Below are 72089 nucleotides of genomic sequence, written 5' to 3' on the forward strand. Positions count from 1 at the left end.
TGGTTTAGAAAAGCAGTTAAACTCTTCAGATACTGCAGCCTGGCTCCTGTGAGACCAACATGCTGTAGAGAGACTGTGGCGGGACTGAGATCAGACTTGGTCTAAGGATAAATGAATGAATATGTTCCTGTTGTTCAGTGATTGAAATGTGAAATACAGAAGGTGAAGATATGCTACCCTGTCTTTAAGTCTAAATTGTGTATAATCAACAATTGAAAGGCCTGTGCTTCAGTTTTATCTTGTTGTGTATTTTTCCTCTCTGATGCTGCTGCATTTAAAGAAAGAGTCATAAGCACCATATACTGTTTCTAGGCAATCACCCAGTTTAATACAAGCTTTAAATTCACACATGTATGACACTTATGCAGTCTTTTTTTTCCTAGGGAACCTTTCATGTGTATGTTTGTTTCCAGTATAGAAAAAAATCCACTGCTGTGTTTCAGATGAAACTGGCGGTACAAAAACATCATCTTCCCTTTCAGCTTAGGAACAAAATATATTTTAATCATTTCAGTAAAGTGTCATTCATATTTGATCCCTGTATAACATTTATTGATGATCTATGCCTTGTTTTACTCCTGCTTTAACTCATCTGTGACAACTTGATAGTTGCATCATCTGCATCATTTGCAGTCCATCTGTATTATTTTAACTCTTGTCTAAACCCTGTGACCTATGCCTTGTTTTAGATTCAGATACTGCAGCCTGGCTCCTGTGAGACCAACATGCTGTAGAGAGGCTGTGGAGGAACTGAGATCAGACTCGGTCTGAGGAAAAAAGGAATGAAAATGTTTCTACTGTTCAGTGATCAGTTGTTGTATACAGAACGTGAAAATATGCTTTCCTGTCTAAAAGTCTAAATTGTGTATGAACAACAGATGAAAGGCCTGTGCTTCAGCTTGATCTTGTTGTGTATTTTGTCTCTCTGATGCTGCTGCATTTAAAGAAACAGTCACAAGCACCATGTACACAGTTTAATGCAAGCTTTAAATTCACACATGTATGACACTTGGCCCCTTTACAAAGTTGTTTTACTCATTTCAGTTTAGTATTGTAGAAATATATTGGGTTTAGAATAAGAATGTGCTGTAGCCTGGGATGGCCTTGCTGTCTCCTCCTGTCTGGCATGTGTAAGATAAGATGGGTTCAAATTTAGTGGAGCAAAAGTGCTCCTGTTTTGTTTAATAAACAATTGGAACAGAATGCACCTAATGAAATCTCTTAAAGGAACAGACAATCTCTAGCGCGCAACTTCTCTATCTTCTCGGAGACAAAGTCTGAGGGATATCCAACCAATTGGCGGCCCACACGCAATGGCGAGAGGAGGAACCTGAAGATGAATAAAAGAATAGGGAAAAGGAAGGTCCGGTGTCAGACCCGGAAAGACTTTGTTGGTGGTTAGGGAGAGAAAGTCTCGAAGGAGCGGCTGATCCATATGCATATGAAAGATCTGTTTGCAATATCATTTTACTAAAGATTGTTATAGTTTAACTGAACACATCCTGAGTATTCATTTCTTGGTCTGCCTTTCAACGAACACAATAAGTAAAGGGGAAACTTTGAGAAGTGACCGGTGGTTCTTAAAAGACTCTGGCTTTTTGAGCAAGAGTAGAATCGGTCGCTTTTTTTCCTACATGGTGACCCCCGACGTGAGGCAGAGACCAGGAAACAAACAGAAGCCAACCAGAACTTTTTGGCTGGACTTCACACACTCAGACTCTTCTCTCCGGATCCAAATTGTGCACCAAAATTAAAGGTAAGAGATTTCCTGTTTTGTCTTTAAGAAAGACCAAAATTCTCACATTCGGACCTCAAAAGTAAATTTCTTTTGGATCTGTGAGGGTAAGACATCTTGGGTTTTAATTAAAAATTGGGCTAACCAGTACTGTAAGTGATATTGCATGCAGAGACAGACTCCTCGAGTCAAGGAGTGTCGCCTGGGAAAAACTGAGAACGCCTCGAGTGAGGAGTGTCGTCCAGTTTAACTGAGAACGCCTCGAGTGAGGAGTGTCGTCCAGTAAAAAGACACCTCGAGTGAGGAGTGTTGTCTAATAATAAATGTCCTGTGATTACAAAGTAAAGACATCTCGCGTAGAAAGAGCTGTCTAAAGCTGACTGGAAAACTGGGTTTCGAGATATGGTCTAAGAGGGACACCTGGTGGAGAATTGGTGTCACTATATAAAATAAAAATAAAAAATCAGAAGTGCATAAAGTAAATTGGGGACACGCAGTAAAGAGTAAAAAACAAAAATGCAAAAGTGATCTCACAGGGCGATTTGCCCATAGCGATCCAGTCTCGAAAACCCAGGTGAAAAGCAGTGTACTAATGTGTTTGGCGTGATGATGTGAGCAGTCAGTGTATTCATTTGTGTGGCAAATGTTTATCTAGTTTGGGTTAGTAGACTGTTAGCGTGTTGGTTTAAAAATGGCTAGAGAGAGTACTTTGAATAAATTATATAGAAATAATATAATATAATAATCAACATACTTGGTGGGACAAAAACGCTAAGTAGTGGATCTAGAAAAGATAATAATATAAAATCCTCGGTATATTAAAGGGGGTAAATAATTATTGAAGAAAATAGTCAGGAAAGCTGACAGTGAAATCCAAACGCAGGGAGAGTGTGAAGTGGGTAGCACAACTGCGGACTGGATCAAATTACGCTTTGGGCGAAAAAAGGGGAGTGAACTGTCTGTGACTATGCGGCTGCAACACACACACACACTCGTTTTTTCACTAAGGAGAAGTAGGGAAAACTTTATTGACAGAACCCTACATACACACACACACACACACCCCTGTTAAGATAGAGCACTAGAGGTGCAGACAGGACGACAGCCAGCGAGCAACTAGCTCAAATTTCACGCATACACACACACCCTCTCACCGAGAGAGGAGGAGTCCAAGAAGTTTTGAGCATACACATAGCGGTTTCACATAACACACACACACTCGCTTCATGCAATGAAGATATGCTTTGCACTGATACACTGTTTGGTTGTTTTTTGCTATTAGGGACAATTGATAATGTGATATGTTTCCCATATCAGGTAACAAATTGGATAAATAGACGTCAAATTAGAAATACTTAGGTTTGCTCTATAGGCCTAAGAAACTTTTATTCATAATGATTTTTAATTCAATTCAATTCAATTCAATTTTATTTATAGTATCAAATCATAACATAAGTTATCTCGAGACACTTTACAGATAGAGTAGGTCTAGACCACACTCTATAATTTACAAAGCCCCAACAATTCCAACAATTCCAGTAATTCCCTCAAGAGCAAGCAGTGCGACAGTGGCGAGGAAAAACTCCCCTCTTGGGAAGAAACCCCTCGGACAGACCCAGGCTCTTGGTAGGCGGTGTCTGACGAGCCGGGTTGGGGGTGTGATGAACAGTGGCGATAGTAGTCACATTAATAATGGAACAGTGACTGGATGTAGCGGGAAGCTGCAGGGTTCAGCAGGATGCAGCATGACATTGCAGGGCATCGCTGAGCTCAGCAGGGAGTGCAGCAGGACCACGGCGACAGCTGCAACCAGGGTCTTGGTGCCAACGTTCTCCAAGGAAATACGCTGGGGAAAAAAGCATAAGGACCTCGGAGTAAACTCCCCAGAAGCTAGGATTAGTAACAAGCATTTCTGGGATGGGCTGCACACAAATAGTAATAGTAATAGTAACAGTAATAGAAACAGTAATAGAAAGGGAGAGGAGAGAGCAGCTCAGTGTGTCAAAGGAAGGAAGTCCCCCGGCAGTCTAGGACTATAACAGCGTAACTATAACAGGTAACTAAGAGAGACAGGTCATAAGGAGAGGTAGCTTTTTCGGGCTTAGAACTCTCCCCCTGCCGGATCTGGCTTGGCTGGCCTGCCTCCCTCTACTTTGTTATGTATTATTAATCTAACAATTATGAAGAGAAGCAGTTGGGCCAGTTAGGTGAACACTGCAACTCCTCACTCCCTAACTATAAGCTTTATCAAATAGGAGAGTTTTAAGTTCATTCTTGAATGAGGTGACAGTTTCTGCCCCCCGAACCCAGATCGGGAGCTGGTTCCATAGGAGAGGAGCCTGATAACTGAAGGCTCTGGCTCCCATTCTACTTTTAGAGACTCTAGGTACCACCAGTAACTCTGCATTCTGGGAGCGCAGTGCTCTAGTGGGACAATAGGGTATTAGGAGCTCTTCTAGATATGATGGTGCTAGACCATTTAGAGCTGCCAAACAGTGATTAGGATAGCTTTGGGGTGCAAACTAGAGATAAAAAGAAAATAAACAACATGTTTTTGTTTAATTTGTCTTAGGTTATTGGTTATATTGAAACCAATACAGGTTGATATGAGATTTCAGCCTGAAAGCAGTTTTAATATCATTCTCTAGTGAGTTCTTGGGTTGCTATATCACAAAGTGCTTAAAATTAAATTATTAATTAAGTTGAGGTTGAAAACATTTTATGTTGGTAATTCCCTTTTCTTTTAAAGAAATGATTATCATTTATATGTGCTGCGTTTTTGAGTCATGAGCTTATCATGCCTCAAATAGAAGGGATATAGTAGCAATAATAAATAAGGTGTTCACATCATTTTTTTATTTAAAAAATAAGAAGAAAATTTAGTTTTGTTTTGATTGACTTTCACTATTTGCAGGAACATAACCTTTAAAAGTAATCTAAAAGAGAACAGTTACAAAACCAAATTTTTTAGCACAATTTGTATGGATTTTATAGAGCTAAACCAGCATAAGGGAAATAAATGCTGCTTTATAATATTTGATATTCACTAAAATAACTAGAAGTTTTTCCAAGTGATAATATTGATAAAAGAACAAATAATGCCTTTTTGGGAGTTCTGTTTTGTGCCACACAGCGCCTCATGTGTGTCGATCGGGTCCATCTCACTCCCCCTCCAGCTGCAGGACTGGTGAAAAAACTGTACCAGGAGATTGACCATCACAGCACCTCAGACCACAACACAGCTAGACATGATAAAGGTTTGTGGTCTGGCTACAGTTCTCGGCCCAGAAGAAAAGGGATGGGGGACCAGTGCTAGGCGTCTGGTTGTGACTTCAGTATCTGGAGATGTACTGTGTCAAACCTAAGAGCCAGCAGCAAACCACACACCCTACCCAAAGCCTGATGAGCATTGTGTGATGAACTGATGACGCTGAAATAAGAAGGCTCCAGAGGGGTCAATCATATGACCCCGAGGTCTGCTTCACCAAAGGAAAAGACGCTGATATCTGGAGGTACGGAGCAGTAGACGGACTGAGAGAAGGAGGGGGGGAGCGAGAGACCGTTCTGCTCTGACACATCTGACGCACTGTGAAGTTAAGTAGCACACAGACTCACATTCTGAAAATACACACACTATTAGGAGAAGATAATTAGAAGTACTTATTTTTACTTTTAAGATAAATGTTCAGTTGGTGTGTCAGCAAATATTTAAAGTACATTTCACTGTTCAAATTGGATTGATGAAAAGTTGATAAAAATGATCCATTCAAAGACTTCCTAAAAACCTTAAATTGTATTTTTCTAGTTTTTTGCAGTTGCTGCATCTTTCCTGAGACCTGTTGAAGTTGTGAGTTTTAGTGCTGAGAAGGTTTGAAACCATGATGATTAAAACCAGGTATCAACAACTTTAACACAGAGATTATGATTATATTATATATTTGACCTACTGCTTGCCTTTATCTGAGGAATATTTAAACGATAGTTTTCCTATTAATTAAGAGATGTTTTTTTCCAAATGCCAAAAGCTGATGAAAATTGTGAGAATACAAAAGTAAAGTGCTAAAAATCAATCAAAAATACAGTTGAGTAGAAAAAATTTTTTAAAAAATAATGCTGAGAATTTTTTATATAATTTGTCCCCTGTCTCAGAACTCTAATCAATAGACTGATAGTAACGGCATTATCAAAAGAGGGTGCTCCCCCGGCTTATCAGATGTTAGCCATGACTGAATTTACTCACCCTGCCAACTATGAGAACCATTTTGACGAGGCTGGCACTTCCTCCAACGAGGAGGAAGGAGTATAGTCACGCTGGGTCTAAATTACTCACAATCACCACCCAGAGCCCCCTTCTCCCCAGAGTCCCCGTTTCCTATCTCCAACTGTTTTTCTATCTTCTTATCTGCTGTCAGAGATTCCCTTCTTTGTTTCACAGATATTGCGCGGGGCTGAAATCAGCCCATAGTCAATATAGCCTTAAGCAAGACATAGGTTTGAAGTATGATTTTACAATTTTTAATTAATTACAAGAGATGTTTGTTTGAAGTTTGCATGATACACGATGTTTAGGGATTTCCACAAAAATAATTGTAACCATTGGTATAGTCATAGAAAGAGCAATGGATTATGCAGCTTACATTAGGAGCTAAAATCTACATATAAGACCCATGCACCACACCGCTCTTTCATGATATCTACTATCACAGTTAACTTTTGATTGCTTATTATTGATTACTAAATTGCCAGTAAGTCATACGTAGGTCTCGAAAGAGGGATCCCATTATTTTGTTTTGCCAATATTAGGATTATGTTCCACAGCGTGTTGCTGTGGAAAAAGAGGGTGTAGAAATATATTGGGTTTAGAATAAGAATGTGCTGTAGCCTGGGATGGCCTTGCTGTCTCCTCCTGTCTGGCATGTGTAAAGATAAGACGGGTTCAAATTTAGTGGAGCAAAAGTGCTCCTGTTTTGTTTAATAAACAATTGGAACAGAATGCACCTAATGAAATCTCTTAAAGGAACAGACAATCTCTAGCGCGCAACTTCTCTATCTTCTCGGAGACAGAAAGTCTGAGGGATATACCAAATGGCGGCCCACACGCAATGGCGCAGAGGAGGAACCTGAAGATGAATAAAAGAATAGGGAAAGGAAGGTCCGTGTCAGACCCGAAGACTTTGTTGGTGGTTAGGGAGAGAAAGTCTCGAAGGAGCGGCTGATCCATATGCATATGAAAGATCTGTTTGCAATATCATTTTACTAAAGATTGTTATAGTTTAACTGAACGAATCCTGAGTATTCATTTCTTGGTCTGCCTTTCAACGAACACAATAAGTAAAGGGGAAACTTTGAGAAGTGACCGGTGGTTCTTAAAAGACTCTGGCTTTTTGAGCAAGAGTAGAATCGGTCGCTTTTTTTCCTACAGTATCATTCATATTTGATCCCAGTATAACATATCTTGTCTTTTTGACAGAATTATTTAAATCACTATGAAGTCCTGTTGCGAGAAGTAAAAAAAATTGATTATTTGAAAAGACAGGATTATCTACAGTTCATCAGATAATTTCAGTCACATTTCCAGAAAAACATGTAATCATAGGACAGAGAAAGTGAAAGTTTCACTAATTATGTAAAGGGTAATGGGTTGCAATTTTAAATCAGTTTCATTAAAAAAATTATCAAAATTATTACATGTTACATAGCATAGTGATGTGTTGTAAAGTGACATATGATAATACACAGACATATTCACAATGTAATATTGTGTATTTTTATTGATTTTTCACACTGATGTGAAATGACAAGAGACAATAATGACATGTTGAAAACTCCAGAAAAAAAAAACAAAACTAGGTGTTTTATTAGCCTTCATACTCCTGGGCATCTGAGTGGGATTGTTGCATTCAAACCTGCCCAAAAGAACCACACCAAGGGGGAAAACCAACCCTAGTGTGATTCAACCAAACTAAATGAGGCAGGTGATAAAGCCTGAGTCCGTTTTTGGTGGTCCACTTTTCGGTCCACTTGGATGACCGATGCCTGCAAAAACACCCTTAGTATAGCAGCCTGTGTCATGCAACAGTTATTGTTCAGTGTAGAGTTACATTATCTGAACACTTAAACTGCCACAGTTATTCATGAAATGCTCTGCTGACTTGCCAAAAGATGGAGCTGTTGACTTGTATTTTGCAGGATAGTAATGGAGTAAAGCAGTTGAGATGACGAGGTGAATAGTGGTGTAGTCAAGTCAACCTTTGTCAAGTCCAAGACCAGGACTAGTCAAGACCGAGTCCAAATGAGCGACAGAAAAATAGAATCCTCTTCAAGACCACTTAGATATTTGTTCATAATGTGATGCGAGAGACACTATTTTTTATTTTAAGATAATAATTTTGGGTAAGTTATAGAGGTGCACCGATCCGATATTTGGATCGGATATCGGCCCCGATATTGCAAAAATAGCTGGATCGGTGGATCGGAAAAATTAACAGATCCACGGGCTGATCCAGTTTTTTTTTTTACACTCCGTCGCAGCACCGGGGCCCATGTTAACTGCGTACCCTTCTCACTCATGGTAGTAACTTTATAACACAACAATTAATAACCCACAACTAACTCTCTTAAAAGGATAAAACACCAAAGCATATAACAATTTGAGACTTAAACAGTTTCTAACACTAATAATTTTACATTCACAAATGTAGCTACACCGCCGAATGGCATGCTGGGTAACATTACAGCTGCTAGCCTAGCTAACCAGGTAGCAGAACAGTCTGTTAAGCTGGGAGAGGCTACGGTCGCTACTGCACAAGAACCTAGAAGAAAGTTAGCTAGAGGATGAAGAAAGACCGGAGATACACCAGAACAACGTGTGCTCAAGAGAGGAGCCGTCTGTTGTTCCCAAGTTTTTTTTCTTTCTAACAAATCGGACATAATTTAGCCACGGTTGTTGCCCGTCGCTCTAACGTTACTCGGCCGTGCTAACGTTACTGCACAAACGTTAAAGACCTGTCACTTCAAGCATGCAGCGGAGCAACGTTATGAACGCAATCCACCTCCGGTCCCACTACAGACCGTTGAGAAAGACGGGTTCGGAGCAATGATTAATAATAATGATTGATTATATAAAGGTGGCCCATTATTGATGGCCCATTATTATGTATTTAAATTTATTTTAAGAAGTTTGATTACATTATATTTTCGATTTGAATGCACAATTGTTTTTTAAATAACAAATAAATTAGAATTCAATACATTCTATGTTATTTTGTCTTAGTTAGGAAAGTAATGTTTAGTTAGGAAGGTCTGGTGCCTTTAGTGTCTTCCACATGGTGGAAGGAAGGTATGATGTGGAAGGTATACAGTTTATTATTAATTCATTAAAGGAATATTTCACCACTGGAAAGCTGAATATATCTTTAAATTGGGTCACTTATGTAGTAGAAATGTGAAAAAAAAATTGAAATTGGTGCCTTCTAGGCCGAGAAAAGCCAGAAAATGTGTTTTGGTCTTATATGGATGAAAAACACCAAATCCCAGAATGCACCTGCTTCGTTGCTTTGAGTCCACTCCCAAGCCACTCCTACCGCTTGACAGACCGACAGAGGCATTCAACTCAACTCAAGCGTGTTTTATTGTCATTTCAACCACCATATACGAAACAACGTTTCGCATGTGACTCAAGTGGTGTTACACATTTAACATATATAAAAACGACATTATATAAAAACGACATACGAAACAGGCTACATTTAGTACACACACTTTATAGGCTCCGTAAAGTTCAGCTAACGCATACTAGCATTAGCGCTTGGTGGGCTGTAAACACCGAGCATAAACACAGCCGTGAATTAGTGTGTAATGTAGAATGGTCGGCATTTAACAGTCACAAACTCCACCAGCAGTTAGCAGTTAAATGGATACAAATCACCACATTTCTGCGCCACTCGGTGTTAACACAGCCCACCTCTTTTACCTGGCGACAGAGCATCTCTAGCTCGGAGGGCTAGCAGGCCTGGTAGCTGGACAGTCCGGTACACTATTCAGGCAGGTTTCCACAACAACAAAAACACGGCAGTCTCTGAACTCACGTTTGGAGTGTCGTTGAAGTTGGATGTAGTCCAGTTTGTGGTCTAAATGAGCGGACACTTGCAAGCAGGATCCGTAAAGTTCAGCTAACACATACTAGCATTGGTGTAGCTAAACACAGAGTATAAACACAGCCGTGAATTAGCGTGGAATGTCGAATGGTCGGCATTTAACAGTCACAAGCTCCACCAGCAGTTAGCAGTAGCTAGTTGGATTTTATTTCTACACCAGTCCGTTTAACACAGCCCACCTCCACGGGCCGGCGAGAGCAGCCTGGTAGCTGGATAGTCCCGGTTCCGGTACACTGTTGTTCAGGCATGTTTCCACAACAACAAAAACACAGGAGCAGGAGTTTCGTTGAAGGAGGATGTAGTCCAGCTTGTTGTTTAATAAGCAGACACTTGCAAGCAGGAAGGCTGGGACAGGTGGACAGCTAGCGTTAGCTTTCCACCTAGCCGATGAGGATGTCCCCTAGCCGGCTAGCGGCATTGAGCGACACCGCTGGTCTCCGTGCAGGCGAAACTCACGTAGTGTGCCGAGTATTGCGTCTGTAATAACGTTTCCTCCATATTCTCCGATCTGTACCGATGTATCCCGGTGGTACACACGTCCGGTAGTTTGAATGCAGATAATTGTTGTAAATGTTTTCTGCTGAAAACCGAAAGCCTGTTTAGCGAAGATTCAAGATGGCTGACAGTCGTTTTCATTCGGAATACCTCGGCCAGACTCGGCAGTCCAACCCCCTGTGGGCGTGTTGAAAACATACGGAAGTAGATCCTACTACTGGCTGTAGTCCTTTGCCTCTGGCCCAAAAATCTTCCAATGACGCAAAAATCGTCATTTTACGTCATCGGAAGATTTTTTCCAGGCCCCAAATGCAGAAATCTCTCGTCTCAGGGGGACATGAGGGAGGGAGGCACGGTCATTCAGAAATACTATCGGGTTTCTACTGATACAAAGCTGAATGCTAAATCGGTTAAGTATCCCTTTAACAGTATCGGATCGGTATCGGGTATCGACAGATACACAAAGCCCTGGCATCGGTATCGGGACTGAAAAAGTCGGATTGGTGCACCCCTAGTAAGTTATACACCCCTAGTACTAGAAAAATCACGATAGCAGTGCAGGGGTGGTAGCGAATCACTTTTTTTCAGCTCATGAAGTTACTAACCCCCTAAGATAAATTCCATTTTTGAAATCTGGTGTATATCTGGTTTAGGCTCATATTGTCAATATTCTGTAATATGGTGCTTGGTATCATTGGAAAGGGGACCTTTTAGGCCTTCATTTAAGCCCAGTACTGAATCTGTCTGACAATCACAGAGTTCACATGACTTCTTTAAACCAGAAATAACACACATTTTCTCCCAATTTCCGCCTAAACTGTATGCTTTCTTTTATCCCTGGGGCATGAAAGAACACCAGGGACACAAAACTCAACAACTTCAATACTCAAGGCACTCTGATGATTCAGAAAATGTACAATATACCCATACTATTTATATGTGAGAGCCTTAAATTAGACTTGTGCAGCCAGCACACTCCTGATCCCAGCATGCATCAGTCTGTAGTATGTTTTCTGAACAAGCACGCTTCGATGGTTTTTTGAAGGAGAAAGTTACTTCAGAAAAAAAACATGAAGTGCTGGACTCAAGACCAACTAGAAAATTTGGCGAGACCAATTGTTAAGTTCGAGACAAGTCAGAGTGCAATTATCAACGAGAACAAAGTCTGAAACAATAGAAAAAAATGTCTTGAGTCCAGACCCAAATATACGTAATAGCAGACAGGCTTTAAAAAAGATTCATCTACTGCAGAGCAGTTTAAAGATTCCTCCCTCCTATTGTCAGAGTCCACAAGCTCGCTGCTCAAAGTGCTAATGATGCTAACCTGTTTTCACTAATGAGCACACTATGGGTACATCTCAGGTCGTTAAATTGCATCCACGTTTCCTTCACTAGCTTCCCTTCTTCGTGTTTTATGCTGCGTTTCAGACACAATTTTTAGCCTGTAAGTTACAACTTCAAATCACGACTAATGACTTGGTAGCGTTCCAGGCAAAGTCACGACAAACCCTTCTAGCTAGCGTTAGCTAGCGGCTACCTAACGTTGACGTTAGTTAGCGCTAGCTGATACTAGCGATTTCTAGTCGGCGACATATTTTGGGCTTCATTTAATAAACATAACCTGTAGTAGCACACAATCGTATGTGTATTGTTTTGATTACAATGTGTGGAATTTGTTTACCTTGTCTAGTTATGTCTATTTATTTCCATTTCTCACTGTTAATCTCTGGCGTCTGTGCAGCATCAACAGGGGTCGCCATTGTTGTTTATGTATGTGTGAGACGTCAAAAACTGTAACTGGGAGTACAACAATCTGGTACGAGTTCACAGGTAGTAAGTTAGGAGTTTGACTGCGGTTCCAGGGCACTTTCACGGGTAGAAGGTTGTGAAAACACAAGTTACGGGTTGCCCGGAACACGCCCTTAGTCTGTCCCACCGTTTCTGAGGCTTGAAGCTGCATTTAGATGGACAACAACAATGTGTAAAAAAAAAACCAAAAAACACAACACTCCTATTCATTTACATGAGACCTCTCTGTTGATGCAGCAGGGCTTTGGTAAAATAAAAGGTCATGGTCATCCGGTAACCAGGCACAACTTTTACTGGCAAAGTAACTTAATATGTGTGTGTGGTGTTTGTATGTATGTGTGTAAGACAAGAACAGATAATTGCACAAACCAATTCCGTGAATGAACTGGTCAAGGGGTAACTATGTCAGTTCACTTTTCAACAGAAGTAAATAAGGCACTAGAATTGCCGATACTCCTGCTGATGGTGTTGCCAAGACTTATTTATTTCTGAATTATTAATATGAAGCGTCTTTTTAAAGATGTCATGGTGTGGATGTGGTGGAAGTGGCTCCAATGGGGATGGATTGTCCAGAGTATAGGTCTGATGGTAAGTGGGACCCTACATTTGTCGATTAAGTAGCATTCTTCAGGTGGAAGTTTTATGCAAGCTCAGCTCCAACTCCTGTGTCTCCTGAACCCATCACTTCAGCCTCCTCTGCATCTCAGTCTGCTAGCCTCGGGCCTGCAAGAATCCAGTCTGTATCCCAGCCCGCCCCCCAGTCAGCTTGCCTTGGAATCATTAGCCTCCGGCCTGTCTGCCTTGACCCGGTTAGCCCTTCCCTTCTTTGATCCAGTATCTCCTGATCCCAATGAGCCTTCAATGAACTAGTTGAGGTGCCACCCTGCTGTCGTCTATCTTTCATTGGGTATCGCCTGTGTTGGAGTCCCCAGAAGAAGGCCTGGTTCCTATGGCTACCAAGGCTGCCCAGCACGTTGACCTCTCAGCTTCCCAGTGCCACAGTCACCCATCGTTGATTACGCTCAGGGCCAAGCTCAGCCAGAGCTTCAGTTGTTGGTTAAACCTGAGGTCTACTGCATCACCGTTATCCAGCCCCCAGGCTTTTTGTCTAAGGTCTCCCTGCCCTGCTGATCTCCATTGTCCATGTCACCCTTGTCTTTGGTTATTCCCTTTTTGGGCTTTATATGCCCCCAAAAAGGGCTGCAGGGAAAGAGGTATGCAATACACAACAGCTTGAAGCACTACAGTCTTAGTCTTTGAAATTGGTATAAACCATGATTAGTGTTAGCCAGGTGTGTTACGTGCCGATGTGTCTTTAATTGCAGGGCAGAAAAACGCTCTAAGAAACACTGTCTCAAATAAACCTTTTGACCAGTTTTAAGCTACATTTTTACAATACAGAATTTAGATCTTGGTTGTTTTTATCCGAATGTTTTACCCGGATTAGAGATTGATCGCCTGAATTTTAAGTTATTTTAAGTTATTAGGGAGGGACTGGGTTAGCCCTGCTGCACCCAACGCTGCTTCTCACCTCCTGAAGATTTCCCTCGACCCAGAAAGATCAAGTCATTGTTCAGGAACGCCACCAAAGAGATTGCTGAATTTAGGTTTGCCGGCTTTCCGAGGAATTGAAGACCAAAGACGCCCTGCTTATGCCCGACGTCTAAGGTTGCCACAGCTTTATCCTCCTGTGGTTGTGTGGCCACGTATTTTGGTTCATCGTGGAACTAATGATACTTTTCATAATTAAAGTGAACACACAGAAGCAGGATTTTAACCTCCTCATTAACGTTTTGAAGAGTACTGGAAAGGTGGTTTTATTTCTGGCCCACTTCCGTCTCTTGGTCGTGGAGCAGGTCGTTTTAGCAGACTCATCAACCTTCAGACTGGCTTTAGTGCGCCAGCAGGCTCCACATCATAGGTTTATATGCTGACTGATTATTGGCAGAGGAGCATGGAAAACGGTCCTCTTTGAACTTTGACCACTGGGCTGTTCTTTTATCAGTACTCGTAGGACCTCAGGCTGGAGGGCTTCCTGTGTTGTATAGGAACTGTTTTTGAAATTGGACGGTGTCCATCTGGGTTTTTTCATCGTTTGAACTCCAAGTGACTAACGTTGGTAGTTCAAGTCTGTTTTAATGTATTTTAAATTACCCAACGCCCAAGTTCTAACAGTTATTTTATGCTTGAATTCAGTAAAAAAATGTTATCCTCTGTTATTGGTTTGGACAAAGTAGTTATGGTTGGTTATTTAAAAATTCACGTCAATGATTTTTTGCACCTTTGCTGCTGATTTTCTTAATGTCACTCTTGTCTTTTAATTTTACTCAACATGTGTCTGGTCCCACACACACGAGGGGTCAATCTTTGGACCTTGTTCTCACACTTTAAATCTTGACTCTATTTGCTCGGAGGAGCAGCATGTTACTGACCGACACTGGTTCGAAACCGTTCCCTATCCCAAGCTCATCAAGAAGGCTGGCTCAATGGTCGCGGCTGAACTACAGACGGTCCAGCAGGTGGCAGGGGCCAGAACACTAAATGAACTAGGATCAATACTGACAAACCCTGCACACCCACTCCACTTCCTGAAGGTGATAAACAGCAGCACCTTCAGTCAAAGAGTGATGGCACCAATGTGCAAGAAGGAGCGGTATAGGAAGTCCTTCATAGCAGCTGCTATATGACTCTATAAATTCCTGCAAAGGATTAATAAAAGGATCTAGAGCTGTTTGAATTCTCCTCGGTTAATTTCATTCGCTATTTACAGTAGTCCACTATAAAATACTCGCAAAGCACTACTAATTTGAGTGTACATACTATATACACTACATTCTACTCCCGTATACCACAATGCAATGCGGCTGTGTTTTCCTGTCAGAGAAGAAGAAGCAGAAGCACCCGCGAAAACTGAAAAAGAAAAATCTACCTTTTGCTATACTCCTGAGTGCTCGGTTTGTTTCAGGGACGTATTAGAAGTTCGCAGATAGAACTTTTGACGCACGGAAAAAACACGCACTTTTGATAGCCCCAGTGATGGTGAACGAAAACTCCCATGCTATAAACAACTGCACCAAAACAGACTATGTAAAAAAAATGAAAAAAATAATCAGAGCCAGCCGCTCCATAATAATATAATATTCTGAAGTAGCCAAACTTACTGTACCTACACTCCCTCCTGCAGCATTGGTCTCCATCTCTGTTGCTTCTGGTAATCCACATTCAAACCCACAGCAGGCTTGTTGTTCTGTGTTGGTTATAGTTCCATAGATTCGTTATCCTTTATCTCTTCATCCTCCTCTTGCTCGTTTTGTTCTTCCTCTTATCCTCATATTCCTCACTGTCCTGTCTTTCTCCCTGGTGTGCTGGCTCAGATGTGTCGCTAACATGCTAGCAGTATTAGTGCTAATGCTAGCTGAAGCTGCACTTGATTTTAAAAACAAATCAGTCAGTTTACAGCATTTTACAATGTCAGCCAACAGTGCTCTCTTATATTTCTCTCTTCTTTTCTCTGCCCCCTCCCCCGTTGTGTCGCTTGGCGCCTCGGTAATTTTTGTTTCAAAGTACAGTATCAACTTCCAATTTTCAACTTCCAACAACCACGCTGACGCTGACCATAGACAGTATGTATAAAGACAACGGCCTCGATTCTGTCTTTAAATTCCCAGAAGGCATTTGCTTCATTTTAACTTTTGCAAACAATTATTCAAATAAAAGAAATGCAGGTAGATTTGTTTTATTTCAAACCCATCGCCGTTACGTTTTTGAACATCTGATCTGAATAAGTAATTTTGCTACAAAACAATACAGACTAATGTAAAAGTTCGTGACTGTAGAGGGTAACCATGACTGTGATATTGAGAGACTCATATGTGGTATAAATACTGATCAGATTACGTGTTTACTTAGTGTGAAGGATTTGGACAAGTTTGGTAATCATTTGGCCAACAAGCTTTATTATTGATGCTTGAAAGGGGGCCGAGAGAAAAAATATGGGCCGCTGTTTACAATTAAGTGGCCGCATGGCTCATGCCTCATGCGGCTCTCTGATTGGCCGGCTGTCCCAAATGGCCCATGAGCCCTCTGGCATCTGCCCAAATGCCAGATTACCAGTCCGTCACTGATGACAGGTGTTGCAATAGTACAGCAATAGTTCCTCTAAGCTAACGTCTTTTGGACTTGAGACTTACTTGGGAGCTGAGTAAACACTGACTGATGTATCTATAATGTAGCATCTAAGCTAACCTTGTTAGGATCGGCCATTGTTGATTGGCTGGGCCTCGGTGGCTCGGACATGGTGGGATGGTGGGATGTGCAGAGTGAGGGAGGAGGGACATCAGAGTCAAACAGGGACAGAGAGAGAGGAGGGGATGAAGAGTGTGAGAGAGATAAATCAGTTACATGACTCAGGTTTGTTCAGAAAGCTGCCAGAGCTGCAGCTATCTGCAGATCTCTGCAGATGGAGGTTGAGGACGGAGCCGAGCTCTGCTTTCCACAGTTCCCAAACACCTCCTGCATAAAGCCCTTGTCTCCTTGGCCCCAAACAGTTACCATTGTGTTCTATTCTATCTCTCCGATCACTGTGACTCTCAACCTGCTCATCATCATCTCAATCTCCCTCTTCAGGCAGATATTAACTTCTCAGCTTCTCTCTACAGCAGTGGTTCTCAACCGGTGGGGCGCGCCCCCCTGGGGGGGCGCGGACACTTTCCTGGGGGGGCGCGAGTAGGCTACAGGATGGGAGAAAAAAAAAATCTGAAAAAAAAATTAAATTCACAAATATCCCACCCATGTTGAAATGCAAGTCTATAACACACAAACAAATCATCCTCCTGTGGACTTTTTTTTGTCAAAAGCGACTAGCGACAAATCTAGTGACATGTAGGGGAGAACCTGGGCGAAAGTAACACGGGACGAAAGTAACAAAGCGATTTTCTCTGAGCCCTGACTACATTTGGATTTCAAGCTATGACAGCACTTTCAGCACGCAGCCAGTGACGGAGCCGCAAAATATCACGTGATTTCATCATTGTTTCCAGCTGTTATGTCCTGAAAGCTGTTTTCGAGTACGGTAAGTAAATTACTGAAGCGGTACTTTTTTCTATTTACAAGTTGTGTTTCTCGTTTCATGTGTCACAGTAATTATCAATCTACAGGTTATTTAGTGCTGTAACACATATGAACAAGTTAGCCTTGTCAGAGTTTTTCAGTATACAAGTAATTCGGGTTTAAATGTCAGGAGTTCCAGTCGGGACGAAAGTAACACTTGTTACTTTCGTCCCGCTGCTAATGAGGTGATTTTCTCTGTGTTGCAGAGTTTATTAAAACATGTTTATGTCATATTATACCAACAGAATATGCCAAGAGTGAGGGTCAGAAAGACAGACAGAGGTCTGATTCAGCCAGATGTGTATGAGAGGGCGTTTCTGGACATATCTGTAAGACACATTAGTCTTAGGGCAGCTGCAAAGTCGCATGGCATATGCCATGTCACTTTGCTCCGATACTGCAGGAGGAGGGCAGAGAACAGCAGGGAGAAGACTAGACCACCAGGGTACAGGTCACACACCAAAGTATTCTCTGTGGACCAAGAGAGGAAACTGGAGGCTTATATTAAGAGGGCAGCTGATATTTATTTTGGCCTGTCTCCTAAGGAGGTCAGTGTAGTAACGTTACAGTAAAAACATTCAAAATGCAGCTCACTTACACACTGCTCTTACTATAATCAGTTTAAATGCTTATCAAAATGTGAGGTTTGTATATTCTTTAAATAGATTTTTCATTTTTATTCAAATATTTTTTTTATTGACATTACATTTGATTTTTCCACTGTCTGCAAAGCTGCTGCAACATGTAAAAATCCCTAGTGCAGGATCAGTAAAGTCTTATTTTATCTTAATTATGTCATAAAAAAATGTCCCTCTAAATTTTTTTTTAAACTGTTTTAGGTGCGCAGATTTGCATACGAGTTGGCCAGAAGATATGGGTGCAAATATCCGAGTGGATGGGATGCCACCAAGATGGCGGGAAAGGACTGGCTCACCTCCTTCCTTGAAAGGAACAACACCTTATCAATTCGTAGACCCCAAGCCACCAGCATGTCCCGTTCCACTAGCTTCAACAGAACAAATGTGTCCTCTTTTTTTAACAACCTGAATTCAGTTCTTGCCCGCTACCTTTTTGAAGCAAAGGACATTTGGAATGTGGATGAAACAGGTAAAGTTTACAATTCATTAAAACTAAAAAAAGTTACAATGATTAAGTGGTTTAAAATACATGGGACAAATCTTTTGTTATATAAAATTTAATAAACAGACCATGATAATAAATACATACTGTAGCCTATACAGATAAATATATACAGGTTGTAAAACTGAGGTGAATAAATATGTAATTATATAAAAACCCTACACGCACACACACACACACACACACACACACACACACACACACACACACACACCTAGCTATAATAAAAGATATATATTAATGCAGATATAGAGATAATAAAACAATGTAAATATAATGTAACTATATACAAACACTAACAATACACTCACATCTAGGTATATAAACACTTACAAATGTTCATGAAAGCTCATCAATGTTTATAATTAAATTTCAGGTACCACAACGGTCCAGGAGCCAGGTAAAATTATCGCCACCAAGGGGAAGCGCCAGGTCGGTGCAGTGACCTCTGGGGAAAGGGGGACATTGGTCACCATTGCCCTTGCTGTTAATGCACAAGGCAGTTGCATTCCCCCGTATTTCATCTTTCCCAGGAAGAAGTTCCAGGACCACTTTGTGAGGAATGGTCCCATCGGCTCTACTGGTTCTGCTAATAGTTCAGGTTGGATGCATGATGTTGACTTTCTTTCCTTTCTTCAGCACTTCGCCAGACACACCCGTGTAAACCTGGAGTCGAAGGTGCTGCTCCTCCTTGACAATCACTGGTCACACCTTTCTGTGGCAGCAATTGACTTTTGTCGGTCAAACGGCATAGTCCTCCTATCTTTCCCACCCCACTGCTCACATCGTCTCCAGCCGCTCGACAGGAGTGTGTTCGGTCCACTAAAGCGATATGTTAACGCCGCAGCAGATCACTGGATGAGAACACACCCTGGAAAAACGTTGACCATATACGACATCCCAATCCTAGTGGCCACAGCTCTGCCACGTGCAGCTACACCCAGCAACATCACATCTGGCTTTGTGTGCACTGGCATCTGTCCTTTCAACCCAGATATTTTTGAGGAGCAAGACTTTTCACCTGCATATGTCACTGACCGCCCAGTTCCATGTGTAGGCCTACCATGTGCTCCCACACCACATTCTGACACAAACCCATACAGCCAGAGCCTATTTGAGGGAGGACGGCTGCCAGAGTATCCTGCTGGTTCAACCAGGGATACCATCCCTGACCACCCAACTGTCAGTTCAGGTAAGATAAATTAAGATGGAACTTGGTTAGTCCTGAAGGATTTTAGTAAAATAATTACTAAAATAGAATTGTGCACTTGATATTAATATTATTGTTTCTGTGTTCGCTGATTAAGCTGTCCCTCCTGAAGAAAGGGGAAGTCCATGTCTGTTCATTCCAGAAGCTGTACGTCCCTTCCCCAAGGCTGGTCTGAGAAAGGACACAAAACGGAGAGGCAAAAGGAGGTGAGTAGCGTTTGGTTTTTGCTTTTTCCTGAGTAATTTATTTATGCTATCATGTGGACAGAGGATGAGCAATAACTGCCTGTAAATTTATACAAATGTTGACAAAAATGATGTGTCACTTTGAATGTTGCGGTGTTTTTTTTTTGAAAAAAACAACAATTCACAGACAAGCCACTGCGAAAAAAAAAAAAAAAAAAAAAAAAAAAAAAAAAAAAAAAAAATCTAAAGAAAAGGTTCCTCACGGTCGAAAACACTGCGCCCACAGTTTCCTCGGACAAGGATGAGGAATGTCTTGTGTGTGACGAAACATTCAGCTCATCCTTGCCTGGGGAAGTGTGGGTTCAGTGTCTCTTTTGCCAGCTCTGGTCACATGAGGCATGCACTGAGGGTGCAGAACATTATATCTGTCACAACTGTGACAATGAGTAGGCTAATGCCTTTTTAATGTTCCTTTTTGTTTGTTTACATAAGTCAGGTTTCCATCAAAGTTATGGTGGCATTCCTTTGCTGTTTTTGTTTCTAGGTTTCACTGGAGGAACATTGAGGAACAGCTGATTTCGGTAGGTCACCCTCACATTTTATCCCTCACATTTAGGTTAGCCATACCTTAGCTTTTCCACCTCCACCTCTGAATTTTTTGTTTCCATCCAGATGTTTTTATGCACATTTTGAATTTACACATAAAAACATGACTATTGATAGATTATTTTGAGATTTTATGCTAATTTAGTTTAATTTTCATATTGTTCATACTGTTGAATGTTTGATAAAATGGATTGACATTGCCAATAAAAAAATATTCTAAACAAATCAAGTTTTTACTGTCTTATATTTGAAACATTTGATGAAACTGAAATTTTAAATGAAAATGTAATTTAATATTTTTTTTTGCAAAGTTAAAGGACAAAATATGTTTGCAGTTACATATTAACAAAGTTATAGTCAGATATATTTAATGAAAACAAGAGTAACAAAAAAAATCTAGCTTGTATTGTTGTGTTACTTTTGACCCACCTGTGTGTTACTTATGTTCAAAGTGAAATTATACTGAAGTCATTCGACATTTGTACAAAATACCACCTGGTATTGATAGACCACACTTGTGAGTTATTGACCACAGCAAAAATATATCTCTGTCTAAAACAATATCTTTTAAAAATATGTTTTTCTGAAAAATGGTACTTTCGCCCCTGCTCTCCCCTATATAGCATATTTGTCATAAACGGGTATCTCTCTCTCCCCCGCCTCTGCCTGCTGCACTGCGCTGTGTTGTGTGTGTGTGTGTGTGTGTGTGTGTGTGTGTGTGTGTGTGTGTGTGAGACGGCCGGTCAGCGAGGTTGTCAAGCCCGCAGCTTGTGGAGTTTAACTCCAAAAAGACAGTTAACCACAGGTTCCCGTTAATCTTATGATGGACATGTGTTGTGATATTTAAACAAACGATCCGTCAACGGCGAAATAAAAGCCTCTTATTAACGAGAGCGGTCTGAGAGACCTCCAGCCTACAGCGGGGTCTCTGAGCAGGATTGTCCGAGCGACGAAGCACGCGCGAGGCGGGCGGCGCCTGCTGGCTGTCGCGCCTCACTTCATGGAGCTTCTCAACTCCGAAAACTTTAAAGCAAATTGTCAATTCCAAAAACGTTGTCAGAAGTGAATTTTGTGATGAATAAGATGGCGAAAACTGTTTTGTTGTGTTTGGAGACTCAAAAGCACGTATCACTCTGCAGTTACAGCGGGTGCTGCCGTGAGCCCCTCCCCCGTCCAAAAGCACTCACAGGCGGTCAGTCTTTCAGTAGTCTCGTGCTGCAGTCCCAGCCTGCAGTCAGAGCAGAGAGGAGACACACACCACTCCGCGTCCAGGCTGCAAATGAATCGCACATGCGCATGGCCGCCGCCGTTCCCACCCTGGTTTACAGAGCGGAGTGTAAATGTAAATGTTTCTTCACTCACTCTCACACAAAAATAAATGACTTAATTTGACTCACATAGCTCCATTCACTCCAGTCTAGTCTCTTGCCAAGTTCGCTTGTGCCAGCTCTCGCTAGTCTATTTTACTCTTAGTCTTTATTTTACAAAACCCAAACAGTCTTTTTAAAGACTAATCCCACAAACAGTCTTTTTAAAGACTAATCCCACAAACAGTCTTTTTAAAGATTATCCTCATTTTAGCCCTAGTAATATTTTAACTGCTAGGCAGTGCTCTTAGCTAACTACCCCTCTGTCTTTTACACCGGGTTGCTGCAACACCAACGCGGGACACACACACACACACACACACACACACACTCACTCACTCACTCACTCACTCACTCACTCACTCACTGACAAAGAACTACAATCGTTAAGTAAAGTCTGCATTGCCTGCGAAATCGTTATTTTGTTCGTTGTATTAAAGTCCCGACTGATTAGCCCCCGGTACTAGTCTCTCAACATAGCCACACATGCACACATCGTTACATCATAGCATAAACTTTATTGAAATCACAACCAATCCATATCCAAATTATTTCAAACCCAAACAAAAATGGAGAGATTTCTAGTGAGGACCAACAAGGCAACCGACGCACCACCAGCTGCAAAAAAGCTTCGAAGGTACGATGAAGCATACCTGCAGTTTGGGTTTACAGTCACGGCTGATCTGAGACCTCAGTGTGTCGTGTGTGCCGAGGTGCTGGCAAACGACAGCATGAAGCCGTGCAAACTAAAAAGGCACCTCGAAACAAAGCATGCTGGCATTAAGGATAAACCGGCTGAATATTTTAAAAGAAAGCTTGACGGCCTCCATCAGCAACAGGCAACCATTTCAGTGCACAGCACTGTGTCTAAACAGTGTTTGGAGGCATCGTATGTAGTGGCCAAAAGAATAGCTAAACTGGGTAAACCGCATACAATTGCCGAGACTCTCATTTTTCCGGCGGCGCAAGACGTGCAGAATAATGATAGGAGATAGTGCAGCAGCCAAACTCGGTGCAGTACCACTGTCCAATGACACAGTCGCTAGGAGAATTTCAGACATGTCTAATGATATCAGAGAGCAACTGATAGAGTTCATAAAAAAGAGTCCTTACTACGCACTGCAGCTGGATGAATCCACTGATATTGCTGGGCAGGCACAGCTCCTCACCTATGTCAGGTATCTGCGGGACAAGGCGATTGCGGAGGATGTCCTGTTTTGCCGGCCTCTTCAGTCGCACACTACAGGAGAAGCCATCTTCAATGTCCTTGATATTTTTATCCGAGAAAATGGTTTGACTTGGGACCGATGCGTTAGCCTATGCACGGATGGTGCGCGGGCAATGACGGGCCGTGAGCGTGGCCTAGCTGCTCGCGTTCAGCAAGTAGCTCCACTTGTGAAATGGACACATTGCATGGTCCATCGCGAAGCACTAGCTGCTAAAAAAATGCCAGTTCTCTTTGACTCCGTGCTGAACCAATCAGTGAAAATGCTAAATCTCATCAAATCACGGCCGCTAAACTCTCGCTTGTTTGGGGTCCTCTGCCCGGAAATGGGGTCAGGGCACGAACAGCTGCTTCTGCACACTGAAGTTCGCTGGCTCTCCAGGGGGCGTGTGTTACAGCGGTTGTATGATCTGCGAGAGGAGGTGAAGTGTTTTTTGACAGAAATCAAATCAGATCTGGCGAAGCATCTGGATGACACTATGTGGCTTGCATCTCTGTCCTATTTGGTCGATATATTTGACCGCTTGAATGGCCTCAACCTGTCTTTGCAAGGCCGCGAAACTCATATTTTGCTCCTTGCAGACAGAGTGGACGCCTTCACACAGAAACTTGACCTCTGGCATGGCCGCATCAGTCGAGGGAACTGCGACATGTTCCCCAGCCTTGCAGACTTCATCACTGATGCAGGCACGTCACACGATTTCTCCTCTCTGTTTCAGTCAGCGTCTGAGCACTATCGCTCTTTTACGTGGGTTCGAGATCCATTTGTGTGCACAGCAAACGAGCTGTCAATTGATGTGCAGGAACAGCTTATTGAGCTGAAGAGCGACAGTAGGCTGAAGGAACTCTTTACCTCACGCCCTCTTTCGTCATTCTGGGCAGCATTGATGCAGGAATACCCTCAACTTTGTGACGGCGCCTTGAAGATTCTCCTCCCTTTCGCGACGACATATTTGTGTGAGGCAGGATTCTCAAAAATGACTGCACTCAAACCAAATACCGCAATCGTGCACAAATTGAGGATGATTTGAGGCTATGTTTATCAGACATTGCGCCAAGAATTGAGGATCTTTGCAAGGCAAAGCAGGCTCAGGTCTCACATTAACATTGCCTACCTGCAAGCTTCTGTAAAAAATGCAGATGATATATTAGGCCTAATAATAACAATAATAAAGCATAAATTCATATCAGAGCTCTGGTGCCAATTCCCAATTATGGCAATAGCCTAGTAATGATAATAGGCCTACTGATGATGATGATAATAACAACAACAACAACAACAACAACAACAAAGCATGTAACCTCATATAATTATATAGCAATAGCCTAGTAATGATAATAGGCCTACTACTACTCATAATAATAATAATAATAATAATAATAATAATGATGCCTGCAAGCTCACATTAGAAGTCTGGTGCTACTGCCAATTATAACAATAGCCTAGTAATGATAATAGGCCAACCTACCGCTACTGATGATAATAATAATAATAATAATAATAATAATGTGTGGGCCTAAAAATAATAGCCTAGGTGGCTATCTATCTATCTATCTATCTATCTATCTATCTATCTATCTATCTATCTATCTATCTATCTATCTATGCAAGGTGGTGTAGTGGAGGTGGTGCCGGGAAGGGGGGGGGGGGGGCCCAATTGCAATGAACCAGCTTTGGGGGGGCCCAGCTTGCAAAAGGTTGAGAACCCCTGCTCTACAGGAATTGTAACATAAAAATGTGAACAGCTGCTGTATATTTAGAAGAATTGTCTTTAAGCTAGTACTGAATAATGTTGCTCCAAATGTCTGACTTTGATGCCAGAGACTGTTGTTCATGTCCACTCTCTTACCAATATTAAGCATTGTTTCTGTCCACCGTGACCTCAACCAAGTCATTTTAACTGTCTACACTTAAACATATGGTAACTACTGATGTGGTGGAACGGAATATATACAAACTCATATGGATTTTTATATTCATTTTGAATACTGGTTTTGGTTGTTTTGTCACTCTTGTTGGTTAAATTGTGCTTTTTTTCCCCTCCAGGCAACTCCACACACCCACCAACATCCTCCTCCTCTCTCTGGCTGTCTCAGACCTTCTAGTGGTCCTCGTGCTGATGCCTGTAGAAGTTCTCCGAAAAACATCCTGCTGGTTTCTTGGTGAATTTGTATGTTCTACGTTTACTCTTCTTTCAGTCAACATTCCCTCTGCCTCAATAGGTGACATAGTGCTCATATCAGTTGACCGTTATGTGGCTATTTGTGACCCTCTGCATTACACCACTAAAGTCACCGGGAGAAGAGTTAAACTCTGTTTGTCTGTGTTGGCTCTGTTCTGTTTCCTACAGCCTTCACTTTGTACGGTATCTTCCGAGTCAACCAGGGAGTTATAAATCCTGCTACGGAGCATGTTTATTGAACACTGATGGCATCTCAATGCTTTTTGATCTTTGTGTTACCTTTATTGTTCCAGTTACTGTCATCTTAGCTCTGTATCTGAGAATATTTGCCGTGGCTGTGGCTCAGGCTCGTGCCATGCGCTCTCACATTACAGCTGTCACACTCCAGCATTCAGTGACTCCAAAGGCAAAGAAATCTGAGCTGAAAGCAGCCAGGAATCTTGGTGTTCTTGTACTTGTGTTTCTAATGTGTTTCTGCCCATATTTTGTCGTAGCATGGGTAGATGAAAACTGGGTTAGAACTTTAATTTGACAGTTTATACTCATTCTGTATTTTTTTAACTCTTGTCTAAACCCTGTGATCTATGCCTTCTTGTACCCCTGGTTTAGAAAAGCAGTTAAACTCATTGTAACTCTTCAGATACTGCAGCCTGGCTCCTCTGAGACCAACATGCTGTAGAGAAGCTATGGAGGGACTGAGATCAGATAAGAATAAATGAATGAATATGTTCCTGCTGTTCAGTGAGTGAGTTAACAAATGAGAAAAGTTGTTTTTTCAGTTCAGGGCCATTCATGTTTGATCCTCTTTTGTCATGGCCCTTGAGCCAAGTTGTGACACCTGTATCATATTTGATGTCTCTATGACAAATATTTAAAGCACTATAAATTTAAATTTCAGTTACATTTAACTTATTTTAGACAAATTATGTGAATGCGATGGGTTGCCATTTAAAATCATTTTTACTAGAAAAATTATCACATTTAATATCAGTCATTCAATTGTACATAGCATTGTGATTTTTTTTGTCAAGTTGCATGAAATATAATAAACAAGACATATTCATAATGTAACTCCATGTCCTGGAACCGTCAAGAAAAACGACAAGAGACAATAAAGATGTGGTGAAACACAGAACTAAAAATAAAACAACAGTAACAGTAAAAGCTAGGGTGAGAGAATCTTTTTACCGTGTCTCTAACAACACAGGTCACCAGGGGTTGCAAGCCTGCAGGGCATTCATCAGTTAAACAGACAGAACCAGATACTCTTACTGGCCGTTTTCCAATCCTTCCTAATTCTCACTAAGTGATAGGCATTTTAGAGCTATGAAGCTGCATTTATTTATTTTATTTTATTTAATGTTTATTTGACAGGGACAAATGCATAGAACATTGCTTTATAAAGAATACAAAGTAGATGCCATGCATTCAGGTTTATAGCCATGGCTAATTTGCAACCCCTGTCCCTGGTTAGGCTTTTAAAATTAAAACAGAAATTACAGAGTATTAATATAAAAATGTGTAACTATTAAAATATTTAGACAACATCATGAAAAAACGCAGCCCTTTCATTCATTTAAATAGGGCCACTCTGTTGAGGCAGTAGGGCTTTGTTAAATAAAAAAAGAGCAGTGGTACAACTTTTGCTGGCAGGTAATGTGACGTCATCTAGTAAGGTGTTGCGTCTGTAAATTGGGTCAGGAAAGGAGGGATTAATTAAAGTCAGAGAGAAACTAGAGCTCCAGGGTCCAAACGAACCGCACCAAGGGGGAAAACCAACCCTAGTGTGATTCAACCAAACTAAATGAGCCAGGTGTTAAAGCCTGAGTCCTTTTTTTGGTGGTCCACTTTTCGGTCCACTTGGATGACCGATGCCTGCAAAAACACCCTTAGTATAGCAGCCTGTGCCATGCAACAATTATTGTTCAGTGTAGAGCTACATTATCTGAACACTTAAACTGCCACAGTTATTCATGAAATGCTCTGCTGACTTGCCAGAAGATGGAGCTGTTGACTTGTATTTTGCAGGATAGAAATGAAGTAAAGCAATTGAGATGACGAGGTGACTAGTGGTGTAGTCAAGTCAACCTTTGTCAAGTACAAAACCAGAGGCCTGTACTACAAAGGGTGGTGATGGTGAATATGATATGCACATGTTTTTGGTGTGGGAGACCCAGGTTCGATTCCCACTGCGATACATCAACCACTGTGTCCCTGAGCAAGACACTTAACCTCTAGTTGCTCCAGAGGCGTGCGACCTCTGACATATATAGCAATTATAAGTCGCTTTGGATAAAACCGTCAGCTAAATGACATGTAATGTAATGTACAAAGTAAGATCTGACATAAATAGCAATTATAAGTCGCTTTGGATAAAACCGTCAGCTAAATGACATGTAATGTACAAAGCAAGATCAACATGCCCTGGATTTATTTCCGTTACCCGGCTTCACCAAACCTGACAACCACGGCCCCATATAACCTGTGTCACGACGGTGGTTAACAACTTGTTAGGGAATGTTAACGGGGTTGTCGGTCTGTAAATGTTTGAACTTTTCTGAGCGCACCTCTCTCTCTCTCTCTCTCTCTCTCTCTCTCTCTCTCTCTCTCCGCACCAAGATCCACCACATCTTCTAAGAGCGGTGACGCCGTTATCAAACGAGTATTGATTGGTCAGTAGGTAAAGGATCTTCCGACTCAAACGGATAGGAATAAATCCTGCTACGGAGCATGTGTGTTGTTCAGTGATGACCTTTCACTGTTTTTTGTCCCAGTTACTGTCATCATAGCTCTGTATCTGAGAATATTTGTCGTGCCATGCGCTCTCACATTACAGCTGTCACACTCCAGCTTTCAGTGACTCCAAAGGCAAATAAATCAGAGCTGAAAGCAGCCAGGACTCTGGGTGTTCTTGTAGTCGTGTTCCTACTATGTTTCTGCCCGTTATACACATTACAATTGGAAAATTACAACTTGTTTATTGCTCCACTTAAACCCTTTTGAAACATTCTGTTCCGTTTTAACTCTTGTCTAAACCCTGTGATCTATGCCTTGTTTTACCCCTGGTTTAGAAAAGCAGTTAAACTCATTGTTACTCTTCAGATACTGCAGCCTTGAACTTATCACTTGTCTTAGGGCTGGGCGAAATGGAGAAAATCAGATATCACGATATTCTTGACCAAATACCTCGATATCGATATTGCGGAGATATTCTAGGGTTGACAATTGGTGCTTTAACTTAATATCTTCACACTTAGATTTTAGATAAATAATCATTAGTAATGTGGACATAATGACTTGCTAACATGCTACTAGCTTATGTAATAAGTTAGCTAAGGTTTAGCTGAGGCATCGTGGCCCTACTGACTAATTTACTGTACTTAATGGAGACAGATAACGTCATCACTTAACTAACTAATTAATTAGTTAATTAAGTAATTAAAATGCGCTAATTTGCATACATTTGACAAGACTGCAGGTGAACAGGATAAACAAAATAACTAAAACATTTCAGCACAGAACTTCCCCAGATAATGAGTTAAGAGTCTTTCCTCCTTAAATGTTAGGTTTAAATATGTAGAACAATTTAGAAGAAATCTGAAGATGCAGCCTAAACCAAATACCATCTCATTGTTTATTTTGGAAGTTTATTTCAATAAGAGTAAAAGAAGACATGGAAGCAAAATAGACCAAAATCTCTAAATTGACCAAAATGTGAAAAGAGTGTCATGCATTAAACAGTAACTTCATTATTTTGATCGTAGGCTTCTCATCTATAACAGTTTTTTTTCCTGTAAAATTAACAAAATTGCAGCAACAGCCTCTTTCAGTTTAGTGTAAAGATTTTTGTTGAAATTCTTTTATAGAAAAAGACTTTTTGCAAAATAAACAAATTCTTAGTGAAACTATGTCCCTCTCCTTGGTGCAGTCACTTGTTCTAAATATATACTTGAAACTAATAGCATAGAAAACATGCACATTGTGGCAGAGTTTCCTTTGGTGTTTGTGATTAACCTGGTGAATACTAAAAAGTCTCTGTGTGAACTGATTATTTTGTTATTGAGTGTTTATTAAAACTATTAGGGAAATAAGATCAATTGGTAAGGTAGTCAGAGTTGTGTTAATAGATTAAGTGTGTTGTTTGACTTTCATATAAATAATTATTTATTAACTATTAAGCCTTTTTTTTCCTTGAGCCCCTGCCGCCCAAAATGTCTCTGCACGTCCTTGCTAAGACGCAAGGAAGGGAGGCGAGTGGAGGAGTCAAGGAGGAAATTTAAGCGACATGAGATGCAGCCCAGATATATAGGGCCCTATTTTAACGATCTAAGCACACGGTGTGAAACGTGTGGCGCAGGTGCGTTTAGAGCGTGTCCAAATCCACTTTTGCTAGTTTGACGGCGGAAAAAAAGGGTCCAGGCGCATGGTTCAAAAGGGTTGTACTTAGTGTCTTCATTAATTCATAGGTGTGTTTTGGGCGTAACATGCAATAAACCAATCAGAGTGTCATCTCCCATTCCTTTAAAAGCCAGGTGCGTTTGTGTCTTGGCGCATTGCTATTATGATGGAGGATTTACACCTTAATATTTTTATTTGTAATCTTCTGCATGTGTGTGTGCTGCTGCGCTTCCCTGTGTGTGTAACAAGCATAGTGTGCGCGTGCTGTGCACGAGCCTAGGCGCATTTTACTAATGCGCTGTTAAAATAACAATGAAATGCTGCGTTATTGACTTTGGACCAGGTTTTTGTTGGTCAATGGCGCGGTCACTTTCCGCTGCCTCAACATAGCAATACGCCCAGAATGCACCTGAACACACCTCCCTGTAAGACCAGCATGCCCAGAATGCACCTGAACACAACTCCCTGTAAGACCAGCACGCCCAGAATGCACCTGAACACACCTCCCTGTAAGACCAGCACGCCCATGGGTGCACAGATGGGTGCAGGTGCATTTGGTGTTTAAACAACGTGGGCGCTGGACGGTAAAATAGCAAAGACACTTGGGTTGGGCTTTGCGCCGCGCTGCGCCGGGTGGAAGATAGTGCCCATAGACACTATTCTCTCTGTGGGTTTGATGAAGCTGGAGGATACTCACATGGTTTTTCTAGTTAGATAAAAACTAAAACGCTAATAAAAAGATCTGAAAAGACTAAATGGCTAAATGCTTTTGCTTTGATAACAATAGTAAAGTCACAGAAATACATACACTTTACTGAACGTGATTGTTAGAGCTGCAGATTGAATTGCGAATTTAGAATATTCCATGCATTTGTCACTATGAACACATTTCACAGCAGTAGCTTGACATAAAATAAATTAAATCACACCAAAAGTCAGTACACAGAAGTATATCTGTGAAACATGGATGTTTTTCAGTTTGGCTGAAAAATTCAAATCTAAAAAGTTGTTTGTATCATTTTTGTATAGTTTTGAGTTGTTAAACACAGGTGTATATGATAACACAATAGCTCTATTCAATTTTCAGATGTGCTTTCCAACTCAGAATGTCTGCCGTGTGAAAAACCTTTGAGAGTCTGAGTTAAAACTTGTATTTCACGCTCAATATTAAGGCAATAGTACTTGGGAATGGGTGATGAGCAATTCATAAAAGCATGAGCCCATGCAAACAGCAACAAAAAGTAATATATCAGAAACCACATTTAAATAAAACCAACATCTAAACCCTTCGGCCTCCCAGCAAGCTGCCACCTTCTCCCTCTGCAGACCAGTGAGGTTCACAGCTTTACTTAACTGGAACGTACCATCTGCTCAGGTAAGTAAAGGGTTGGCTCAACAGAGGCAAAGCTTCTTTTTTTATTACAGTAATGAAAAAAACTGTATTTTATTGTTGAAATCTAAATGCAGCTCTCACATTACAGCTGACTCCAAAGGCAAAGAAATCAGAGCTGAAAGCAGCCAGGTCTTGGTCAATGCTTCATCTGCATCCTTTGTTGTCTTTTTGTATTATTTAAACTCTTGTGTAAACCCTGTGATCTATGCCTTTTTTTTTACCCCCAGTTTAGAAAATCAAATCAAATCTTGACAAGTTCAAGAACAATACTCGTGCTTTTCCTGTTTCACCTTAATTAGGCAAAAAGATGGCTGTTAAAAGGCCTGCGTGGCTGGAGGCCAAAAAAGTTAACTTCAGGCCCTGCTTACTACCAAATGGTATTAAAAAGAAAAACGGCATTAAAACAAAGTAGTCTTCATCAAGTTAATAAGGCAAAGTTCATGTGAATGCTACAGTATGGTGTCTTAATGAGCAGAGCTAAAACTGAAATGCCAAAACTCGTCTCCCAATAGATCAGTGTTTGATGGGCTAAATGACCATTTACTTTGTTGTGTATAGTGGGAATCGTCAGACACACAAACAGTCAGGTCCCGTGAGATTTGATTTGCCTCTCTATGAACAATGTTTTGCAGCCCATTAGTGGCTCCTAAAGGCGGTGTGCTGAACCCCTCTGGACAGGAAGTTTGTTCACACCTGCGTGGGTTAGTCAGATGATACATCTCGACCAATGAGGTGTCACTGCCAGCAGAGGTGTGAAGACAAACAAGCATCAGCATCAACATGTGATGCAATCATTACTGAACAGGACTGTTTTTTCAGTTGATATTGAGTCTGAGAATGCAATAATTTAATCAAGTGGAATTTTTAAGATTTAAAAAAAAGGGATTCAATTAGCATGTGTAATGTGAGAGGGGTTGCTGCCAGTCACAAATCCACAGAGAATTATCTCCTGACTGTGCAGCTCCTCACAGCTCTACAGACTATTTTTAACTCACTGGTATTTTGGTTTCAAGGCCCAAATCTTTACTGATTTTGTTCACTCTCACAGCTCTAATGATAATAGTAATAATTCCATACATTTATATAGCGCTTTATCATAGACACTCAAAGCGCTTCGGGGGGGACCATGCTCTAACACCACCAATATGCCTTATGGTTTAGCCAAGACGCTCACCTCTCATCAGAGTCCATTTCAGGACTCTAAAACCCACTGTACAAAATAGTTTGGTGTAGCTCAGCAGCAAATAGACAGTTAGAGACCAGCTGGTGAATAAAGTGGAGGATTTAGCAGGTAAAGAGGATTGTAGTGCTGCCGGAGTACACCAAAATGTACGGAAGAGGCCAATTGAGCAAAGCATTAAATAATGACACAAAGTATACAGTGCTGTTTTTGAGTCACCAACTGTCGAGTCGAGTCTTGAGTCCCCAATGTTCGAGTCTGAGTCCAAGTCCGAGTCACCAAAGAAGAGTCCGAGTCGAGTCACCATTACCTGAGTTTGAGTCCAAGTCGAATCTCGAGTCCCCAGTGTTTGAGTCCAAGTCGAGTCGTCAAGGTTGAGTCTGTGTTGAATTCCAAGACTGCCTACATTTCTCCACTCTGGCACCTTCAAAGAGCTGCTATACTAATGAAAGAGGATCCACATTAAACAAAACTGACACCACTGTCACGATTGCAAAGGGACTTTTTCTAAACAACATTTAGCGGTGCTCTTTCCAGCATTGGATGTAAAATTCATGCAGGCGAACTTCACAATCCGGGGCGCATCTCTCTGCATTTTACAAATGTAAACATGTAGTAGGGAGCCAGTGAATCATGCACTACAGTTGCATATATCAATATGAATTCCTTTGTTACGAGAGTGGTGTAAGTAAGAGCGAGAATGCAGCTTTAAGTGAGTGACGTCAGTGAGTGTGTCAAGCGAGGAGAGCGAGCGGTAGTGGTGTCCGACTGAGAAGCGAACGTGTGGCTGTGAGGAAAAAGCGAGAGAAGAAAGAGATCCCAAAGACGATGTAAAGTGAGTTAAAGGTTAACTATAAACAAGAAACTTCTCAAGACATGGTGGCTTCATCTTTTGTTAATACTCTCGGTGAAGTAAAGGGTGTTACCCCCAAAAGAACATCAGTCCTGGATGGAACGTCTCCCCGGTCTTGGAGCCGAAACAGGAAAAGTGTAACATCTTATATCAAATTTTTATGACCTCTTTAGTCAGAAACTTCATCCAACATCTGAATGCTCAAGTCCGATATTTATACATATTGAGTCCAAGTACAAGTCATCAGTCCGCGAGTCCAAGTCAAGTTACAAGTCCAGAGAATAGAGTCTCGAGTCGGACTCGAGTCCAGAGAATAGAGACTTGAGTCGGACTCGAGTGCGAGTCCAGGACTCAAGTACTCCAGCACTGAAAGGGGTGTTAATTCACATAATGCTCCTATAGGTCATGAGGTACGTAAGAATGCCACTTGTTGGCCAAACTCTGGCATCCGCTCACAGATGGCAGTGAAGAGCTTCAAGAAGTAGTGCGCAGGTGGATGGGAGACCGATGGTAAAGTGTGAGGGCATCTGGTGGCAACTCTGGAAAGTTCCTTAGAAGTGCATGGGCCTGGGGGTAGTGGCAGGAACACAGGGCCTGACTGAGCAGAATAAACTGCTGAGGCAGCCGTCGAGACACTGTAATTCGTATGTATACCAGGTAGTTATTACCGTAAGGGCCAGTGCCTCCGTTGGTATGTGCCTCCACAATTTTAAAAGTCAGTTTCGTTTGAGCGAGCAGAAATCAACTTTGAGAGGAGAGTTTACCTGCGAGAGCGTGTCTGCCCTCAAGCACACGGGGCTATTACTAGGAAGCTGTTGAAGACTTAAGGGTTTGGTAAGCTTGAAACTAACTGAATCACTGCCCTGCTGCCCAATTGTCTAAAGATAAAAGTGCTTATACCTGCTCCAGGCCATGCTGTTGCACGTGTTCAGCTGGGTCGAGATCTGGAATTCTGGAATCTGGGGGATGACAGAAGATTGACAGAAAGGCAGAACACCGGAGGATTGAGAAGAAAAATTATTATTGAAAGTCTTGTGGACTAACAGAGAAAGTGTAGGAGATGACTGTGATGTGTAGAGCAAAAAAAGGACATCAGTGTCCAACAGAGACTGAGAGGGAGAAAGGGAGGGGTGGAGACAAGGGTAGAAAGAGAGAAATCATTTGTACGACAGAGTCTGAAGCAGAGAGCTGAGGCCTCTCTCATCCTCCCACTGATGATGGAGACACAGGACGGAGCAGAGCTCTGCTTTCCACAACTCTTCAACACCTCCTGCAGGAAGCTGACACCTCCTTGGTTTGAAGTGATGCTCATTCACATTTTGCTCTACTCCATCTCTCTGCTCACTGTAGCTCTCAACCTGCTCGTCATCATCTCAGTCTCCCACCTCAGGTTAAGATTATTGTCTCAACAATTGAAGTTTTAGATGTATGAACCCTTTGTGTCAGTTTCAGTGTCCTGGTATTGTGCATGCTGGCTTGATGTCTCAATGTCATGTCTTAGTGGGATATTTAAAGGAGCTATTGATGATGTTATTATAATGTAACACCTGTTCTTTTCATACTATGATAATCAAACTGTCTGCTCAGAATAAGGCCTGTTTCTATGAAAGAACTAACATAAAATGTTTGTTTGTCATTAAGATATGAGGACTTGGTTTAATAATACTTTTCTCTTTCCCTCCAGCCAGCTCCACACACCCACCAACATCCTCCTCCTCTCTCTGGCTGTCTCAGACCTTCTAGTGGGCCTCGTGGTGATGCCGGGAGAAATACTCAGAAAAACATCCTGCTGGTTTCTTGGTGACTTTGTGTGTACTCTGTATAATTATGTTTCAAACATCATTTCCATATCCTCAATAGGTGACATCGTGCTCATATCAGTTGACCGTTAAGTTGCTATTTGTGACCCTCTGCATTACACCACCAGAATCACTGTGAATAGAGTTAAACTCTGTGTTTGTCTGTGTTGGCTCTATTCTGTTTCCTACAGCTTTCTCTTTGTAAAGGATGACCTGACTCAACCGGGGAGGTATAATTCCTGCTACGGAGAATGTGTGTTGGCCATTGACTATGTCATAGCAGCTGTTGATCTTGTTTTGAGCTTTGTTGTTCCTTTTACTGTCATCATAGCTCTGTATCTGAGAATATTTGCCGTGGCTGTGTCTCAGGCTCGTGCCATGCGCTCTCACATTACAGCTGTCATACTCCAGCTTTCAGAGACTCCAAAGGTAAAGAAATCAGAGCTGAAAGCAGCCAGGACTCTTGGTGTTCTTGTAGTTGTGTTTCTAATATGTTTCTGCCCATATTACTCTGTCTCTCTTGCAGGTGACAGCTTGGTCAATGCTTCATCTGCAACCTATTTTCTCTTTGTGTTGTATTGTAACTCTTGTCTAAACCCTGTGATCTATGCCTTGTTTTACCCCTGGTTTAGAAAATCAGTTAAACTCATTGTAACTCTTCTGATACTGCAGCCTGGCTCCTCTGACACCAAAATGCTGTAGAGAGGCTGTGGAGGGACTGAGATCAGACTTGTTCTAAGAATAAATTAATGAATATGTTCCTGCTGTTAAGTGAGTGAAATGTCAAATACAGAAGGTGAACATATTCTTTCCTGTCTTTAAGTCTAAATTGTGTATGAACAACAGATGAAAGGCCTGTGCTTCAGCTTTATCTTGTTGTGTATTTTTTCTCTCTGATGCTGCTGCATTTAAAGAAAGAGTCATAAACACCATATACTGTTTCTAGGTATATACAAGCTTTAAATTCACACATGTCTGACACATGTATGTCTTTTTTTTCCTTGGGAACCTTTCATGTGTATGTATGTTTCCAGTATAGAATAGTATAAAAATTCACTGTTGTGTTTCAGATAAAACTGTCAGTACATAAACATCATCTTCCCTTTCAGCTTAGGAACAAAAGTTGTTTTAATCATTTCAGTTTAGTGTCATTTATATTTGATCCCAGTATAAAATGTCTTGTCTTTATGACAGAATTATGTTTTATGTATATTAACGTAAAGCACTATGAAGTCCTATTAAAAAATAGATTATTTAAAAAGACAGGATTATCTAGTTAATCTGATCATTGCAGTCACATTTCCAGAGAAACATGTAATCATAGGACAGAGAAAGTTAAAGTTTCACAAATTATGTAAAGTGTAATTTAGCAATTTTAAATCAGTTTTATTACAAAGAGATCAGAATTATCGTCATTTATTTAATTTTACATAGCGTAGCATTTGTTGTACAGTTTCATATGATAAAAAACGGACATATTCACAATGTAATATTGTGTCTTTTTATCGATTTTTCACACTGATGTGAAATGACAAGAGACAATAATGACATGTTGAAAACTCCAGAACAAAAACAAAACTAGGTGTTTTATTAGCCTTCATACTCCTGGGCATCTGAGTGGGACTGCTGCATTCAAACCTGCCCAAAAGAACCGCACCAAGGGGGGAAACCAACCCTAGTGTGATTCAACCAAACTAAATGAGGCAGGTGTTAAAGCCTGAGTCCGTTTTTTGGTGGTCCACTTTTTGGTCCACTTGGATGACAGATTCCTGCAAAAAAACACCCTTAGTATAAGAGCCTATGCCATGCAACAATTATTGTTCAGTGTAGAGCTACATTATCTGAACACTTAAACTGCCGCAGTTATTCATGAAATGCTCTGCTGACTTGCCAGAAGATGGAGCTGTTGACTTGTATTTTGCAGGATAGTAATGGAGTAAAGTAGTTGAGATGACAAGGTGAAAAGTGATGTAGTCAAGTCAACCTTTGTCAAGTCCAAGACCAGCACTAGTCAAGACCGAGTCCAAATGAGAGACAGAAAAATAGAATGTTCTTCAAGACCACTTAGATACTTGTTCATAATGTATGTGATGTAAGAGACACTATATCTTTTATTTTAAGATAATCATTTTGCATTATTTTTTGTAATGATCCAAAAGCAAGCACAGTGTAACAACACTGTAGGATCAAATGAGGCTATAGACAGGTGTCACAGGTGTCCCTAAAAAATACAAACGTTCCCATTTTTTAAACTTATCACTTGTCTTGAAGAATCCATAGTACAAAGTGCTCAGTGACGATGGCCCTCATTTATCAACCTAACGTAGAAACCAGCGCAGATATGAGCGCAGAAATCATCTTACGACAGGCTTCACGTGTGATTCATGAAACGTTCGTATCACACCAATCAGAGTGTAAGGATAGCCGTACATTGATAAATGCAGCGGCTGGAAACCATCGTCATTTAAATATCACGCCCCAATATATTTTCGGTTTTGAGGCCTCACCCCTACAATTTACGACATGGCGAGACGTAATCCGGCTGAGAAGCGGAACTTTTCAGAGATGGAGATTGAAACCCTGATATCTCACGTTCATTTGCACTAACGGGTGTACTTTTTGGCAGCCTCAAAACTGTTATTAAAGGCTGTAGAAAGAATGCGGGATGAAAAGAGATCACTGATGCGTTCAACAGTGTTGCCGTAGTAAATCGGACTCCAGCTGAAGTTTAGCCTATTTAATTTAATTTGTAATATACAGGTTTCTATTGCAATATCTTAGGCCTACATGTAGGTGTAGCCTACTTATTTAAATAAACACACGGTAGCGGAGTTTATGCAGTGTCTTTTATTTTACTCGTGTTTTTTTTCATGAGTCAGAACGAGGCAACAGCTGAGGGAGAGCGTGTGTCCTCCGCCCTCCGTGCTGGACCACCACATCGACCCTGTCTTCTGACAGCAGAGGGGCTGGAAAAACAAGCCGAAATAACTCGGTCAATGGCAGAAATAAATCATTCACGACAGAGAAATGAAAACCTGAAGAATAAATAAAAATGTTGTGCATCGTCATGTTTCCTTTATTGAATATCATTGCCAAACATAACACTATAGGCTACCTTTTTAAAAGCGAGGAATAATGACTTCCGGTGTAATGGCGTAGGGACTAGTCGTGCTTGGTGACCGCTCTCCAATTTTGACAGTCTTTTCCACCATACACTCGAGACTGGTACATTCATTTGGGTGATTAAACACGCAATAGGTGGATCGTGAAAGGAAGAAGATGGTAATTCAACGAAAATGTCGAAAACTCGGGATAAAAACGCTTCGTCGTCCAAGGCTAGCCACGCAGAGCAGCAAGCTAATGCTAACCCAGCTGCAGATGGTGTTACAGCGAACGTCTTGCTACAAGCTATCGAATCACTCAGAACCGAACTGAAACAAGACAACACCAGAGTGAGACAGGATATTACTTCTTTACAGCAGGAACTAAGCGGCAAACTTGATACGATGGCGGAGGACTTGAGAGGTCTGACAGACCGAGTGGAAGAAGCGGAGTCCCGGGTGGGGCGTGTTGAGGACGTTACTTTAGATTTGGCCGTAGCGCTGGCGGAGAGCATGAAGCGACAAAAGGACTTTCAAGACATCTGGAGTCAAGATCCCGCAGAAACAACATCAGGATCTTTGGAGTTGACGAAGGAGAAAAGCCTGGATTTTACAGTAAGCCAATGCAGAGAAGCTAACAAAGGAGAAATATCATCTTTTCTTAGTTCTTGTGAGAACACGCGCTGCAGCATTCTGGATCAGCTGGAGAGTCTTAAGGGACTTATTTGAGCAACCTGACAGTAGGGAATTACAGTAATCCAGCCTGGAAGTAACGAATGCATGGACTAGTTTTTCAGCATCGTTTTGAGACAGGATATTCCTAATTTTGGCAATGTTACGAAGATGAAAGAAGGCTGTTCTTGAGGTTTGTTTTAGATGGGCGTTAAAGGATATATCCTGATCAAAAATAAATAAGTTCGGAGGTGTTTAGGGCCCAGCACAATAACTTCAGTTTTGTTAGTTTAACATCAGGAAGTTATAGGTCATCCATGATTTTATATCTTTAATGCACGCTTGAAGTTTAGCTAGCTGACTGGTTTCGTCTGGTTTGATTGACAAGTATTATTGGGTGTCATCTGCATAACAGTGAAAGTTAATTGAGTGTTTCCTAATAATATTACCAAGAGGAAGCATATATAAGGAGAATAGAATAGGTCCAAGCACTGAGCCTTGTGGAACGCCATGGCTAACTTTAGTGTACTTGGAGGATTTATCATTAACATTAACAAATTAAACCAGCTTAGAGCGATTCCTTTAATGCCAACTAAGTGTTCCAATCTCTGTAACAGGATTGTATGGTTAATAGTGTCAAATGCAGCACTAAGATCTAGTAAAACAAGAATGGAGACAAGTCCTTTGTCTGCAGCAGTTAGAAGGTCGTTAGTAATTTTCACCAGTGCCGTCTCTGTGCTATGATGCTTTCTAAATCCTGATTGAAAGTCATCAAATAAACTATTGCTATGTAGAAAATCACATAACTGATTAGCAACTACCTTCTCAAGGATCTTGGATAAAAAGGGAAGGTTAGATATAGGTCTATAGTTTGCTAAGACCTTAGGATCGAGGGTGGGTTTTTTCAGAAGAGGTTTTATCAATGCTACTTTAAATGACTGCGGTACATAACCTGTTAATAAGGACATACTGATCATATCTAGTAATGAAGTGTTAACCATGGGTAACGCTTCTTTGAGTAGCCTCGTTGGGATAGGCTTAACTGAAGATACCTTTAGAATTAATTGTTGAAGGTCTATAGGATAAAAGCAATCTAAAAATATGTCGGGACTAGTCGTTCTTTCTAGCGGTCCTGTGTTTAAAGGTGAACCGTTAGAAGTTGAGGGCAAAAGTTGATGGATTTTATCTCTAATTGTTATAATTTTATCATTAAAGAAGCTCATGAAGTCATCACTACTCAGAGCTAGAGGAATAGATGGCTCAGTAGAGCTGTGAATCTCTGTCAGCCTGGCTACAGTGCTGAAAAGAAACCTTGGGTTGTTCTTATTTTCTTCTATTAGTGATGAGTAATAGTCTGATCTGGCCTTTCGCGAGATTTGTTTTAATTTGAGAGTTTGGGAGTTATACCAAGGTGCTAATTTCCTTTGCTTCATCATCTTCTTTTTGAGGGGAGCAACAGAGTCTAAAGTCATCCGTAGGCAGGTAATAGCACCGTCTACAAATGTATCAATTTGGGAGGGACTGAGGTTAACATAAAGGTCTTCTGTTATGTTAAGGCATGACATAGAGTCAAATGCTGTTGGACTATCTTCCTTAAATTTAGCTATAGCACTGTCAGGCATCTAGTGTAGAAGTTTTTATCTAATTTAGTATAGTCAGGTATTAAGAATTCGAACGTAATTAAAAAATGATCTGATAATACCGAATTCTGCGGAAATATTATTAAATCCTCAATTTCAATACCATATGCCAGCACAAGGTCGAGGGTGTGGTTAAAACAGTGCGTCGCCTTGACTGAAACCGATTGAATCTAACAATGAGTTGAAAGCAGTACTAAGGCTATCATTGTCAACGTCCACATGGATATTAAAATCACCTACAATAAGTACTTTGTCTGATTTAAGGACTAAACATGATAAAAACTCTGAGAATTCAGATAACAATTCAGAATACGGACCTGGAGCCCTGTAAATAACAACGAATATAACTGGCTGTAATGTTTTCCATTTTGGATGTTGAAGATTAAGAACAAGACTTTCAAACGAGTTATAATTTAGTTTTGGTTTAGGATTAATTAACAGGCTTGAATCAATGATGGCTGCAACTCCCCCTCCTCGGCCTGAGCCTTTAGGAATTTGAGTATTAATATGACTGGGACTAACATATTCTTCATGGCCCAGCCAGGTTTCAGTAAGACAAAATTAATCAATTTTATTATCTGATATCAAGTCGTTTACCAATACTGCTTTAGAAGACAGAGATCTAATATTTAATAGTCCACATCTAATTTTCCTATTTTGTTCTATCGTTGCAGTCGTTTTAATTCCAATTAGGTTGTTGAGTATAGCGCATCTTTTGTTTACCTTTGATTTAACCGATCTGAGTCGGGGGACAGACACCGTGCTAGACTATGAGTGGGCGACTGCTCCAACGGAAGCACAGAGGGGCACGTAGCACTGCACCTCTGATTACTAATATCAAACTTGGGTTGTCATGGTTTATGACCGATAATAGACTTGGTCAGATTTTTTTATATGAGAGCGGCTCCGTCCCAGGTGGGATGAATGCCGTCTCTCTCAATCAGACCAGGCTTTCCCCAGAACGCCCCTCAGTTATTTACATAGCCCACATCATCAGCTGGGCACCACCCCGACAACCAGCGGTTGAAGGATGACATGCGGCTGTACATTTCGGGGTGGCTGTGGCTAACAGTGTATGAATGTGTGTGAATGGTGAATGGTTCCTGTACTATGTTAAAGCCCTCTGAGTAGTTGTTAAGACTAGAAAAGCGCTAAATAAAAACAGTCCATTTATATTTCATCGCTGGTCAGGTTTGGCAGAGGTCCAGAGAAAACTACAGAGTCCGACATTGTCTTTGCGTATGCACAAAGTGACTCAACATTAATTTTAATGATCTCCGATTTACGACCATTACCACCTACGTGAAGTATGATCTTACTGTATTTACGGTTCTTTTTAGCCAGCAGCTTTAGATGGGATTTTATATCGCCCGCTCTAGCCCCGGGGACACATATGACCGTAGGTGCTGTAGCTGCTGGGGCCGCCGGCTTCACATATCGCAGTATAGAGCTCCCAATAACCAGAATTGGCTTATCACCGGATGTATCACTGAGTAGGGAGAAACTGTTAGAGAGGCGAAGATGCTCCGGTTTAGAGCGACCGTCATCATGTGCACTCCCTGGTTTAGATCTAACGCTACGCTTCCCTCCGCTACGCCTCCCTCGGACAGTCACCCACTCGCCCGGCTGCTCGGGGTCTGCCGGGGGACAGCTAGCAGAAGCTACGGAAGCTACAGTATGTTGGCCCGCATGAGCTACATGGCGCTGGCTAGCTACGGAAGCATATGATTCTGATTCCATGGTGCGGAGCCATGCCTCAAACTCACTAAGCCTTGCCTCCAGAGCAGCAAATATACTACATTTATTACATGTATCGTTATCACTAAAGGAGGCAGAGGAATAGCTAAACATTTGACACACAGAGCAAGAGGGAGCAGGAGAGGGAGAGGAATTAGCCATTGCTAATGGCTAAGCTAAAGTAGCTAACAGCATTTTAGCAACTGTAAGATCAGCGAGGCAGTCGCTGTAAGAGAAGCAAAGTATAAGTGCTTTGAGTAGAACAATTGTAATTCAAATGCAATCCAGGCAAATAGCCGCTAATTTAAACAATAAAGCAGAGTTGAGTAAGTTTTTGCTGGAGCAGCAAACTGCCGTTTGTAACACGGGAACACCGGAAGTGACACAACACGCTTACCGTACACGTCAGCACATCAGACCCTCCGCCAGGTGACTCACATGCAAATAAGTGGACAAAGTAACTGAACTGAAGATGTGACATTGTGACCGTTTGAACTTTCAATCTTCAGGTCCAAAGGCAAACGCTGATCTCAGTGAGCTATTGTCCAGGTGATGACTCATCTAGATATTTGGCTATAGTTGGCTATAGTTGACTCAATAACATGACTTTCCTTAACTGGAACTGGACTGATTGTTAATCAGAATCAGGTGTGTTAATGCAGACACACATTTAAAATATGCAGGGCAGTTGTCCACAGCACAATGCCTTATTAGATACACACATGATCATCTTGTATGATCATCTTGCAAAACCATGGCCTCGAACTCAGAACCTTTGAGGCTGAAGGAAGGTTCTGATCTCATGCTACGTTTACACGTAGCTGGCTATTTTCATAAACGGACATTTCAACCTCTCCGTTTTCAAAAATAACATTGTGCACAGCTGTCAGTTTTCAGAAAAAGTGTTTGTTTACATGTACCCGTGTATATATGCTGCTAACGCCGTCAAGAGCACGCCAAACCTGTAGGTGGCAGTGTAACGAGAAGCTCAAGTCCACGTTAGCCAATCATAATCCCGAAAATAGCAACAACAGCAACAAATCACTTCCTCTCTCTTTCTCACTTCCTCGGCTGCCTAAACCTCCATTTGTCTCAGTTTACGTGCAAACGAAGATGTCATGTAGCATGTACGGCTGATTTGTTATGAATTTTTAAAGTTTAGAACCGAGGTCTTCAACGTTTTTTAAGCCAAGGACCCCTTAACTGAAATAGAGACGGATCAGGGACCCCCTACTACATATATTGTATAAAATGAAGTTGCATATTAATCTGGTCCTACAATAAGTTTTAGGGCAGCCTAGAGCATTTATAGATACCTTTTTTTGCATAGAATACTAAGCTATTCAAATAGCCTTAAAGTTGTTGGCATGATTTTATAAATCATGTTTTAATTAGTGACTACATTATTGGCCAGTAAGCCTATCATCAGTGGGGATTTATATTTGCTAATAATATGTTGGAATCATGTTAAGAAAAAACTTAAAAAATTAACAATAATTTGGAGGCCCCCCTGCAGTGACTCTGAGGACCCCCTAGGGGTCCCGGACCCACTGTTGAAGATCCCTGTTTTAGAATTTGAAAGGCAAAAACAATATTGCCGCTGCTCGGCCCCTAATGAACATCAGAAAACTTATATAATGGACAAACTATTTACATTTCTTCAAAAAAAGGCCCAAACTTATGCCAAAACTCAAAACAGTAATGCCATTCTTCTCTGTAGAACGGTTTAGAACGGTTATGTATAGACAATCTTTGGTCATATCTAACTATTCTGCCCTCGGGTGATCCCTCTTCACAATATAGAATCTTTGTTTCGTCCCTCGGATGACGTATTGCTGGTGTAATGTATGACGGACCAGCCTTCCATTGGTTAACAAGACCTAAAGAAGTGTCTCCCAGAGCATGATGGGGGAAAAAAATGTATGTTTGCATTAGAGCTTGCCACGATTGTCTGTAATAAACGACAGAGAATTCATAAATTATGGACATTAAGTGTATCAATCTTGTATGTAACAGTTTGGATTTATTACCCCGAAAAAAACTCTGGATTTTCAGGCTGGATAAAAAACCATCTGTAAGGGCTATGATGACAACAAAGACATCAGCAGAATGGCAGAACATTTCTTTCAACAAAATTTCCCAAAAATGAACACTGATGCATGAATGTACGTTGTATGGAACCATAATGATGGGAGCAAAGCAGGAAGTAAGGTGACGAAGTATAAGAGCGCCAGATTTCAGCGTGACAGACTGATCTCATTAAGTGGCGTATGTATGACACGCCAATCCGTATGCCATTTTGGTGTGTTATCAAGACGCCGTTTGGCCTCCATTGACCTACATTACGCGTGAATTATCGACGTAGCAAGTAGTATGAAAGGATGGAAGTCCACGGATGGGTAAAACACAGGACTTTCACCCAGGAGAGCCGGGATTGCATCCCACGTGTGGCGTTTATTAACCTTTTTTTTTTTTTTTTTTTTTTAAAGGGATATTTCACCATTCGAAAGATGGATATATCTTTAAATTGGGTCACTTTTGTAGTAGAAATGTCAACATTTTTAGAAATTGGTGGCTTCTATGCCGAGAAAAGCCAGAAACCAACTAGAATATTGGGCAAGACCAATGGCCAAGTTTAAGTGCAATTACCAACGAGTCCAAGAGAAATCTGAGGCAATAGGAAAATGTCCAAACTCGAGTCCAGCCTCGGACTACGGCACTGCAAGGTGTGTGACGAATGGGTTAGTGGCATCCCAAGAGATACTTCCTAAAGGGATATTTCACCATTGGAAAGATGAATATATCTTTAAATTGGGTCACTTATGTAGTAGAAATGTGAACCTTTTTTAGAAATTGGTGGCTAGGCCGAGAATTAGTTTTTGGCTCATGTGGATGAAAGACCTCAAATCCCAGAATGCACTTGCTTCGCTGCTTTAGCGTCTACTCCTAAGCCACGCCTACCGTTTACAGACAGACAGTGAGACAGTCAACTCAACTCAAGTGTGTTTTATTGTCATTTCAACCATATACACGAAACAATGTTTCACCGTGGCTCAAGTGATTACACAATTAAAATATATAAAAACGACATTACATAAAAACGACATACGAAACAGGCTACATTTAGTGCGCACACATTATATGCTCCGTAAAGTTCAGCTAACACATAGCTACAAGCATTAGCGCTTGGTGGGCTGTAAACCGAACTTACAAACATTCCAATCCATCGTTTTATGAGTGCATAACCTATATATACTAGTGTAGACCTTTGGTATCATTTCGGGCATTATTAGTGAGGTCATTTAAGAGATACAAATGTGGGTCCATTAGCCCCGCGCTAAGCTATTCAGCGGCTAACGCTACTCTACGCTAACTCGCCCAATGTTAGATCCAGGTGAAAAAAGCTTCTGGGGGGGTGTTTGGCTCGAGGTCATGGTGCAAAGGACCCTAGGGTAAATTACTCCGAAACCATCACTTTAACTTCCTTCCTTCCTTCTTTCCTTCCTCCTGTTCCTCTCTCCTTCAGGAGCTGCAGGATCAGCTGATGTGCATCAAGAAGCTGCTGACCATGGGTGATTTTTAGACCCTTTTTAGGGGGGCTCACCCTAAATTTTATCTCAGCCTCACTATAAATTATAATTATTATTATTATAATTATATTTTTAATTGATTTTAGTGCTTCAAGTGAGAGTGTGTGAACTTGTCTGTTAGTGACAGAGGAAAATTACCTATAACAGAAACATAGTTTTGGCCAATCAGAGGTGGTTGTGCCTTTGGCTGAGTCTCTATCTAATGGTTTGACGGTTGTGAAGTTTAACGCTTATTAAATATCATTCATCAACTTGGTAGAGAGGCGACACAAATCAGTTGACGTGAGAGGACGCTGGCGCTGCTTATTCGCCGCTTCTCCGTCTGCTACTCTCTTGTGTTCCTGTTTGTGTTCGTTTTACCCCTACCTCTGGACAGCCTCTGTACCTCTGGACAGCCTCTCAGCTGGTTCCCAAAGCCGCCTGGGCTCCTCGACCGGACTCTCGCCTCGTCACTTAGCCACTAGCTGGCTGCCCCCGTGCACCAAACGCGTGGCGGTTAATCCTAGCTGCTACAGCGACTAACCCGATTGCTGACCTCCTTCTCACAGGCAACCTCCACCAGATACGTGCCGTGACCGAGACTAGACTTTCATCACCTCCTGTCATGCTGTGGATCATTCTAGCACTCACATCATTCATCCACCTCTGTGCTCCTAACCCACAGCTAACCGCTATCAACGAGCTCTCAGTCCCTCCGCTCGGCATCATGTTCAAATATTCAACTCTGCAACTGGTCGAACTCGTCAACTACTCCATTCCATCCTGCATCCCAGTCATCAGACAGCTCGGACTTCTACGTCGACCCCGTTACATCCACAGAAGCTCTCGCTGCAAGTTTGTTTTCTTCCACCATTAACAATCCATTCCATCCATCTGGTCACCTGCATGCTCTGTCGCACCTGTCCCACGTCATCAGAATGCTTCACCCACTGGATCACATAGGACTGAATGCACCGTCAGGCTGCACAGAAAACCTGGACTGGACTACAATGCTTTCCGCACTTCACATACACGCACTGCTAACCGGGACAACCTCAGATCTCTCCAGCCTGCCCCCATCCCACCATCCTCTCACCATGCCAACTTTGCCCTCCTCAACACCCGATGGCTCAACAATAAAGCCCCTGCCCTCCATGAATTAATTCTAGACAACACTCTGGACTTCCTTCTGCTCACCGAAACCTGGCAACAACCCAATGACTTCTTCTCCCTCAACCAAGCATCCCTCCCCTGGCTACAACTACATCTGCAAACCCCGCCCCTCCCGCCGTGGAGGTGGCCTCGCCGTTATTTTCAATCAGAACTTGCGGATCACAGAAATCACCCTCCCCTCAGTATCATCGTTTGAATATCTCGCCTTCAAAGCTCATTCCTCCATGACAGTCATCCTCATTTACCGGCCACCTAAACCAAATCCCTCCATCCTCTCTGATTTTACTGAACTCCTCACACTAGCCTCATCTCTCTCTCCACGTCTGCTGCTACTTGGTGACTTAAACATCCACATGGACTCCCCCACCTGCTAGCTCTCATCAGAATTCACCATTTTACTGGATAACTTCTCTCTCACCCAACGTATCACATTCCCCACCCATGAAAAAGGACACATCCTCGACCTGGTCTGCTCCACTAACCAACCGGTGCTCGACCTCCATCCATGCCTCTTTCCCCTCTCTGATCACAAACTGATACTTTTCACCATCCCTTCTCCAACCCCACGCCCCCGCCTCCTCAGAGAAATCACCTTCCGCAACCTCAAATCAATCAATCCCCACCATCTCTCTGACCTGCTCTCCACCACTCTCCACCTGGACTCAACCCTCACCTCACCTGATGATCTCACAAACCACCTCAACTCCACCTTGTCTACCTCTCTCAACACTCTGGCCCCCCTCAAAACAAAAACTGTCACTTTTAACACCTATTCACCCTGGTACACACCTGCACACCGGAAAATGAAACAAACTGGCCGCCAACTTGAACGTCTGACTAAGAAATCATCCCTCACAGTCCATCATGAAGCCTATAAACTCCATCTCACTACCTACAAAGACATCATTAATGCCAAATCTGCCTACCTTTCCCCCATCCTCACTGACCCCTGCCAAAACCCCAGAACCCTCTTCTCCACAATGAACAACCTCATCAAGCCTCGGACCAACACTCTCCCTACCTCTACTCCGGATCTCTGCAACTCATTCCTCCACTTTTTCACTGACAAAATCAACATCATCTACCAATATCTATCCCCCGTATCTTACCTTTTAGTATCTACTCCAGAACCCACCATGGACCCTCCTCTCCCCATCTCTCCTGACCTCCCGACCCCTCCTCACTGCCTCCTCTCCCAGTTTGACCCGGTAATTCCTCCTGAAATCTCCAAACTCATCAGCTCTTCCAAACCCACTACCTGCTCCCTTGACCCCCTCCCTACTCCACTCCTGAAGTCCTGCCTCCCCGTCCTATGCCCCTACCTCACTAACCTCTTCAACTCCTCACTGTCCCTTGGAACTGTCCCCTCTGCCTTCAAAACTGCCGCTGTCACCCCAATCCTTAAAAAACCTGGTCTGGATCCCTCCTCCCTCAACAACTACCGCCCAATATCCAACCTCCCCTTTCTGTCTAAAACCCTGGAACGTATAGTCGCCGCACAACTACAAACCCATCTTCATGCCAATAACCATTCGAACCCCTCCAATCTGATTTTCGCCCCCTCCACAGCACTGAAACAGCTCTCCTCAAAGTCCTCAATGACCTCCTCACCTCTGCTGACACCGGTTCCCTCAACATCCTCATCCTCCTCGACCTGAGTGCAGCCTTCGATACCGTGAGCCATAACATCCTGCTCACCAGACTCAAAGACCTCGGTATCGAAGGTACTGCACTCAGCTGGCTCCACTCCTACCTTTCCAGCAGATCCCACTTCATCTCTCTCCACAACCACACCTCTGCCACAGCCACAGTCACTCAAGGTGTTCCCCAAAGCTCCGTACTCGGCCCCCTCCTCTTCATTATCTACATCCTCCCTCTTGGTCAGATACTCCGCCACTTCAACCTGGACTTCCACTGCTATGCTGATGACACACAGATCAAATCCCCCCACAATCCTCCCCTCTCCCACATCAACTCCTGTCTGTCAACTATTAAAACCTGGATGCAACACAACTTCCTCAAACTCAACAGCGATAAAACAGAATTCCTCCTCAAAGGCTCCAAATCCACACTCAGCAAAATCAATAACCCCACTCTCACTATCGACGGCACCATTGTCTCCCCATCTCCCCAGGGCCGTAACCTTGGTGTGATCTTTGACTCCACCCTCTCCCTTGAGCCCCACATTCGTCATGTCATTCAAACCTCCTTCTTTCACCTCCGCAACATCGCCAAAATCAGACCCTCTCTCACAACCCCCGCTGCTGAAAGACTCATTCACGCCTTCATCTCCTCCCGACTGGACTACTGCAACTCACTTCTTCTCGCCATCAGCTCTACCAACATCAACCGACTCCAGCTGGTCCAGAACTCAGCTGCCCGACTCATTACCCGCTCCAAATCCTGGCACCACATCACTCCAGTCCTAAAAAAACTACACTGGCTTCCTATCTCCCACCGGATCACCTACAAAATTCTGGTCCTAACCTACAAAGCCCTCCACCACAAAGCATTCTCCAGGGCAGCTCCCAGGCTCTGGAACTCCCTCCCCCAAGAGATTTGCACCTCCGAGTCGCTCACCATATTCCAGTCTCAAGACCAATCGCTTCACCACTGCCTATCCCTAGATAGATAGATGATAGATAGTCTTTATTGTCCCATAGGGATAATCATTTCCACACATATTCCTCTTCTTTCCATAGCACAGCATCACTTATAGAACGCATAAATGTATAACACATATACAAAAACATCACATTAAGACACCCATATAGACATATCAGATGTGCGAACTTTGCAAGGCAACTGAGATGGTGGTAGTAGTATTATAGTTTGTTCAGCATTGTGATAGCGGTGGGGACAAAACTTTTTTTTGAAATAGGCTTTAATCCAGTTCAGTGCTCTGTATCTGCGGCTGGATGGAAGTAGTATAAAGAATGGATTCAGGGGATGGTCTTTGTCAGCTGCTATGGTACATGCAAGGCGTATGATGGCTGTGTCATTCATGTGTGATAGGCTGGGTGTGGGGAGACTGATTATCTTAGAGGCTATATGTGTAATTTTAGTGAGTTTGTTTTTGCAGGTGGCGGTTAGCATTGTGTAAAAACAAGGTGAGCAGTACAGCAGGGTGGGTTGGATAATGCTTTTGTAGAGTAAGAGCAGGAGGTGTGGAGCAACAGAAAGGGCTTTCAGTTTGCGGATGACATGTAGTCTTTGTTGTGCGCGTTTCTGAATGTTAGTGACATGTTCCTTAAAGTTGAGTTTATTGTCCATAGTGAGTCCCAGATATGTAAAACTGCTGACCTGATCAACTGGTTGGCCATAGATGTTGGTATGGTTCAGTCCAGGTGGTGATTTAGATGTGTAGATGACCAGTTCTTTTGTTTTATCTATGTTTAATTGAAGGTAATTGTCCTGACACCATTGGGAAAACTGTGAAATTGAGTCCTGGTACGCTGTGACAGAGTTGTTATTGTTGAGTAATCCAACTATGGCAGTGTCATCAGCATATTTGTAGTAGGTAGTGACGGTTGAAGAGCTATTGCAGTCATTGGTGTACAGGGTGTAGAGAAAGGGGCTGAGAACACTGAGTGTTGGTGATGATGGTTGATGATGTTGTTGAGCCAATTCTCACCGTCTGTGGTCTGTTGCTGAGGAAGTTATGGATCCAGTGGAGGAGAGGTGAGGGAATGTTGAGGTGATGTAATTTTTTGATGAGCTGGTGACGTTGGATTGTGTTGAAAGCAGAACTGAAGTCGATGAAAAGGACCGAGGCAAAGTTGCCAGATGTCTGTAGATGTTGAAGAATGAGATGAAGAAGGCATGCCACTGCGTCCTCCGTACCTCGTCTGGGTCTGTATGCAAATTGATGTGGGTCCAGGTGTTGTCTGACGGTTAGCAGGATGAGGTGGAGGATTCATTTTTCCAGGCATTTCATGATTATAGGTGTGAGTGCAATTGGTCTATAGTGGTTGGGTTCTGAAGGGCGGGGTTTCTTTGGGATGGGGGCAATGGTTGAGGTTTTCCAGAGGGTGGGTATTGAGGCTGTCCTATATGATTCCCAGAAGATGGTGGGAAAAATGGGAGAGAGCTCCGTGGCACAGAGCTTCAGCACCCTTGCTGGGATGCCGTCTGGCCCTGTTGTATTGCCAGGTTTACACCTGGCCAGCTGCTGTCGGACATCCTCCTCTGTAAAAGGGGGGTATGTGGGGTCTTGGCGAGGGAGGGCGCTGAGCAAGTCCTCACATGTGGCAGAGTAGTCATAGGTGTCGAACCGGGCAAAAAAGCTGTTTAGGGTGTTAGCAAAGGTTAATGGGTCTGGTGCTGTGATTTGGTTCTGTTTTTGTTCCTGTCCAGTCAATTTTTTGACTCTTTGGAAAGCTTGTTTTGTTGTTCATGTTACTAAATTCCCGCTCCAGTTTTTCTTTGTATTTCATTTTGGCTTTGATGATGTCGTTTTTTGTCTGTCTATTCAGTAGTTTGAGAGCAGCCCAGTCCTTCTGCTTGAAAGCTTTCTATTTTTCCTTGAGATTGTGTTTGATATGGGGGGTGATCCAGGGTTTAGAATTTGGTGATTATTTTTGTCGGAATAGTGGTGGTGATGCAGAACTTTATGTAGTCCGCTATCAGAGAAATCCATTCATCCAGACTTCCCTGAAAAACGCCCCAGTCGGTGCAGGTGAGAGAGCCCTGGAGCTGTGCAATGGCATCTTTCGACCACTGGGTGATGCTGTCGGTTTGTGGCTTGATGCGTTTCAGTTCCGGTTTGTATTGCGGGAGGAGGAACACAACATTGTGGTCAGAAAAGCCGAGTGGAGGGTGAGCCCGAGCGCTGAAGGCATCCGTTATATTACCATAACACAAGTCCAAAGTGTTCTCTTTTCTTGTGGGAACATCCACGTTGTTGGAAAGACGGCAGTACATCAACGAGGCTGCATTTATTAAAGTCTCCCAAAATGAACGCCGGTGCCTCGGGGTACTTAGCCAGCATGGAGTTAGCCATGTCGGCTAAAATCCCTGCAGCTATCTTGGTGTTAGCACTAGGTGGGATGTACACACAAGTGATAATCACAACAGGGAATTCCCTCGGGAGGTAAAAGGGGCGCAAGGACAGGGTAAGCATCTCCACGTCTGGTGTGCAAGCCCTGTTATGGACTTTGATGTTCTCACACCACCTGTTGTTGATGTAAACACAGACCCCGCCACCTCTCTCCTTGCCTGACTGACTGGTCCGGTCGGCCCTGATGATAGTGAAATGATCAAGACTAACCTCGGTGTCTGGGATCTCCTCGTCCAGCCAGGATTCAGTCAGAGCGATGATGCAGGCATCTTTGAAGGCTCTCTCCGTCAGGCACTTAGCGTGCAGCAGGTCCATTTTGTTTTCCGGAGGAAGCGGGCATTTGCCAATATGATGAAGGGGAGAGGTGGTCTGGAGGAACGTTTCCAAAGTCTGGTTTGCACTCCGCTTCTTCTGCCCCTTCGCCTCGGTTTCACCTCCAACAGGAGTGTGATTGCTGGCTTCTGTTTGCATAGGATGGAGGACCGTAGCTGTAGAAGATCCTCTCGGCTGTAGGTGAGTGGTTCTCGGTCACTGGTCTCTTGTACCAATATCGAGTGGATGTTAGTAGTCCATAACCATAATATTATAAGTGCAGTTCCGATTGCTTTGCAGAGATCAAACATTGTAGACAAACGAGACTTGACAATAAACAGGAGAAAGACTTCACAATATGAGACGCTAGGCCAAGTTACACAAACAAACGAGCGGGAGACAGTGAGACACGACACCGCTATGGATCACAGGCAGACTGTGTGTCGTCGCAGCAGAGCATGCGCCGGCAGAAGAAAACTTGTCCAACTAGCCCCACGACCTTCCACTTTTCATCTGTGCCTGAATCTTGTTTTCTTTGTTTTTATTATCTATACTTGCCGTGTAAAGCGACTTTGAGTTTGTGAAAAGCACCATATAAATTCAATTTATTATTATTATTATTATTATTATTATTATTACTATTAAAATGGTAGAAAGAGAGAAATCAGTTGCATGACATTTCTTGGTAGAAGGCTTCCAGAGCGGCAGCTTCTCTCCTACTACCACTGATGAGGGAGAGACAGGACGACGCAGAGGTCTGCACAAGGTCTGATGTTACCTAACATTAGCTTCGCAATCTTTTCACTCACAATTAACATAAGCTAATAAATGTTAGCCCGATATGCAAATATCAGAACTGAATTGGCTAGTTCACATGTTAGCTTTAAAAGTAATTTGATTTGGGACTTGACTTGCCTTAAGTAAGGACTGGACTTGACAAAACCTGTGACTTGACTTGACTTGCCCATGCTTAAATAACTTGAGACTTGCTTGAGACTTGAGCAAAGATGATTTGGTCCCAACACTGACTGATGCTATAGTAGTATCTAAGCTGCCTTCCTTAGGAGCCTCCATTGTTGTTTAATACGAACAGTCATCAAGCACACACCTAAACCATGCCTTTAGCTGATTGGCTGGGCCTCGGACAGCAAACCATAAATTGTAAATATAATGGGCGTAGCATCAGTGAAGTCACCCATTGGTTTGTGGACAGCTGTTTTGATGCTAGGAGTTTGCATTTTGGCCAACACTATCTTGGTTTTTTTTTTTTTACTTTTTATTTATGGTACTTTTTCACAACAGCAAAAAGTTAAATGAAGGAAATAAAATAGGCAAACATATCAACAAAGGAGAAAAAAAAAAAAACACAACAACATGAGGTCATAGAAGTAATGTGTACAAGTGATAATCAGTCAGGCATGGTCAATTAGCCTACATTGACCGTTCTGGGTCATTTATATAAATGGACCATTTCCCCCATCTTTTCTCCCCAATCTCTTTTTGGAGCCGTATGGAATATGTCATCTGCTCAAGGAGGTGTAAATATTTCACAATACCAACAAAGATGCCCACGGTAGGAGCGTCTCTCTGAAGCCAACACTTTGTGATAGCCTTTTTCCCTGCAGCCAACAGAATTTTTAAGAGATACTCATCGTTTTTGGTCAATCCCTCAGGGAAATGACACAAGTAAAGATAAGTGAATGATACCTCCACGCTAAAACCCAAAACCTTATCAATGACTTCTGACACCTCCTTCCAGTAGGTCTGGATGAGGGGACACAGCCAAAATACATGGGCGTGGTCTGCCATGCTTTCCCCACACTCTCTCCAGCACCCTAACTGAGTGTCTGTTTGTTTACCTTTTTGTTTGGGGGTGATAAAGAAGCGTATCAAGTTTTTCCAGCAAAAGTCTCTCCAGACAAATGAGTTTGTAGTAGAGGACTGTGCTTTCCAAGCGTTTATCCACATGCCCTCTGTTATTTCAATGTGCAGTTCTTTTTCCCAGCATTGCTTTACATACTCTGTGGAGTCCTTTTTAAGTGAGGAGATGCCACGATACAGTTTGCTTATCAGTCCTTTACTATTCCTGCAGTTATAGGCATCAACAAACAGCTGGACAACAATTGACAGTTCCCTCTGGTTAGCCTCTTTAAGAAAGTAATCAGAGATTTGTAAATACCTGTAGAAATCCTGTTTACTCAGCCCATAAACCTGCAGAGATGGCAAAAGTACTCACTTCCCGTACTTAAGTAGAAGTACAGATACTTGTGTTAAAAAATACTCTGGTAAAAGTAGAAGTACTGATTTAATTTCTTTACTTAAGTAAAAGTAACAAAGTACAGGCTTTGAAATGTACTTAAAGTATAAAAGTAAAAGTAGCCTTGCAAATGACTTTTTATGCAAAGCTACCTGGACCACACACGTTACTAGTGCAAGATGAGAAACTTCAGTGGCTCTTTATATGCCATTGTCTACATTTTAAATGGATGTCTGCCAAACATCCCATATATGATTATTGTTCCAGAGACTGGGACTCCAACTTAATAAGATTCTGACTGAGTAGCAAGATATGAATTTAATTGTGATTCTGTGAGAATTCACAGATCCAGTTTCTCTTTTTTTATTCGTCCCCTTAACATGTAAAGGAATCTACATGTGTGTGTGTGTGCTCAAATATAAAAAGAAAATAAAGGATACAATATGAATTACTAAACATAGATTAATTAAGAAGTTCCCCATACTTTTAGAGTTACACAGCACATTGGCCAGGAGTCATACTTGATGCCTCCTAGCCTATCTCAAACATCTCTCTCAGATAAGGCCAGGGATGATTGGGAATATCTTGCTGCTTGTCTGCCTAATCTCTGGGATCTCTGTTTTCTTCATTTTCAATCATGTCGCCGTCCATACTACTAGTGCTAACGTTACCGCCATCAAGCTGCAATTATTTGCCGCAAATGAATGCAGAATGCGGCCAAATCTGTCGAGTCGTCTTGTAGTGGTGCGTTACATGCATACAACGTAGTATCCAATTAGATTGAATTCGGTAGCCTATTGATGACACGAAAAATAATAACGGTAACTCCAGTGAAATTATTTGAAACGTGGTAGTGAGGACTAGATTAGGACCGTATTTAAAGCTGATGCTGGTTTCCAACTACGCATATATTGTTGACATATAACAGAAAAATACTTAATATTAAGGTCTGAATGGAACCCATTTAGGCTACCTATGCGCATTAATACATAGAGGCAGGAAGAAGTGCTTTAAACCAGCATTTATTAATTAGCCTATTATTGCAGAGATGGGGTTTGGGTCTGGGTCCGTGGGACTGTTTCTGGGGGTTCACTTTTTTATTCAACCTACCTTTTGTCTTCTGCATTCTCCTTACCCTTGTTCTTCCCTCAGACTCATCCCCCAGAAACAGTCCCACTGACTCAGCCCCAAACCCCATCTCTGCAATAATAATAGGCTACTGGTTTAATACACTCAATAATCAATACTGGTTTAAAGCACTTCTTCCTGCCTCTATGTTTTAATTCTCATGGGTAGCCTAAATGGGTTCCATTCAGACCTTTACATTAAGTCTTTTTACTTTTAAATTTTCACCTGGCTATACCCAATGTTTAGATCTGTTGCTATTTATGCAAATTACCACATACGTAATTATATTATGATCCGTTTATCCGTTTATTATGAATGCTATAACGTAGCTAATGTTACGGAACGTTATACCTCTTACATGGGAAACTACTCGTACATATTAGCTTTCATTTAACGTTGCTAGTAAACCTAAAAGGTGCAGTTACCATCCATACTAAATACAGGCTCAGTGACCACCGACCGGGTCAGACAGACAGGTCAGAGAGAGACAGGCTCAGTGACCACCAACTGGGTCAGACAGAGATGCACTTCCTCCTCCACTGGGAAAAAGTATCTTCACTAAGAGATTTACACCTTGGAAAATAGCCCAAAACATAAAACTTCCCAAAGTTAACACCAGAAGAGAAGCTGATAGTTCTCCTAGGAGAGGGGACAGCAGCTCTACTGACAGCTAAACATGGATCTGCCTGCCACAGCCTGCCACTTAGGATCCCAAAATTACAGATTGGTTTAGTATTTTATAGTAATTATATTAGAATAGTATATATGTGACACACACATATTTAATATATTACATGTAGCTAGGCTATGGATTTCTGTAAACTGCTGGAGAGAGAGAGAGAGAGAGAGAGAGAGAGAGAGAGAGAGAGTCAGTCTGATTACCTCCGCTGTCTGAAAACTCCTGTTTTCTGAACGATAGTTGACACATCAACGTAGTATGTGAAGACATTTCATCATCTGCTGTCATAGTTTGTAATCCCCTGTGTCTTCTTGCTAATAACAACTGTTTCCGTCTTCTTTGAGGTGATTTTCGACCGTTTTCGACGCACTTCCTTGACATTCTGAACTACCGCGGAAATATCAGAGCGCTTCACGTGAACATTCTAAGCGAATCACGTTGTCAGAAATTGGCATCAGCCAATGAGATTGCGCTTTTAGAATCAAATAATCCCCCTTTGACTTTCAAGATTGGTTGCTGATGAAAAGGAAATGACCATATGTGGTATATGAGATGACAGGGGGCAGACAGCGATCACCAGGCGATCACCGGGAAAAGTGTGGGTGTTAAACCACATCCCCACGGGTGCGACGCCCCTGGTCCGCGCTATTCTCCGACATTACGACCTGTTGTACAAAACTAAAGTAACGAGCCAATTTTTTAAAATGTAAGGAGTAGAAAGTACCGATATTTGTGTTAAAATGTAAGGAGTAAAAGTAAAAAGTCGCCACAAAAAGAAGTAGTAAAGTAAAGTAGAAATATCCGAAAAATCTACTTAAGTACAGTAACGAAGTATTTGTACTTCGTTACTTCCCATCTCTGTAAACCTGACATAGATATTCAAAGCTATGAAGTACCCTGTTTTTAACTATTGTGCATAGAGATGTGATGCCATGACAGATACATTGTCTGTATCTGAGGTCATACAGTGACGGCTTGTAATCAGGGTCGTATGCAGGCCACCTGAGTAATTTTGCCTCTCTCTGGAGCTGAGCGCGTTGGATCACATCAGCCCATATCTTCAAAGATAAGTTCACCCATTGGCTCTCTGTCTGTGATCTGTTCTTATCACTGTCAATACAACCTATTAATGATTGTATCGGGACATCTGTCAAAGATGTCTCTATATCTTTCCATTTGGCCTCATAAGAAGGGTTACACAGGCATACAAGTGGTCTTAGCTGAGCTGATATATAATAATCCTTTAAGGATGGGACAGCCATGCCCCCCTCTTCCGTTGGTAACTGAAGTGTGGAAAATTTTACTCTTGGTCTCTTATTGTTCCATATGAATAATGATATGTACCTATTCCATTCTCTGAATTGTTTTGGGGGAATGTCTATAGGGAGTGACAAAAAGAGATATAATAATCCGGGCAGGATGTTCACCTTGACTGATCTAATTCTATCTCCAAAATCAAGGGGGAGGAGACTCCATCTATCAAGATCATCATATATTTTCTTGTTTACCCAGTTGTAATTAGATTAGAATAACTGGGACTGATCTTTAGTCAAATATATTCCTAAGTATTTGATTTGGGTGGAGTACCAATGGAACTTATATTTTGTGGTCAATTCCTGTGTGGGGGTGAAATTAAATGCCATCACCTGGGTTTTATTAACATTAAGGACATATCCTGAGTATATCCCATATGTTTCAAGCATATCCATTAAAACTAGGAGGCCAGTGATTGGGTCAGTCAGTGTGACGAGTACATCGTCAGCGTACAGGCTTACTTTATATTCCTCTCCTCCAATGGAGATACCTTTCAGTTTTGCCTCCTGTCTTATTGCTTGGGCCAATGGTTCAATAAATAGGTTGAAGAGGCTGGGGCTGGCAGGGCAACCCTGTCTACATCCTCGCTCCAAAGTAATGGGATCTGAGAGGCTGCCATTAACCTTAATCCTTGCTATTGGGGAGGAATAAAGCGCCTGAATACCACTTATGAATGTATTCCCAAACCCAAATCTTTTCATCACTGCATAGAGAAACTCCCATCCAACTGAATCAAAAGCTTTTTCTGCATCCAGACTTAGGATGATAGCCCTGGATTGTTCTTTGTTAATGTTTTCAATAATATGGAGAGATCTCCTAATGTTATCCTGTGTTTGTCTATTTCCTATGAATCCTGTTTGGTCCTCATCATATGCATTGCGGTTTCCATTCTCTTGGTTAAGATTGTGGCATAGAGCTTATAGTCCGCATTTAATACACTGATTGGTCTATATCCTTTACAATCCGTCCTGTCTTTCCCTTCCTTGGGGATAACCGATATGAACGCCTCTCTCCAAGATGGCGGAGGGGATCCCTCCTTTAGTACATAATTAAAGCAGATTTCCAGAAGAGGTACCAAATGTTCCCTCATGGTTTTGTACCATTCTGGGGGAAATCCGTCTATGCCGGGTGACTTATTATTATTCTGACTTGAAATGGCTTTGTTTATCTCCTCCTTTGTTATAGGAAGACTTAGTTTTTCATTAATTTGTGTGCCAATGTTAGGAAGGTCTAATGAATCTAGAAATGCAGTTATTGTCTGTATGTCTACTTGGTCCCTTTTGGAGTATAGGGATGTGTAGTATTTCTCAAAGGCTTTTTGTATGTCGTCTAGATTTTTAACGGTCTTGTTTGTGACAGGGTCTTTTATCTTATGAATTGTATTTTCTGCTTGTTGCTTTCTGAGTTTCCAAGCTAGTTGTTTTGCTGCTTTGGGGCCAGCCTCATAGTATCTTTGTTTCAAAAATCTGAGTTTTTTCTCCACCTCCTCACTTAGTAGTTTGTCAATGTCCTGCTTGGTAATTCTTATTTGTTGAATAATGACAGGGTCTTTATTGGCTATGTGAATTTGTTCGAGATCTTTTAATTTTCCTTCTAGATTTGACAGACGTTGTGCTTTTGTTTTCTTTGATAAGGCTGTCCAGGCTATGATCTTACCCCTCAGGACTGCCTTAGACGCATCCCATAGTATACTAGGGTTTACATTACCGTTATCATTTTCTTGAAGGTATATGCCTAATTCTCTTTCCATTGCTGACACAAAGGTGGTATCATTTAACATTCCAGAGTTTAACCTCCAGAATGTTTTGCGCCTTCTGCCTTCCAAATGCAGTTAATGAACTCCTGCATGGTCAGAGAGAGCCCTCTGGCCTATTTTGCAATCCTTGATTCTATGCAGGTCCTTGTTATACATAAAGACATAGTCTAGTCTTGAGTGGGTTGCATATCTCCCTGAGTAGAAGGTGTACCCAGGTTCTGAGCCATGCACTGCCCTCCATACATCATTTAGCCCCAGTTCTCTTAGGGCCTTATTGATTAGTTTTTCGTTATGGTTCCTTTTCCTATTTTTATTGGTTGTGTCTAAAGAAGGATTGAGAAGTACGTTGAAATCACCAGCACAGATAAGTGTTCCATATGTCTCTAATGAAATCAGACCAAACACCTTTTTAAAAAATGATATCTGACTCCCTGGGGGGGCATAGATGTTAAATAGAGTCACTTCTCTCTGGTCTATTTTGCCCTTAACCAGCACAAACCTGCCCTCCTTATCCCTTATTTCAGAAATAAATTCAAATGGAGTTGAGTTTGAAATGAGTATTCCCACCCCCCTTTTTTTGCCGTTTCTGTATGATGAGAAAAAAGTATTTCTAAAACCTAGCTTTTTAAGTTTTTCATGTTCCTCTCCTGACATGTGGGTTTCTTGCCAAAACACTATATTTATCTTATCCCTTTTAACCTTGGCTATCATCTTACTGCGTTTTATAGGGTTGTTAAGGCCATTTACATTCCATGACAGTATATTATAATATTGATAATGCATTAACTTTACCATTGATATCCTGTGATTGTACACTCCAAGACCTCAAACAAGAAGAAAAAGAAAAATAGAGGGAGGAACTGTAGGAACTATAATACAAGTCATTGAACAGAGCTTCCAACAAAAAAGGTGGCATATCACCTTTAGCAAAGGGGAGGGGCGGCCACTAAGTGGGGTTCCTTGGTATGCTAACGCAAAAGCAAAAAAAGTTTTGTGGCAGTCTGTTGACGGTGCATTGGTATCAGCAAATCCAAAATAATCACATAAAAAGACGAGGACTATTTAGGCGGGGCACTCTCCACTTCGGGGGTGTCCTTATCCTTCCTGCTGTACTCCTTCAGTCTCTCTCTCAACTGTTGCTGGAACTTCTCCCTTCTGGGCCGAGTCTCATGAATCACCTCCCAGGACAGTAGTTTGGCCAGTGTTTCCTCTGTGAAAGCCACCGCCTTACTCTCGCAAGTGATCTCGCCCACGTCGAGCCCATGTCTTCTCAAGTCCTCCGCTGCTTGTGTCGCGTTGTAGTATGTAACCGTGCCCGTTTTTAGGTGAACTCGCAATCTGGTCAGTGGGGTCTGAAAGCGTATTCCGTGTTCCTTCAGGGCTTTCTTAATAGGGACGTATTCCTTCCTCTTCTTCTGGACCGCCTCGGCATGGTCAAAGTAAACTCGCTGGTTATTGTAGCTAATCCCTTTCTTCCAAGCAGCGTAGAGAATCCTTTCTTTGATAGTGAACTGGAGGAAACAAACCACCATTGAGCGTGGCGGAGCATCTGCGGATGGTTTCGCTGCAAGGGCGCGGTGTGCTCGTTCTATCCCCAGGTCACTGCTCCATTTCGGGTCAATATCCTCCCTCAGTTGCGTCCTAATCATGTTCACCACGAATACCGTTGCCGAAGTACCCTCTGCCTCCTCTGGGATTCCATATATTCGGATGTTATTCCGTCTTGAGTGGCCTTCCATTTCGGTCACTTTGTTCTGCAATGCTCGCTGGTTAGTTAGCAACTGGGTGAGCGTACCCTTAACCCCAATGTCCCACCGCTCTGCATCTGCCATGTTATGCTCTATCTCTCCAACCCGCTCAGCTACCTCTTCGATCTGGCCTGACACGTCTTGGAGTTTTCTGTGTATTTCAAAAGTGAATTCGTCCATTTGTTTTTTAATATCTTCTCTAAAGCACTCACTAAATTCCCGAAGGTCACTCTTGAGCTCGGCTCTGAGGGTTTCCATCCCTTTAGCTAAGACTTCGCTCACTGCGTCCCGAATTGTGTCCAAGCTTTCGTTTTCGCCATGTGCTCCACCTTGCTTTTCTCCATCTCCCGACTTTACCTCCATTTCTCGTCCTCTCGTAGTCGTCCTTCCCTTCTTGAGTTTGTCCGCACTCATTCTTACAACTGTATTTGTGACAAAGTAGATGAATAATATAATATTGAGTGGGAGAAGCTAAGCTGATACCGGAGCTAAAAAATTATGCTGTCATGTCAACTCTCGCGCCGCCGGAAGTCCCACTATCTTGGTATTTTGATAACGGAAGTGACCATATTTGGTCAGCTGGGGAGAACGAGCTTAGCCACTGTCATGTATGGTTTCAGTGGCCCTGCACTAAGCTAAACGCTAAAGAGGAAACATTGGTGATCTTTTACTGGCTGATTCAAGATATCCAGCAGAGTTTTCTGGGCCTATCGGTGGGATTGCTATGGAAAAATTACACAGGCCGATACTCTAGTAGAGCACATGATGTTTAACCAAGTATCCAGCTAACTTAAATAGCTCACATTACTGTATTGTGTGAGTTAACGTCATTTATTATTGTATGTGGCGTTTTCATTTGCCAGGTGCAAATGTTGCACCAAAACAATTTCCTTCCTGAGACTATTTTGCAGAGACACCATTTCTGCATACAGAGCTTAGCACCTCCTGAGTCAACTGTGATTGGGTTAAAGAAATTTCTCCTATCTCAGAATCCATCTGTGGTGTAGCCAGACATTACTCCACAGGGCTGTAGATATAGAGCTGGCAATACAAGACTACTGTTTTAGTAACTTATAAAAGTTTTTTAAAGTTAATAATAATAGGAGAAAAGAAAGGAAACAAGGGTAGAAAATGAGAAGAGAGAGATTGGATAGAGAGACAGTGAGAAAGGCAGGGTTACAGAGAGAGCGATGAAGATGAAGATGGTGGGATGTGCAGAGTGAGGGAGGAGGGGCATCAGTGTCCAACAGGGACTGAGAGAGAGGAGGGGATGAAGAGAATGTGAGAGAGATAAATCAGTTACATGACTCAGGTTAGTTCAGAAAGCTGCCAGAGCTGCAGCTATCTGCAGATCTCTGCAGATGGAGGTTGAGGATGGAGCCGAGCTCTGCTTTCCACAGTTCCCAAACACCTCCTGCAGGAAGCCCTTATCTCCTTGGCCCCAAACAGTTACCATTATGCTGTACTCCATCTCTCTGATCACTGTGACTCTCAACCTGCTCATCATCACCTCAATCTCCCACTTCAGGCAGATATTAACTTCTCAGCTTCTCTCTACAGGATTTGTTGCTTAAAAATGTGAACAGCTGCTGTACATTTAATAGAATTGTCTTTGAGCTAGTACTGAATAATGTTGCTCCAAATGTCTGACTTTGATGCCAGAGACTGTTGTTCATGTCCACTCTCTTACCAATATTAAGCATTGTTTCTGTCCACTGTGACGTCAACAATATAATTTTAACTGTCTACACTTGAACATATGGTAACTACTGATGTATTGGATTGGAAAATATTCAAACTCATATGGATTTTTATTTTCATTTTGAATACTGGTTTAGGTTATTTTGTCGCTCTTGATGGTAAAATTTTGCTTTTCTCTTTCCCTCCAGGCAGCTCCACACACCCACCAACATCCTCCTTCTCTCTCTGGCTGTCTCAGACCTTCTAGTGGGCCTCGTGCTGATGCCTGTAGAAGTTCTCCGAAAAACATCCTGCTGGTTTCTTGGTGACTTTGTGTGTGCTACGTATATTATTCTTTCATCCATCATTCCCTCAGCCTCAATAGGTGACATGGTGCTCATATCAGTTGACCGTTATGTGGCTATTTGTGACCCTCTGCATTACACTACTAAAGTCACCGGGGGGAGAGTTAAACTCTGTGCTTGTCTGTGTTGGCTCTATTCTGTTTCCTACAGCTTTCTCTATTTAAAAGATCTCCCGACTCAACCAGGGAGTTATAAATCCTGCTACAGAGAATGTGTGTTTGTCACTACAAATAACTCAGGGACTGTTGAGCTTGTTTTGACCTTCCTTGTTCCAGTTACTGTCATCACAGCTCTGTATCTGAGAGTATTTGCCGTGGCTGTGTCTCAGGCTCATGCCATGCGCTCTCACATTACAGCTGTCACACTCCAGCTTTCAGTGACTCCAAAGGCAAAGAAATCAGAGCTGAAAGCAGCCAGGAATCTTGGTGTTCTTGTAGTTGTGTTCCTACTATGTTTCAGCCCATATTACTTGGTCTCTCTTGCAGGTGACAACTTGGTCAATGCTTCATCTGCATCCTATGTTCTCTTTGTGTTCTATTGTAACTCTTGTCTAAACCCTGTGATCTATGCCTTCTTGTACCCCTGGTTTAGAAAATCAGTTAAACTCATTGTAACTCTTCTGATACTGCAGCCTGGCTCCTGTGAGACCAACATGCTGTAGAGAGACTGTGGAGGGTCTGAGATCAGACTCAGTCTAAGGATAAATGAATGAATATGTTTCTGCTGTTCTGTGAGTCAATTATCAAATGCAGAAAGTGAAGATATGCTAAGTCTAAATTGTGTATGAACAACAATTGAAAGGCCTGTGCTTCAGCTTTTGTTTGTTGTCTATTTGTTTCGCTCTGATGCTGCTGCATTTAAAAGAAGAGTCATAAGCACCATATAAATAACCCATTAAATTCACACATGTATGACACATATCTTTTTTTTTCCAAGGGAACCTTTTTTTCTTTGTGATAGGAAACATTTCAACCCAACACAAAAAAGAGCTACTAAAGCTTTGTATTCATGTCAATATGTTTGTTTAAAGCATCATCCAAGTAATTTTTGTCCATTTAGTTGCAAACAGAAATCACAGGCCTGCCTGGCTCCTTTTTGACGTAGAAAAGATTCCCCTGAACAGCCACACTTTCCCATCAAGTATAGAAAAACAGCAGCTGTGAACAGTAATTGTGTTAGAAAATAACATAAACAAACCTAAAAATGTCAGTACAAAAAGATCTTGGAACCTTTACAAAGTTTTTTTAATCATTTCAGTTTAGAGTCCTTCATATGTGATCCCTTTATACAATGTCTTGTCTTTATGACACTATGAAGTCCCTTTTGTGAGTTAAACAACAGATTATTTAAAAAAACAGGATTATCTATAGTTCATCAGATCATTGCAGTCACATTTCCTGAGAAACATGTAATCATAGGACAGAGAAAGTTAAAGTTTCACAAATTATGTATAGTGTAATCGGTTGCAATTTAAAATCAGTTTTTTTAGAAAGATAATCAGAATTATTGTCATTCATTTGTTACATAGCATAATGATTTGTTGTAAAGTGGCATATGATAATAAACAGACATATTCACAATGTAATATTGTGTCTTTTTATCGATTTTGCACACTGTTGTGAAATGACAAGAGACAATAATGACATGTTGAAAACTCCAGAAGAAAAACAAAACTATGTGTTTTATTAGCCTTCATACTCCTGGGCATCTGAGTGGGATTGCTGCATTCAAACCTGCCCAAAAGAACCGCGCCAAGGGGGGAAACCAACCCTAGTGTGATTCAACCAAACTAAAGGAGTCAGGTGTTAAAGCCTGAGTCCGTTTTTTGGTGGTCCTCTTTTCGGTCCACTTGGATGACAGATGCCTGCAAAAACACCCTTAGTATAGCAGCCTGTGCCATGCAACAATTATTGTTCAGTGTAGAGCTACATTATCTGAACACTTAAACTGCCACAGTTATTCAAAAAATGCTCTAGGTGCCACAAGATGGAGGTGTTGACTTGTATTTAGCAGGATAGAAATTAAGTAAAGTAGTTGAGATGACAAGGTGAAGTAGTCAAGTCAACCTTTGTCAAGTCCAAGACCAGCACTAGTCAAGACCGAGTCCAAATGAGAGACAGAAAAATAGAATCCTCTTCAAGACCACTTAGATACTTGTTCATAATGTATGTGATGCAAGAGACACTATATCTTTTATTTTAAGATAATCATTTTGCATTAGTTTATGTAATGATCCAAAAGAAGTACAGTGTAACAACATTGTAGGATCAAATGAGGCTATAGACAGGTGTCACAGGTGTCCCTAAAAACACAGGTGTCCCTTATCACTTGTCTTGAAGAATCCACAGTACAAAGTGCTCAGTGACATTGTGTCAGTTGCCAAAATCAAAAAAAGCTCGGCCCCTAATAATACAGGCAAAAACAATAGGGTCCACGCAGCTTCACTGCTCGGCCCCTAATTATCATGAAGGGATTTATTGGAAATGTCCTCGGGTATGTAAGGTATATCAAATGTGGCCAACCGCACTCATCCCAGAGCTGAGAAATATAGTACATCCAAAAGTAAGTGAAAGAGCAAGACACTCCATTGGGGTTATTCACTGAAAAAACAGCTACCATGGAAACAATCTTTTTTTTGCATTTCATCAAAGGACCATAAATGTAGCCTGGATGCCAGCTGAACTTAGCCCTGCCCACAACATTCAAGGTCGGGAAGTTTGGTCTGGACTTGATCCGTTGAGGAGCAATTATTGCTCGAACAAGATCTGTTCAGACCAATCAAATTATCGGACAGATGATCAACAGTAACAGAATCAACCACGTAACCAAAGAGTGCTTGGGTTGAATTTGTTTACAACAGGTGGCTGCTGCTGGAGAACTGAGATGTGTAGATTCCACCATCGTGTCTGTTACAGAAGATATCGACAGTGCATTAATTTTAAAATCCTCAACCGGCCTGTCTCAAACCAACTGTTCAAGTGCTAGAGGCTGGTTTTAGAACGTAAAAGGATTCACCTGTTTCAACGACCAATAGAGAAGTCAGCTGGTAAAGTCAGATATAAACTATATGAATAAAATGATCATTAATCCATTTTATTTCTGCGTTACAAACAGCTTTACGCCTCTCCGGGAACCATCACCTTATCGTGGTGGAGAGGTTTGTGTGTCCCTATGAACCTGAGGGCTGTGTTGTCTGGAGCTGTGTGCTCCTGGTAGGGTCTCCCAAGGCAAAGTGGTCTCAGGTGAGGGGCCAGACAAAGAATGGTTCAAAAACCCTATGAGCCAACGAGGAAGAGGTGAAGTTACCCTGCCCGGAGGAAGCCCGGGGCCCCCGTCTGGAGTCAAGCCCAGATGGCGGGCTCCTCGGCGAGTGCCTGGTGGCCGGGTTTGCCACGGAGCCCGGTTGGGCACAGCCCAAAGAAGCAACGTGGCAACTCCCTGTCCATCCCATGGGCCCACCACCTGTGGGAGGAACCGCTGGGGTCGGGTGCGCTGCTACACGGGTGGCAGTGAAGGTCAGGGGCCTCGACGGACCAGACCCGGGCAGCAGACGCTGGCTCTGGGGACGCGGAATGTCACCTCTCTGTGGGGGAAGGAGCCGGAACTGGTGCGGGAGTTGAAGCGCTACCGGTTAGATCTGGTGGGGCTTACCTCTACGCACAGTCTCGGTTCTGGAACCGAACTCCTGGATAGGGGTTGGACTCTTTTCTTCTCCGGAGTTGCACAGGGTGTGAGGCGCCGGGCGGGTGTGGGGATACTCACAAGCCCCCAGCTGAGCGCCGCTACGTTGGAGTTTACCCCGGTGGATGAGAGGGTCGCCTCCCTACGCCTGCGGGTTGTGGGGGGGAAAAACTCTTGACTGTTGTTTGTGCATATGCACCAAACAAGAGTTCGGAGTATTCGGGCCTTCTTGGAGACCTTGAGTCCTGCATGGGGGCTCCAGTAGGGGACTCCATAGTTCTGCTGGGGGACTTCAACGCGCACGTGGGCAATGATGGAGATACCTGGAGAGACGTGATTGGGAGGAACAGCCTCCCTAATCTAAACCAGAGTGGTTGTTTGTTGTTGGACTTCTGTGCAAGTCATGGATTGTCTATACCGAACACCATGTTCGAACATAGGGATGCTCATAAGTGTACTTGGTACCAGAGCACCCTAGGCCAAAGGTCAATGATCAATTTTATAATCGTTTCATCTGATCTGAGGCCGTATGTTTTGGACACTCGGGTGAAGAGAGGGGCGGAGCTGTCAACCAATTACCATCTGGTGGTGAGTTGGGTCAGGGGGTGGGGGAAGACTCTGGACAGACCTGGTAAGCCCAAACGGGTAGTGCGGGGTAAATTGGGAACGTCTGGAGGAGGCCCCTGTCCGACAGACTTTCAACTCACACCTCCGGCGAAGCTTTTCGTGCATCCCTGTGGAGGCTGGGGGTAGTTATGGTCAAATGAAGCTTCGCGAACCAGTGTCTTTACTTTCTGAGCTCACTAGATGGCGCTCTCTGTTCATTCATTTAACCTTTTTCTTTGAACAGAGAGCGCCATCTAGTGAGCTCAGAAAGTAAAGACACTGGTTCTAAGGCATGGATACCCGACCCGACTTTACTTTCTGAGCTCACTAGATGGCGCTCTCTGTTCATTCATTTAACCTTTTTCTTTGAACAGAGAGCGCCATCTAGTGAGCTCAGAAAGTAAAGACACTGGTTCTAAGGCATGGATACCCGACCCGAGGCCGACGGGTCCCGACAGGCCGGGCCGGTTTCGAACAGATATTTAGAAATGATGGTCTGGGTCGGGTCGGGCTCGGTCACTTCAGCACGATAAGGCATTTGTTGTAAAATGGTACTGCGGCTCCTGAGAGCTCAGTGTGTGTGTGTGTGTGTGTGTGTGTGTGTGTGTGTGTGTGTGTGTGTGTGTGTGTGTGTGTGGTAAGTGGGCAGAAGAGAGATAGAGAAAGAGGAAGCAGACGTGTTGTAGATGCAACCGGAGCAGAGTTAATGGTTATTCATGTTATAACGTCGGCCCTGGAGGTAATGAGTCTCCCCTGGTTTTCTGATCACGGTCGGAAACAAAGCGATCAGGAAAGGTTAACCCATTGAACATTTTAACAGCTGATTAACGTGCTCTTGTTGCCCCGTGTGCGCTGATGCGCACATCTGTTGACATTTCCGAATGCCTTCAAAAAAAAAGCGGGTTTTCCACACAAACAAACATAGCCTACATGTGTCATTAGTATGAGGAAAAAAAATGAGATTTTAACTGTGTCGGGCTCGGACACAAATTTCTTAATACCTGTCGGGCTCGGGCCGGGTTCGGACAGAAAAATTCGGCCCGATCCGGACTCTAACTGGTTCGCGAAGCTTCATTTGACCATCAGTAGCTGGGAGCATTGAACACGAGTTGACAATGTTCAAACTTTCCATTGCTGAAGCTGCGGCGAGGAGCTGTGGTCTTAGGGTCTTAGGTGCCTCAAGGGGCGGTAATCCATGAACACCGTGGTGGACACCGGTGGTCAGGGAAGCCGTCCGACTGAAGAAGGAGTTTTTCCGGGATATGTTATCCCAGAGGACTCCGGAGGCAGTTGCAGGGTACTGAAGGGCCCGAAGGGCTGCAGGATCTGCCGTGAAAGAGGCAAAGCAGCGGGTGTGGGAAAAGTTTGGAGAAGACATGGAGAAGGACTTTCGGTCGGCACCAAGGTGCTTCTGGGAAACCGTTCGCCACCTCAGGAGGGGGAAGCGGGGAACCATCCAAGCTGTGTACAGTAAGGATGGGACACTGTTGACCTCAACTGAGGAGGTAATAGGGCGGTGGAAGGAGCACTTTGAGGAACTCCTGAATCCGACTAATACGCCCTCTATGTTAGAGGCAGAGCTGGAGGATGATGGGGGATTGTTGTCAATTTCCCAGGCGGAAGTCACTGATGTAGTCAAACAACTCCACAGTGGCAAAGCCCCTGGGATTAATGAGATCCGTCCATAAATGCTCAAGGCTCTGTGTGTGGAGGGGCTGTCTTGGTTGACACGCCTCTTCAACATTGCGTGGAAGTCTGGGACAGTGTCAAAGGAGTGGCAGACCGGGGTGGTGGTTCCCCTTTTCAAAAAGTGGGATCAGAGGGTGTGTGCCAATTACAGGGGTATCACACTTCTCAGCCTCCCTGTTAAAGTCTACTCCATGGTGCTGGAAAGGAGGGTTCGGCCGATAGTCGAACCTCAGATTGAAGAGGAACAATGTGGATTCCGTCCTGGTCGTGGAACAACGGACCAGATCTTCACTCTCGCAAGGATCCTGGAGGGAGCCTGGGAGTATGCCCATCCGGTCTACGTGTGTTTCGTGGATTTGGAGAAGGAGTATGACCGGGTCCCCCGGGAGATACTGTGGGAGGTACTGCGGGAGTATGGGGTGAGGGGGTCTCTTCTCAGGACCATCCAATCTCTGTACAACCAAAATGAAAGCTGTGTCCGGATTCTCGGCAGTAAGTCGGACTCGTTTCAGGTGAAGGTTGGCCCCGCCAGGGCTGCGCTTTGACACCAATCCTGTTGTAATATTTATGGTCAGGATATCAAGGCGTAGTCGGGGTGGGGAGGGGTTGCAGTTCGGAGGGCTGGGGATCGCATCGCTGCTCTTTGCAGATGATGTGGTCCTGATGGCATCATCGGCCTGTGACCTGCAGCACTCACTGGATCGGTTCGCAGCCGAGTGTGAAGCGGCTGGGATGAGGATCAGCGCCTCTAAATCTGAGGCCATGGTTCTCAGCAGGAAACCGATGGAGTGCCTACTTCAGGTAGGGAATGAGTCCTTACCCCAAGTGAAGGAGTTCAAATACCTTGGGGTCTTGTTCGCGAGTGAGATAAGACCCCACACTCCCCCACACAATTTTTTGTTATGATGGAGATGGTGAATCAGGTCAGTCTGCTTGCAGGAGGAGAATATTCTGTCGGCAACTTTGCTGCAACGTGCTAAGGTAGGTAACGTTACCGACACTAATAGGCTTTAATGTAAGCAATAGTCGTTTTCTGTTATTTATCCCATGTCAATAAATAAAAAATTTGTGGGAGTTCATGTTTGTAGTTGTCATAACACTTACCGGTAAGGAAAATTGCATTAATTAATCTTAATTACATTAACCTTACAGTAGCAGTTTACATTAGCTCGTAGTTTACTGCATGTATGTAACATTAGCTCATTGTCAACCAGTAGCTTCTAGCTTTCAAACAAATGCGGTGCAAAATATGATCAGCAACTACAACAAGGTAAACGCTACCAGCTAATGAGCTACCACAGGCAGTATGATATGTGAGAAAGGTTAAATAGTACTATAGACACACAAGCTACAAGGCTACATCCAACATATAAAAAGTCATAACACCATTGATAAACACCCACTAACACAGTAAAGGTAGCTAGGTGTAAGGTCAACAGTTGTCAGTTAAGACCACGATGAAGACCACTACACCACTACACAGTTACATTAAGTACCTTAATGTTACAGTATGCTTAAATATATTTGTGATACAATTCTAATCTTACCAGGACAGGTTGGATAACTACTGGACTAACCTAAAGCTTTCTCCTTCTGTCTGCAGTCTTGAAGCAGTCTTGAGTCTGGTCGCCGCTTCATGTTGAATATACTTGTGTACAGTATATAGTAATGTTTGAATAAATGTTATAATAAAGATACACGTTTCGTTAATGTCTTTTTAGAGCTTCTATACCTTACAAGTTATTGAAACAGGTACCACCTAAATATAATTATTCAGTTAGAAATAGACATTGAAAAACGTTTATATTATATAGCTACACACCCAAAAGCGTAATGACACAGACAAACCAGTTCATTTAATGCATTTATTTTCAGAATGCCAATCTCTAATAGGCCTTAGCAAATAATCTAGCTATTCATCTCTCTTTGGCCTCTGTCTCCCTGCTTGTTTTTGCCTTCCCATCCTCAGTGACCGCCTCAGTTTGTCCCTGTTAAAAGACAGCAAACACAAGAAAAATGTTTACCATTATGAATGCTATAACGTAACATTATATGAAATGTTATACTTTTTACATGGGAAACTACTCATACATTTTAGCCTTCTTGTAACGTTGATAGTGAAGTAAATAAGGTGCAGCGTTACCTACCACCCTGCAGCTACAACTGATAAACACACCAATTTCTAAATCTCGGCTAACGTTACGCATATAGAGTAACAACATATAAAAGAGATGAAAATGCCACTGGACATTAAACTTTAAAAACACAAATGGCACAAAAAGACAGCAACCTAGCTAGCTAGCTAGCTAACAGTCTAATGTTAATGATAGGTTTAGTTAGCTTAACGTTAGCTCGGGTGTATCTACCTAATTACTATAGCAATTTGTACCAGCATTAAAGCGTTAAGCTTTACATTGATGTAACACACATTAACGGTGATAACACATGTACGACAAACAATAAAGCTACTTAAATTTAAATTATTATTTAGTCAGTGATGCCGCTCCAACTCCTGCTTAGGTCCGCCATTTCATTTTTTTATACGAGCCGGCAAAGCCGCACGCATAGGATTGTGGGTGATTTGGGAGCGCGAAGGATACACATATACATCCTTTGCTGTCTATGGGAAATTCTCCGAAAAAAGGACTCAGTCCTTGGTGGAATTCGGAGGATCCTCAACATTGGGACAGTCCTTTGACGGACATGGATGACGTAGCATCCTCGAAATTCCGGCTTCGAAGGATCCTTCCTTGACATTGAGAAACACCTAAGATGTTTGTGGGTACACGTAACATACACAAGGATGAGAGCACAATAGTAGCATCAGACATAATGATGGCATGATCTTTAATAAGTGTGAATGGATCAAACTGACACTCCCAAATCCACTATGAAAACTAAAGACACTTGAACAAATCAAGCTAAAAGAAGTGACGAGAACAGCAAACACTTATAAGATAGTTAAGTAAAATAGGTCAAACTATGCTAAGCCAAATGAAGCTATGGACTTCTGTGCAGAAAGTCTTTTTAAGCAGGAAGAGGTGTAACATCATAAATACATGGTCTATAATCATAACCAT

At 42.4% G+C, this 72089-nt stretch overlaps 4 protein-coding genes and 2 pseudogenes across 4 annotated transcripts in view; all 6 read left to right on the plus strand.

The window, feature by feature from the left end:
* LOC120567679 (trace amine-associated receptor 4-like) overlaps window positions 1-718 on the plus strand; it is a 1968-nt gene extending 1250 nt beyond the window's left edge. Inside the window, exon 4 of the mRNA XM_039814647.1 lies at window positions 690-718. Coding sequence (XP_039670581.1) covers window positions 690-718 — 29 coding nt within the window. The remainder of the gene's footprint in view (window positions 1-689) is intronic.
* Window positions 719-18798: 18080 nt separating this feature from the next.
* LOC120567680 lies at window positions 18799-19864 on the plus strand. The gene is made up of 2 exons (XM_039814648.1): window positions 18799-19636; window positions 19752-19864. The coding sequence occupies exons 1-2, from the start codon at window positions 19051-19053 to the stop codon at window positions 19862-19864; spliced, it is 699 nt and encodes a 232-aa protein (XP_039670582.1). The 5' UTR covers window positions 18799-19050.
* Window positions 19865-22793: 2929 nt separating this feature from the next.
* Window positions 22794-24068, plus strand: LOC120567681 (zinc finger BED domain-containing protein 5-like). Its single transcript, XM_039814650.1, has one exon. The coding sequence runs from the start codon at window positions 22794-22796 to the stop codon at window positions 24066-24068; it is 1275 nt and encodes a 424-aa protein (XP_039670584.1).
* A 1026-nt stretch (window positions 24069-25094) lies between these two features.
* On the plus strand, window positions 25095-25899 carry LOC120568107 (annotated as a pseudogene).
* An 8359-nt stretch (window positions 25900-34258) lies between these two features.
* Window positions 34259-35545, plus strand: LOC120568959 (annotated as a pseudogene).
* A 26843-nt stretch (window positions 35546-62388) lies between these two features.
* LOC120567682 (trace amine-associated receptor 3-like) lies at window positions 62389-63694 on the plus strand. The gene is made up of 3 exons (XM_039814651.1): window positions 62389-62516; window positions 62878-63136; window positions 63428-63694. The coding sequence occupies exons 1-3, from the start codon at window positions 62446-62448 to the stop codon at window positions 63692-63694; spliced, it is 597 nt and encodes a 198-aa protein (XP_039670585.1). The 5' UTR covers window positions 62389-62445.
* Window positions 63695-72089: the final 8395 nt, after the last annotated feature.

This window comes from Perca fluviatilis, chromosome 11 (assembly GCF_010015445.1).
Source record: "Perca fluviatilis chromosome 11, GENO_Pfluv_1.0, whole genome shotgun sequence".
NCBI lineage: Eukaryota > Metazoa > Chordata > Actinopteri > Perciformes > Percidae > Perca > Perca fluviatilis.

What these genes read in the sequence shown, in the direction of transcription:
- LOC120567680 (XM_039814648.1), top strand. Translation starts at nt 19,051, where the DNA reads ATGCATGATGTTGACTTTCTTTCCTTTCTTCAGCACTTCGCCAGACAC. An exon ending in CCACCCAACTGTCAGTTCAG is followed by an intron (nt 19,637 to 19,751) that starts GTAAGATAAATT and finishes TCGCTGATTAAG; the next exon opens with CTGTCCCTCCTGAAGAAAGG.
- LOC120567681 (XM_039814650.1), top strand. Translation starts at nt 22,794, where the DNA reads ATGATAGGAGATAGTGCAGCAGCCAAACTCGGTGCAGTACCACTGTCC.
- LOC120567682 (XM_039814651.1), top strand. Translation starts at nt 62,446, where the DNA reads ATGCTGTACTCCATCTCTCTGATCACTGTGACTCTCAACCTGCTCATC. An exon ending in ACCTCAATCTCCCACTTCAG is followed by an intron (nt 62,517 to 62,877) that starts GCAGATATTAAC and finishes CTTTCCCTCCAG; the next exon opens with GCAGCTCCACACACCCACCA. An exon ending in CTAAAGTCACCGGGGGGAGA is followed by an intron (nt 63,137 to 63,427) that starts GTTAAACTCTGT and finishes CCAAAGGCAAAG; the next exon opens with AAATCAGAGCTGAAAGCAGC.